Raw genomic sequence first — 72,089 nt, 5'->3', positions numbered from 1 at the left:
AGAACACACAGTCTAGGCACCAAAAAAAAATCTTAAGTGAATACTTCGTTTACTTTAAAGAGAAAAATGGTTATGAAAAGGCCAAATTAAAATATACTGAATTGTTATTCAGTGTGATTCTTTTTTTGCAATGGTACTGTTACAAGCCTGCATAGAAATCTCCACTTTTGTTACCTTCTAGAGAATTTTCCTTTCTCCAAAAACAAACAAAAAAGTTAGCAATAAACAAGAAACTTTTGTCATATAAAGGCCAGATTTTATAAACATTGCATAAGCATACCAAAATAAAAGCCAGATTTTGCCTTTTAATATGGAGGGATATTCTGTGGATGAGATGTGTATTCTTTGTACTCACTCGTTTTCACTGTACTGTTGATACTATGAGATGCCACACAGGAGAGAAGGCTCTAACACAAGTTTAAGTACTTCTGTGGTTATGAAAAGCTGTGTGAAAGTATACTTAAGATCAGCTGGCCACAAAGGTAATTGTTTCTCAAGAGAAGAACTGAAGAAATTATCCAGATAATGTAAACAAAACCCAGGTATCTCAGTTACATGGACATTTATCCTAGACTCAGTTGGTGTCAGAATTATTTGTAAGATTGGAATCTTCTTACTCTATACAGACAGGATACCCCTAATCTTCTGTTCGTTAGAATTTATGAGTGGTCTTTTTCGCTGAAGCATATTTTATCTTTTTCGTAGTAAATTTTGTGGAAAATTATGTTTATGAAAATAAGAAATTAATGGTACTGTTGGCAGCCAAGTGACTAGGCCAAATATTAGCCTGCTGTTTAGCATCCCTGTACAGATCCCAGGGTTCTCCTAAGCAAAGGCTTCCAAGTCTGTGTTATTACCAGAAATTTGTAGTCCAGTGATGTGGACAAATGGGCTAAATTGAAGCCATTAAATTCATTCAGTTTGAGGTCAAAGCCAGATTAAACCCAAACCTCTAAAGGTGAAAGTTAAATATATTAAATCAATATGTCATGAAGCCTCATGCGAGATGGTTCCAAGCCATTAAAATTTAGTTAAAAATTGAAATATAAATTATTCACCAAACAAGAAAGTCCATAACATGTTCAATTTCAATATATCTATCATCTGCACCCTCTGGTAGATTCTATTGCATTTCATTCATAAGGGCACTAGCAAAAATTTGTAGATTGAGAATGTTTTAGAATATAACAGTATGCTAAAGTTTTGTCCAGACTAATGCATTTTGAAAATTTGAATAATTACTGAAAATTAGTAAATCCTCCACTTGAGGGACCAATACTATGAAAGCAAAATTTCCAGTTACTAAGAGCTTCTCTCTTACCAAAGGGTCTAAAAAGGATCTCTGCCCCATTGGGCTACTTTCTTTCCGCATACACATCTTGGTGCCTCTGTTAGGGTTGAGAAGAATAAAATAAAAGCATAAATTAAGACATGAGTATTTTTCATAACATCATAAATAGAGTCATAGCCATGAATGAAGGCTATATATATAGTCTAACTCAATGAGGTTAGGGGTTTTTATCATTCTGTTCACTGGTATATCCTATACCCCAGATACCCCAGAACTGTCTCTGGAACATTGTAGAAATGTAACTAATACTTGTTACCTGAAAAGGAATACTCCAATAACATAGCAAATATAAAAATAAATATGCTGGGATTCTAAGTATTTTAATCAAATACCACTTGTAATCTATTCCCATATATCTTTTCCTTCTCTGACCTCTATTTACCAGTAACTACCACCCAAACTACTATCAAAAACTACATCATGGGGTGCCTGGGTGGCTCAGTTGGTTAAGTGTCCAACTCTTGATTTCTATTCAGGTCATGATCTCACAGTTTATCGGATCGAGCCCCCGCATCGGGCTCTGTGCTATCAGCATGGGATTCTCTCTATCTCCTTCTCTCTCTACCTCCCCCACCCCTACTCAGGCTCGGTCTCTCTCTCTCTCTCTCTCTCTCAAAATAAATAAATAAAACTTAAAAAAATACAACTACTTATAATCATATCACAATAACTTGGCTTAAAGTAATCAAGGCCTTTCATATCTTACAAAGGTAAAATTATATACCTATTCATAGGATTCTCTGTGGCACATATTTTAACAAGTCAATAAAAATAGTATTTGAAGTGTCTCTATTTTTATTGGTAAAGGGATATTCCAGTATCACTAGGACATTAACTTCTTTCAGATACCTGAGTTAATTATTTAAACATGTTACATGAAGTAAAGGGTAAACTTTTATAACAAAACAACATGCATGAAGTATTCTTGTCCCAAATCTTAAATCTGAAACTGAACAAATATCTAGATCTAACTAGCATTTTTAAGGAAATATAAAACCAAATAATAAGAATACCATGAGGATATTTTGAACAAAAGTCTGACTTTAAAATATTGTGTGAGAAAGTGACCCAAGTTCATCAACAAATTAACTGTAATGAAGAGAAAAAGGAGAGATGGAAGGAGAACCTATACATTAAAGGATTAACAAATGTCATTGGTGTTTAAGGTCATTTTAATGTGTTAAAAGTGTCCATGTATGTGGCCTGTTGTTTAAAACTTTTTACAGACTGAATAGTAGTCCAAAACTTCTAAGGTAGTTGGAAGTTACCATCCTAGAAACATATTACTGATTTTAAATATTTAGGTTTTTATTCTTTAGAAGTCCTCAAATATACCAGCATCCAGATATTCTAGGCAATATGGAATATGGATCTCTAGGGTATTTAGAGGACATTTTCCTGAGTATAGTTGACACACAATGATACATTAGTTTCAGGTATACAGCACAGTGATTCAACATCTCTGTATGTTATGCTTATGGTCACTGCAAGTGTACCTCCCGCCTGTCACTATGCAATACTATTACAGTATCATTGCCTATATTCCCTATGCTGTACCTTTTAGTCCCCTGATTTATTCATTCAATAACTAGAAGCCTGTATCTTCACCCATTTTGCCCACCCATCTCTTCCCTTTGGCAACCATCAAGGGTATTTCTAGTTTTTAATTAAGGTTTAAAAAAGATAAAAGTAATACTATTTCTGAGAATAAATCTAAAATTCCATTATATTTAACTTTATATTTCTAGGCAAACTAATAAGGTACATATTTCAAATTTTGGCTGAATCTAGCTGACATTCAATAAAACCTTTAGCGTAATTTTGCTAACAAATAAATATTCCCTTTTCTTTTTTTTCATATTGCAATCATGGAAAATTATTATATCTCATGAATGAAAGATAACTGACAGGTAGGGTGCCCTTGTTATATATAAACTACAATGAATCAGATGTCACCTGTCATATTCATCAAAACATTATGTCACTTTGACGATGTTTGATTTATTTTCTTTTGTAAGGTGAATAGCTAGACGTGAATAGATTTTGATTTAATGTGCGAAATGAGTAAAAAGAGAACACACTACATAGTTTATTGATAGTATTCATTTTCATTATGTTTAAGCTTGGGTTCTTATTTTCCTTTAACATTGTAATAAAAAATAATTGTTTTAGTTTTCATGATTAAAATATCCCTGTATGAGAAAATATTTAATAGAAAATTATGACTTTAAAAATTAAACAGAACTCAATTACCATATTGTTCAAGGCTCATAAATACCAATTTAAGTTGGGATTTACTTATAAACATGAACATAATATTGAATATGCATTCTAGGGTGTTACTTTTTTTAATGTTTATTTTTGAGAGAGACACAGAGTGTGAGTGGGAGGGACAGAGAGAGAGGAGACACAGAATCCAAAGCAGGCTCTAGGCTCTGAGTTGTCAGCACAGAGCCCGACCTGGAGCTTGAACCAACAGACCGCGAGATCATGACAGGAGCCTAAGTCTGATGCTTAACCGGCTGAGCCATGCGGGCGCCCCTAGGGCGTTTTGAAGGTACATTAGGATACAAGGGTAACTAAAATAGTATGCTGATTAGCAACAAAAAACAACACATTTGAAATTCAGCACCTTAAGTCTTTCAAATTCACTGACAATTACAAATTCAAACCTATCCTCAATTTTCTAGAATTAATGAAGTTTAGATATGGTTTTTAAGATGACAGATTTGAATTCCTATTATCCTTTGGCATTTCACAAACTGACCATCAAAGTAAAATTGTTGTATTAAAATATTGTATTTTTTGGGGCGCCTGGGTGGCGCAGTCGGTTAAGCGTCCGACTTCAGCCAGGTCACGATCTTGCGGTCCGTGAGTTCGAGCCCCGCGTCAGGCTCTGGGCTGATGGCTCGGAGCCTGGAGCCTGTTTCCGATTCTGTGTCTCCCTCTCTCTCTGCCCCTCCCCCGTTCATGCTCTGTCTCTCTCTGTCCCAAAAATAAAATAAAAAACGTTGAAAAAAATTTAAAAAAAAAAAAAATTGTATTTTTTTTTTTTACTTTTTTTTTTTTTTTTTTTTTGAGACAGAGACACAGCATGAACGGGGCGGGGGGGGGGGGGGGGGCAGACAGAGAGGGAGACACAGAATCGGAAGCAGGCTCCAGTCTCTGAGCCATCAGCCCAGAGCCTGACGTGGGGCTCGAACTCACGGACCGCGAGATCATGACCTGAGCTGAAGTCCGACGCCCAACCGACCGAGCCACCCAGGCGCCCCTAAAATATTGTATATTTAAAGTTTGAGGCATTTTCCAATTGTAAGTATTAATAAGTAGAAGAAATTCAGGACTACGTGAAGACCCTAACCAGGCTTTCACTAAGCAGTTTAACATCATTTCTAAACTGCTGTCTTGGATTATACTCAATTTACATGTTTTTTAATTGCTAGGTCAAAAATTAGCATAACAAATAAAAAACGCTTTTGTTACCTATTAGAATGTGAAATTTCAAAACATGCCAATCTTTAAAGAAAATCCACTTCATTGTTTAAAAAAGTTTTTTTAATGTTTATTTTTTGAGAGAGAGAGAGACAGAGCATGATTAGGGGAGGGGCAGAGAGATGGGGAGACACAGAATCTGAAGCAGGCTCCAATCTCTGAACTGTCAGCATAGAGCCCGATGCAGGGCTCAAACTCATGAACCATGAGATCATGACCTGAGCCACCGAGATGCCCCCAAAATGTACTTAATTTTGCTAGAGATGCACTGAGCACTAACAGAAGAAATGCAATGATAATTAGAATAGATATTCATTTATTAATAACTTATTTTTTTCTTCAGGTTTATCAATAGAATCAGTCATAATAATTAAAATCCTGTTTGGACAGGTTTTCCAAAACCTTATTTTACAGCATTTGCACAGAATTATAGAGACTTGGAATAGAAAAGACCATGGAATTCATCTAAAGAGTACTGTCTAATAGAAATGCAATGAGTCATACAGGTGAAGCACATATACATTTAAAATTTTCTATATAGCTCCATTTAAAAAGTGTAGATTTCATGGAACCCGATATCTCAAAAAAATTTTTATTTGACATAAAACAGTATCAATATGAATGAGATATTTTGCATTTTTTCTCAAAATCATTGAAGATTATTATATATTTCACAATTACAGCACATCATTGGAAATAAACATTTCAAGCACTCTGGAATCACCTGTTACTATTTTGTCGGCTATCTTATATGGCGTAGATCTGCAGCATCCCACTACCTTGATATTCAGATGTGAGGATATTACTCTGAAGTGAGTTGATGTGGTTGATATATTTAGATAGGAAGAGACCATCAGAGACTCGAGGAGCTACAGGATTCAGGCACAGAAACTGGAACCTACAGTGGCTAAGTCATTAACAAGCTGTGTGACCTTGGTATGTTATCTGCCCTCCTATTTGCTTGGTTCCATCAACAGTAAAGTAGGAATCATCATCATCATCATCATCATCATCATCATTGACATCATCATCATCTCACAGAGTGATGTAAAGTTCTTAGTATAGTGCATGGTACATTAAAAGAATTATTGTAAGTGTACTTGTTTTAGTCAATTTACTCTCTTTCTGTAGACCATTTAATTTCTATCATTTACTTTTTACTGTTAAAAATCAGTTTGGGAGGTTCAGTCAGTTAAGCATCCAACCTCAACTCAGGTCATGATCTCACGGCTCCTGAGTTGGAGCCCCACATCGGGCTCTGTGCTGACAGCTCAGAGCCTGGAGCCTGCTTCGGACTCTGTGTCTCCCCCTCTCTCTCTGTCCCTCCCCAGCTCGTGCACATGTGCTTGCTCTCTTTCTCTCTCAAAGATAAATAAACATTAAAAAATTTTTAAATGATAAAAAAAAATCAGTTTGGAATAATTATTGATTGAAGAATGCATTTCAACGTAGTAAGTGTTTCTTGGATCAATATGTTCTTGTTTAGTCAGATAGGTGCGTGTTCTTTTGTACATATTTGTGAGGCTGATTAACTCGCCTTCTCAGAACTGGCTATTAAAATCTAAAATCACCTTGTTTACATTTGAGATATTTCTCTATATACTATCGATCTTAGTACCAAATTGGCTAATTCTTTGGTTAAATAGCATTTAAATCAAGTTTCTGAATATCTTCATGTAACTCTTTAGTTATTATCACTAGAACAAGCTCTTCATCCCTTTTTTTCCCCCTTTTAATCTAATCTGTTTGTAATGCGACTTGATTCCCTTAGTCATTTTGAGCTTTTTCTCTGAACTCCTTCCAATCTGTCTACATTTCTGTGCTACTGAGGCAACCCAAACTGAATGGAACTTTGATGCAGTTCATCAGAATTACATAAGGAAGGCTATCACCCATGTGTCCCAGGATATCATGATTCTTTGCCTGCAGATCAAAGTAACAGTGAACTTTTATGCATTTTATTGAAGCATCAGCCAGATCTTTTCAGTGGATGACTAACGTGCTTCTTGGAAAAGAAGAGTCAAAATTAATAAGACTCAGAGGGTCTAAAAGAAATGAAATCTATTCAACAACTTCTTCAGAATGTTTTCTTTTCTTTTCTTTTCTTTTCTTTTCTTTTCTTTTCTTTTCTTTCTTTTCTTTTTGGGCTTGGGCTTGGGAATGGACTTCCTCAAACATGATTTGAGGCAGATAGATATTTGGGCTTGGGAATGGACTTCCTCAAACATGATTTGAGGCAGATAGATATTTGTCTAACGTTAATGGGAGTGGGGAGGTGGAGATAGGAAGAGTAAAAGATGGGAAAGGTAAATGTAAACATGACAATGAAATTTTGCAAGTCTAACAAGTTTATAAAGAACGTACTTGTTAGTATATTAGTACATAGAAAAGTTTGTCAGGATTTGTTCTTTTTTTTTCTTTTGTTATGACTGTGACTAGATTTTTTTCTTATTATTTTAAAAATCATTTAGTAAACACTTTATTTTTGCATTACTTGATGGTCTGATTATTTGATTGTAATTACTTGATTACATTCAACATCATTATATTTTTAGAGTTAATAAATGTAATTCTATATTTTTTAATTTGTGTTGACTTACAGAATATAAAATATACCCAAAGTACGTGCCAGTGAACTCAATTGTTTAAGCTATACAATTTCAACTAGCTGAGATGATGGCTAAGTTCATTAGAAAAGTGCATACTAAGCTAAATTTATGAAGAAAGGTGATTTTTGACCTCCTTTTAGTTTAGGGAATTTGCAGATGGAAAGACAGGATGAATATGCCCAGCGTAATCAGGACTCATTGACCCTATAAGGAAACCATAGGAGTTAGACCAGTATCCTTCCTAGGTATTAAATTTTAGTTAATTGAAGAAAGGAATATTGTTTCTGTAATTCTTCGTGATTCTGTTTTGTGAATTACATCTTATCGAACTCACTTGTGGTCCTAGCTCCATACTGGAGCTCATAAAAGCAGAGAATCTCATTTTTTCTTTGATTAAATCCCTCCATTCCAGTTCACAGTTATGCTTTGATAATCGGTAAATACTGCTGAAGAGTTAGATCAGCTTTGTAACTGATTGTTGTGAAATGGCTCATACAGGAAACGCTGAATTAGTCACCAGATTAAAATTCTGTTTATGACAGTATTGTGGTGTTGGTGTTTACATGCCAACATGTCTATGCTAAGATCTTGTATCTAATAAGCCAGTTTTGGAATATTTGTTTTTTTAATGGAAGTATACTTGACACACAGGTTTCAGGTGTACATCATAGTGATGTGACAACTCTATACTTGATGCTGTTCTCACAAGTATAGCTACCATCTGTCACTATACAACACTATTCCAGTACTGTATTCCCTATGCTGTACCTTTTGTCCCCATGACTTATTCATTCCATAACAGAAGCCTGGACCTCCCACCCTCCTTCACCCATTTTGTTTTCCCCCTCGTCCTCCACAATCTAGCAAACATCACTTTGTTTTCTATTTATGGGTCTGTTTCTGCTTCATTTGTTTTGTTTTTTAGATTCTTCGTCTAAGTGAAGTCATATGGTATTTGTTTTTCTCTGACTTTAGAAATTTTATTTATTCTGAATAAACACATAGTCTTGAACTTTTAAGAAGTTTAGTGTAATTTTGATATGTAATCTGCACTTGAAAAAATTGAAAATAGCAAAATGCATAACATAAAGATTTTTTAATGATTACACCAACAATTGTACTCATAAAGTTCGAGCAAATAATATTTCAAGCTTATAACTTTAGACTTTAGGTTAATATATTATCTACCTAATTATTTTCTATTATCAAGGTTATACCTAAACAGGGAGATTTATTTTTTCATGCTAGTTATCTAATTACAGTTTGTAAGGACTACATCAGGTACATGATGTTTCTTTACTACTTCCAGTTGAAAATTTCAATTTATAATTTCAATTATATTTCAATTTATACTTACAATTTCACATTACATTGCAAACTGAAATGTATTTCTAATCTACTAAGGAATAATAGATGTGTACTATTATTACTTGTGGGAGAGGAGATTAGCAATGCATGGCCATTAAAATACTATTTATATAGTAGGACAATCAGATTTTTGTTATTTTTATGTGTTCCCTGTGAGTAATGATGACTTCTAATTTGTAGCATTATTAGTAACCAGTCTGTCTTTCCCCATAGCAGGTGTCTTCGAGTTTCCTTTTAAAAGTTCCATTTAAAACCACTAAACAGAACACAAATGACTATCTATATGTCTATACTTGTAGAAAACATAATTTCCTAAGTGAGCGTGCCAAACAGAAAATTTTGTCATTTGTATAGTGCTTCTTTTAAACACTTGTGGTTTTTTTTTAATTTTTTTTTAATGTTTATTTATTTTTGAGACAGAGAAAGACAGAGCATGAATGGGGGAGGGGCAGACAGAGAGGGAGACACAGAATCTGAAGCAGGCTCCAGGCTCTGAGCCATCAGCCCAGAGCCTGACGCGGGGCTCGAACTCACGAACCGTGAGATTGTGACCTGGGCTGAAGTTGGACGCTCAACCGACTGAGCCACCCAGGCGCCCCTGTGTTGTTTTTTTTTTTTAAATGACTTCTCTCTTAATACATTGTACTTCTCTATTTAATATGATCAAATAAATGCATACATATTTGTTTTCTTGCTTATTCCTGCTAACTTGTCAAAAATATATGGGTGCATATAGTTAACCTTAATATGAAGAAACAATATGAGCAAATACTTTCTCAAAGTGGGGTGTTTTGTTGTATCAATGATAGGTTTTTCAACAAACGTTTGTTTTGAGAACTATGTGGTAGGCACAGTTTTATACCATTATTATATGGGTTTTAGAGAGAGTAGAAGTAACTATGGATTCCAATGAAAATAAATTGAGTAAAATATGACTTTGAAAAAGAAAATTTGTGGTGGGGGGCACCTGAGTGGCTCAGTTGGTTGAGCGACTGACTTCAGCTCAGGTCATGATCTCACAGTTCTTGGGTTCAAGCCCCGCCTCAGGCTCTGTGTCCCCACATGGGACTGGAACCCACAAACTGCAAGATCATGACCTGAGCCAAAGTCAGACGCTCAACCGAGTTACCCAGGTGCCCCAAACATGACTTTAATTGAAAATTACACTGATGAATTTTTAGTGCACTTACGGTATGTTTTCCACCTTCGAACTGACTATTAAATGATTTACTAGCTTGCTATAGCCGAGTTCAGTTACTTACAGAGAGGCACAGCCTGAGCCATCAAAATTGGCTCTTCATTTGACATTTACTTGATGTCTTCTTCCACCTACATGGGCTTACCTGAAAAGGCAAAGCATCCATAACCACCTTGTGACTTCTTGGTGCCATTTGAATGAAACCCGTGTGCTCTGTTGAGGTTAATCGTATTTATTTGACCTTTATTTCAAGTCTGCATTTTTCCTTTCAAATGTAAGCCCACTGAAAGAAGCGATGATGTTTTATTGTTTTTTACTTACATTTTTTTACACAGTATAGAGTTTTTCAACTAATGTTTGCTGTTTCAAGAATACAAAAATTAATGACACGGGAAATTGAGAAATATGGTCACATTATCTGTCAAAACAGGTCCTTTTTAAACTGGGCTAATTAGGAAATTAGTCATTCTTTTAGAACAAATATCATAGTTGTTTTCTAATGAAGACCTTTCTACAAGTGAGTTTACAGTTGATTTCTGTAGCTCACTGAATTACATCATTGCCATTTTATACTACTGTGGTCATTTGGAGAGTTTGAAGACACGACGTTACGGAAAATTATTATTCCTCTCTCCTTTTGTCGATGGAAAGGTACCACTAGTGCTTTTTGTTGATTAGATATTTGCTTCAGGAGTAAATGAAATACACATTTTACCCCCTAAGAATAACTGTAAAACTATTTCTTTATTACTCACACAATCAGTCAAAATATAACAGAATATTTTGGTTCCGGCATATTTAGCATTGTTCAAATTATATAGTAATAAAAGAATTTTGTGATTATATTTGAAATAGTGGCTCAAGGCAAAACTGACTTTAAAAGTACAGTTTTTACAAATAATCAACCAGGCTATTAAGAAGTTTATATATTCATAGACTTCCCTGAAAACACACTACATGGCTTGGACTAGATAGAGATATCCATGCTGTTCCTACATGAAGTCATACTTGCATCCGTTTTTCTTTGCAAGGAAATGAATTTCATTGTTATTGAAAAACTTCCATTTCATACAAAATGAAAGTCTGTGAATAGTCCAGAATTGCTGTTTTTCTTTGGAAAGTCGACATCTCATGTTCTTTGCAGGAAGTTAAAATAGGGTTGCTGACTTCCGAATATGAGGAGGAAATAGGGAAACTTGTATTATCAAAACAGTCAGTATTGAAAAAAACTATTTAAAATATGTTTTGAATTAAATGGTCTTTTACACACATATATAAATACATGCATACTAAACACTAATACAGCTATAATACACCGCGGACAACAGATGAGGCCAGTTCTGATCACTATAGGTAACTCAAACTCTCAGTAAATTTTCTGCCACTACTTTAGTCCTTCCACCCTAAAAAAACAAAATACAACTAGCTACCACTATTCTTTGGGCATACAAACTAGTACATGAACCTTTCTTAAGGAGTTTATGGTTTTCAATTCTCTTCTGCATCTCAAATGAGTAAAAAAAATCCTTTATTAACTTTAACAATTAAATGTTGGAATTACTAAGAGTGTAACATTCTAGGTTCGATTTTCCTCTATATTTGCTTGACCATTTGACTATAATATTTGTAATAATGTTAGCCTCATCACATTATAACCCCAGACAGATAAAATGAGTTTTCTTCTAAACCCACACCTTTCATCCTTTTCCAAATACAGTATGATCATACATGTGCTGTACTTCATTTAGATTTAAGTCCAGTTTCACCAGACGGGTAACTTGACTACAACTTCCATTCATTCTGACATTTCTCAAGATGGCCATGAAGTCTGCACTATCTTAAAGCATCTCTATATAAACATATTCATTGTTATCTCATAAAGGTATTGTGAAAATTCACTGACAGTGAATATAACACCGAGTGCATAGCATGGTGTTAGTAAATGGTAGCTGCTGTTATTGTTATCATTATTTCTATTATTAATTATTATTATTTACCTCAGTCAGACTGTGCCACGTAGGGCCAGCATATCAGCAGTAAATCTCTAACCCTTTTATCTGTAAATATGTTAAATAGATTCAGAAGAGTGGTTGTATTCTCTGCATGTGCAGTTGACCCTTGAACGACACACGTTTGAACTGCACAAGTCCACTTATACCCTATTTTTTAAAATTATTTATTTTGAGAGAGAGAAAGAGCACATGCACAAGTGGGAGATGGGTATAAAGAGAGGGAGAGAGGGAATCCCAGGCAGACTCTGCATTGAAGCAGGGCTCAATCTCATGAACTGTGAGATCATGAGCTGAGCTGAAATCAAGAGTTGGATAGTTAACCCACTAAGTCACCCAGGCACCCAATACCCTATATTTTTTAATGTTTATTTATTTTTGAAAGATACAGACAGACAGACAGAGTGTGAATGGGGAGGGGGCAGAGAGAGAGGGAGACACAAAATCTGAAAAAGGCTCCAGGATCTGAGCTGTCAGTACAGAGCCCGACATGGGGCTTGAACTCACGAACCGCGAGGTCAAGTCCTGAGCTGAAGTTGGATGCTTAACTGACTCAGCCACCCAGGTATCCCCCTATTTTTTGAAAAATAAATACGCCACCACATTTTAAATATATTTTCTTTTCCTTATGATTTTCTTAATTATGTTTTCTCTAGCTTGGGTTATTTTATGAATGCAGTATGTATTACATATAACATACAAAATGTGTGTTAACCAAATTTATATTGGTAAGGCTTCTAGTCAACCGTAGTATATTAGTAGGTAAGTATTGGGAGACTCAAAAGTGATGCACTGATTTTTACTGCTTGGGAAAGAGTGCCCCTAACCCCCATATTGTTCAAAGGTCAACTGTACTATCTTTGTTTTCTTAGCTTAAGAACTTTTAGTGCCTTTCCACAAAGGTAGAACTTAACAATGATGATTCTTATTATTCTTATTATACCAACATTATCACTACACCAACGCTATGGCATAATTGTGCAGGAAACAAGAGTTTTAAGTAGACTAGTTCATGAGCAGCAACATATAGTTAATATTTGCATAACTAAAATCAGTTAAGTGGCAAAGTCCACATGGTTGAGCTACAATCTTCTTTGCAATTCAGAGAATTGAAATACCTGATAAACATATCAGCATTATATAACCTTATCAAGCATATGGATTCTATAAAACTTGAAAGTAAAGCAATCTGATTTCTTGGCAGTAATCCCCCAGTATCTCTAATTAGGCTGATTTTCAAAAGAACTGTGTGTTTAATTGGACCCTTTTTTCGGATGGAGGTATTTGGAGTTAAGTATTGAGGCTGTGGATGGAAAATGCCTTTATAGCCAAAAGACTTACTCTTTGCTTGCTATGACAAGAACCATCTCCTTAAAAACTGAACACAGTTGTGATTTGGTATTTGCATGTTGTGATAAAAGTTTTATAATTAAATTCTATATATCATCGGACATCATACCATAACGCTGTTCGTAGAAGTGATACATTTCTAATATGATGATTAAGGGATTTCAATTTTGTAAGAGAATACAATTGCATCAGTGACCTATTCCATTATAATCTTTGAGTTTTAAGTGTGTCGAATTTAAGAATTTTGCCTGCTTCCTAATGGATGTAGTATGTATGATGCTTTCATATTAATAGGACCATGCTTTTAGAAATATTTGCCAAGGGGAGTGAGTAGGTGGGAAGAACACAGTTAAAAGTTAAATAGGAAGGTACCTAATATATAATTGTTAAAAAGAGTGAATAACAGAAATAGCTTTCATTTGATATGGCTTAATAGCTTATAAGGTACTTTCAAAATACTTAGTCATTTATTTTTCCAACAAATACTTGTGGATCCAGTATATTTGATAGGTATGGGGGCTATTGAAATGAACATGATAAACTCTCTTTTTTAAAAAATGTTATGGTCTAATTGAGAATATAGATGAACTGGTGATTCTTTTTTTGGGGATACACTGGTGATTTTAATACATTCCCCAGAACGGTATCTAACACATAAGGAATAATGAATGATTCTATGTTGAAGAATGGGTGAATAATGAGCATGGTGTGATTAAGTATGACTGAATAAAGTTCTATCCTTCATACTACTACTATTGCTAATAGTAATAATAACAACAATTATTCTAATAAGTCTGGCAGCTGGCATTGTTGAAGGATTAATATCTACAGGGCACTGTGCTGTTTCATTTAGTTCTTACGGCAGCTCTATGAGGTGGGAACAGGACCAGTTACATAATTTTCAAAGCCAAATGCAAAGTGAAAACATGGGGACCTTTGTCCAAAAAAAAAAAAACTGTTAATAATTTCAAGATACCAAAAACTGAACACCAAATCAAGATTCTTCTAAGTGTAGGCTCTATGTAACTGTTTAAGTCACATGCACAATGAAGCCATAAGAACTATAATTATCCCCCATTTTACAGTTCAGGAAATAAAGTATACATTCGCTGAGGCTGCTTGTTCACATATTTTTTCTGAATTTTGGGGGGGCCATTGCTTAAATGGAGATGCTCTAGCTTATAGAGTATAGAATAATTTAAAATGAAAATGTTGAATTCACAGACCAGAGACTGTTACATCCATCCACTATTGGTGATTATCTAGAGTTAGCTCTTATGAAAACTTGTAGTTTTAAGATCAATATCCAAGCAATGCCTAGTGTGTTACTTTTCAACAATGAGGCCATACAACCCCAATACCTACTTTTCCAACGCCACCTCAGGACTTATGATTTACACTACACTAAGCTTGAGCATGCTAGTCACCTTGATCTGTCTGGAGAGAGTTATCAAAAAAACATCAAAAAATGTCTTCAGTATTGTAGTATTTGAATACTGCTCAGAGATTGAAATCTACTTTCATTATTGAGCTTTTGATATTGGGACTTCATCTTGGGTGACCTGTACTTGTGAGGTCAGTTAGTTCACTCATGTTCTTTGTATAGGACCCCATACCCTTATCCATACCCTTATTGCTATACGGCTTTGTGTTACATCTTCCCACTCAGGGTCATTTCTTTCATTGCTGACCTCTTTCACAACCCTTTGTATTTTCTTTTCTACAAACTTTCTTCCATTTCAAAGATATCACCTGGGTTTTTAGCTAAACATAAGAGATTCTCTCAGCTTCCTACAAAATAAACAGAAACACTAAAATGGCTGAACTAGATTTTTACAATTGTATAAATCCACAGAGATGAAGAAGAGAAGGAACAATTGAACTTAAGAAATAGTAAAACATGAAAGTCAACAAATTATGAAAACGAGTCATTGGTAATTGACCGAATGGAGCCAATTAAACTTGAAACCTGAGCGCTGGCCAGGAGGAAGCCCATGAGGACCAAAGTCAGTCTCTCACTCAGAACTTGCACACATGCCTGGAGTGGAGACATGAAGAGCTTCAGAGTATGGGCATGAATAGAGGCACTAGAAGAGCAAGAATCTGTTGAAAACCAACCCTACCTCAGTCTCCCTTGAACAAAGGAGACATTTCTGCTCTTGAGATAGTAAATCTAGAAGACTGTGGATTGGGCCTTCAGAGCTCACTGAGGGCACTGCAGGGTGAGTGCACTAGAGATGGAGAGATTAAGTCAAATTCTACACATAAAAGATTTGGGCAGCCTGTTGCCACATGTCCGCCTCCCAGTGTGTATAGGCTTATATCCCCGAGGAAGGAGAATGCTGGGCTCTTTTCTAGAGACAATGAGAGGCCAAGAGAAAATATAAGCATTGAAATTTAGAAGTTTCTACTTAGTCTTTTTACATTGAATGTCATTCACTCACAATGCTCATGCAAGGTTCACAAAGCTTCCAGATAGTGTTTTTATGCCTCATAGTATATCGTATAGTATACAGCCAAGAATTATGACACATTTGAGGAAATCTACATCAAACAAAAATGCACATGAAGGGAACAGAGACAATAGAACAGAAGAAATGTCTGTCTCATTCTTTAAACAAGAATAGTGATAAACAATCAGAACACAGGGAAGGTATTGTTTTGAAATTTGAAATTTGTAAGGTAAAATATAAATATAAATACTGGAAAAGACATTTTGGGAAACCATTGCAAATAGAAAGAAATAGATGCTGATATAAAAATAATAAGAGGAGGGGGGCACCTGGGTGGCTTGGTCGGTTAAGCATCCAACTTCGGCTCGGATCATGGTCTCACAGTTGGTGAGTTCAAGCCCCACTTCGGGCTCTGTGCTGACAGCTCGGGGCCTGGGGCCTGCTTCGGATTCTGTGTCTCCCTCGCTTTCTCTACCCCTCCCCCACTCATTCTCTGTCTCTGTCTCTCAAAAATAAATAAACATTCAAAAAAAATTAAAAAAAAAAAAATGAGGAGGCCCTGGATGGTTTAATCAGTTAAGAGTCTGACTCTTAATTTCCATTTCAGGTCATGATGTCACAGTTGTGAGATTGTGTAGGGCTCTGTGCTGGGCTTGGAGGCTGCTTAGGATTCTCTCTTTCCCTCTACCTCTCCCCCCTCCCCTTCCTGTGTGCCTGTGGGCTTTCACTCAACAACAACAACAACAACAACAACAACAACAACAAAAAAAGAAAAAAAAAAAGGAAGAAGAAAAATTACTCAAGAAACTTGAAAAGTCATAGGAAACTAAAAATCCTACTAAAAGAGTTGTAGGGAAATTGCAAGCCCAGTCAGGAGGAAATTATAAAATAAGTAACTGAAGAAAATTGGAAGGACATGAAACAGCCATTTCAAAGAGCACACAGAGTAGCTGAACAAAGAATTTTTCAGTTACCCGTATGAAGGTATAATTGCTACGTGATTTTTAAAAAAAAACTGAGAAAAATTAATGACCTTAAAATCTTCCAGAGAGAGAGACAGACAGACAGTGAGAGTTAGTTTATGCCAAGATTATCATGTTAAGTAATGGTGTTAATTTATCAAAGCACCCTTGAAAGTGGGAAGGGGAAGACAACCCTTCAAAATATAAAGAACATTTGTTTCCAACTCAGTAGTTTACAAACTTTGTACCTTATCCGTTACATATGAGGGTAGAATAAAGCAGTTCCATAAATGCAAGCTCTGAAAAAGAAAAAAAAAAAAAAGAGAAAGAAACAATGTTTCCTAGAAATAGTAGGAAATCATTTCCAGTAAAATGGATAATTGGTACAGATTGGAGCTAGAGAATAGGGCTCAGGAGGAGGTGGTTTTTCTATTTCCACCATATTAAAAAAAAAAAAAAAAAAGACAAAACTATTACATCATGTGTATTCACCATGAAACAAGGGTTTTTACAGTTGTTTTTTTTTAACTTATTTTTGAAGGAGAGAGAGATACATGAGCGGGGGAGGAGCAGAGAGAGAAGGAGACACAGAATTTGAAGCAGACTCCAGGCTGTCAGCACAGAGCCGCATGCGGGGCTCGAACTCACGAACCCCAAGATCATGACCTGAGCTGAAGTCAGCTGCTCAACCGACTGAGCCACCCAGGCGCCCCTACAGTTTTTTTTTTTTTTTTTTTTAAAGAACCTTGAAGAAGGATGGTGATTAGTACCCAGAAAGTCAAGCAAATATAAAAAAAAAAAAATTGTATGCATTCACCAGAAAAATATTGCACAGTGCAGCAATGCCGATCATGTTACTGTTGAGGCTGACCTGCCTTACTGCCTTAGATGTTACCCTCACTTACTGCCACTGCCTTAGTTCATCTCTCTTCTCTGCTAGTGTAGTTGTCTTGTAAATAATTTTCCTACTTTCAGCATTACTTCTCTTTCTTCTCCAGATTGCAGTTATAAATGATCTGGAAGAATAAAATTTAAAAACTGGTTGAGTTACTCACAGAGGAAACAGTTCCACATAACACATGTTAATTACCAAATGTGAACGTTTAGCTTAAATAAAGGGGACAACTTGGAAAATAAGTTTGGAGATAGGTCAGTGAAACATTAAATGATTCTTTAATGAGTTTTTCCCTCATTCTGTGAGAAATGGGCTGATTAAATCTGGTGTTGGAACAGTGAAGAGGTGGGAAAGCAGAGCTTAGCAACTGTTTGCAACGTACAGGTAAATCTTTTTTAATGATGCCAGTTTGGTGACCCTTCAGTAGCAAAATGACAAGGACTTTGGTTAATGAGACTGATAGAAATACTGACACACAGGAAAATGAGGCATTTAAGAATAAGGGAGAAACTTTTGGGTATTGTGATAGATTGGATGAGTAGCAGGATGGATAAGAAGGGATCGGTTATTCTCTTCTGTGGTATTGTTTAAACAAAAGTTTTTCTCCATACAGAAAGTGTTTGCTTCCAAACGGAAGAAAGGTCCAACAACATAATGTAATACATGCCAGTGGGCAGTTAAATTTTTGTTAGTGTCCACATACATGCTGCAACACCAGGTCCTGAGTTAGTAGAAATAGAAAACTTTAAGATTATACTCATGTGTTCATTCATGGCACAACGAAATGGGAACTTTGATAAAACAATGGGAGGAGTGTGTGAAAAATCATTATAATAGTAAGAGTTACACAGTTATGAAAGGATATATCAAAGAAACAATAAAAACTCACAGATAGGGTTCTGCTAGTAACTAGTAATAGCTCATCTCTAGGGATTGAGCGTAATTTTGGCAAAATTTATCTAAGGAGATTGTTGCAGTTTGGGTCCAGATTGCACTCAGAGTTTGCTTTCTTTTCGGCTAATATTCCAGTCTGGGTTCCATACTATTTGTCTATTACAGTCTTTATATGCATTGTCCCTTCCTTTGTTGGGGAGCAACAAGACTTCTAAGACTGCTGGAAAAGATTGTCTCCATGATGTACGTACCTTTACTCAAATTTATAGATAATAGAGTACATAATTAACCAATTCCTATGGTAGTTTGTTTTCCACTGATGTGATTTTTCAAATGCGTGTTTATAGTTACTAAAAAAACCCCTTAACTTCTCTAAGTGGTTTTGTATTTTCATTCTCTCTGAGAACTCTAATTTCTGCTCTGTTTCATGATGCCCTAGTATGAGTTTAAACAATGATTTGCCTTGGATCCAAGTTAAAAGTAATTCCATCATCACTGAGAAGCTGGTAATGACATAGAAGTTCCTAAAAACACTATTAAACATACTATTTATTTTGATTGTTTATCACTTTTCATTTAATATCTTCTAGGCTACCCAGTAGGAGTTGTGTCAGCTCTACCCAAGTAATTGAGAGTTCCCACCTTCTGATTAGATTCTTCTTTTCACTGACTATGCTGCTATATCTTTTAGACTGCTCTTAGGTGCTTCTCTTATGCAATTCACCATTCCTCAAAAACATAATCAGTATTTTTCTTCCCTGTTCCTTCCCGGTCTCCTAGGAAACTTGATGAAAACTTCAGTCTGGCTGGAAAGAGTTCAAGTGTTTATATTAGCACGTGCTAATCCTTATAGCAGAAGGCTTTGCTTGTTTGTTTTTGTTAATTGAGTTATATTTTAAAAGATTTTTCTTATGATTTATACTATGTAAATGTTTTCTAAGAATTGTACAATATACCGACGGACTTAGGACAATTTTTCATATTCTTTTTCTTAACTTGTAGTTTCAACTGTAATATTCATAACGTAAAGAAATTGTTACCTTTCAATGACAATTTGAGACACCCATTTTCTGGCCGGCCCAGAGCAGTTACTGCTAACATTATTGATTTTATTATTTTACTGACATATTGTTTAAAATGTAGCTTTTGTCTAAACTACAGAAAATTAATACTCTCTTTCCTGGTTTCTCTTTGGTTGATTTTTTTCCTTCCCTCAATTTTTCTTTGGTATGTTGCTCAGGTTTTCTTAATCTTAGCCATTCAGTCTGCTGGGCGGTGGCCAAAAAACTGAGAAACTAAATTTGTCTTGTTATTTGTTTTCTCCAATCCTTATGCCCCAGGGCAGAAACCCACCCAGAGGAAGCTTCAGAGTAGGCTTTGAGTGAAAGTAGTGGCTAAATCTCCCCTCTAGATTGGGATATGCCTCCGGACATTATGTTTTCTTGGCTTCTATTGATCTTGCTGGTGAGATCAGGAAGAGATTTTCCCAAGAGGCATGAAAAACCACCCCGAGAGTATCAGCTTCCATCATTCTGATTGACAGAGCTGGGCAGCTTATCCTGACAGTTTGCAACACTATAATTTAGATCTCAGCAAACAATCAACAGACTTTTCTGTTCTTTTTTTAATTTTAATTTCTACCTTCCATTCTTGTGCAGGATGGAGAATGCAACAGAATGTGCCCAGCTCCACACTGAATTTCTGAGGTTGTGAATTTTAATTCTTCTGTCACCAACTTCCAGTAGAACTCTGGCAGGTGACATATCTCAGTTCCCACTCCTTGTTTCCTTGGCAGTTAGCTTCAATGACAAATGATGGCGAGTGAATATCCTAAGCTGAAAATGTGCATTATTGAACACAGTCATTTCGATAAAAAAAGTAAAAAAAATAAATGTGATAGAATTATACTGTAGATTGTAAATAAAGGATTACCTTGAGCAGAACTCAACAATTTTCTAATTTGACTGAAACAATCTAAACTGAATAGCAAATGTATGAAGAAAATGTACAATTATGGTATCAGTAAGAAAACCCCCCTGGATAATAAAGAAGTATGGATGACTTCGACATGAAAAAGTGGGAAACAATGAAGAGATTCAAATTTCATGAAAATAGTGCATTCTTGGTCATGCGTTAAATACTTTTACAGGTGCCATTTTATTCAGTCTTGAAAAATATACTATGCGATTGATAGAAATTTTACAGTGAAGCACAGACCTCAGCCCAGGCTAGTGCTGCTTAAGAAAGGAGAAAGGCATAGCATGTTTCAGAAAATGATTCTGCTAGTGTATGTGAGTTATGTTTTTATTTTTGCTTTTTTGGTCCTGAATATGGCAAAAAGGAAAAATCAGGTGAGACGCTGCTTGCTACTGCTCAGTCATTGAGTCAGTCAATTTCGTGTAGGAGATGTTAAGGTAGATGAATTCACCATCGGTTTAAAGCAAAAGTTGTAAATTGTAACCATAGGAAAGGGACAACAAACAGTGTTGAAAACAGTTTGTTAAGTTGATTATAGGTAGATACCCAGCACTCATAGGTAGCTTAACAACGAAACCACCACCAGACTGGAATCATGTCATGTATTTAATATATTAAAATTTATGTGGTGGGAAAACACTACATATATGTCTAATTTGACCTAGATATTAGATAATATTATTTTTCTTCTCTAGATGGGAGAATAGCTAATTTGGAACTCCTGAAAGCTGCAAAGTTTTAGTGTTTACAAAATAGTCTTCTCTTCGACACGGGTTTCAAGTTACATGCATTAAATTTTGAGTTCCTTCTTCCGTGTGTCTCTTCAAGTCAAAATTGAATGCATTCCTAATTGACCTGCATTGAAGAGTTATTTTCATGACCACATATGTTAAAATTACCTTGAACTCACTGGCTAGTAGGTTTACATTACGGTTCAGGTAGGTATGGAGGCAAAACACACAGTTTAAATCTGTAGCCAATATCACCAAATAGATATGTCTTTTCACCTAAAGAAATAGTCATTTGGGATCTGCACAGTGACATCAATGAGAGGGCCAACTAGAAGACTCCAGTCTCTGTTCCAGCAAAAAGATCGGCAATTAGACAGTAATCCACAAACAAAACCACATAAGAAACTTCAGGAACACAGTGGAACATAAATCTTCAGAATAACTGCACTGGGGAAGGAAGAACAAGGTTCATTTTGCATGCATCACCCCATTCCCCAAACTGCCTTTGCACAGCACCAACAGGGAACTCCCTAGCTTAAAAGAGTCCCCCTCACAGGGAAAAGGAGGGGGTGAATGACAAATTTCCCTAGCCTTTTGGGGTACCGTACAAAAGTCCCACTTAGGTTTCACCCCACCCAAAGACTGGCAAAGCTAAGATAGATGTATAGAGCCAGCTGGGAACAAGGAAGAAAAGCAGGGGATATCACTATCAGACATGTTGTGAAAACTTCTGCAGTGGGTACCTGCCAGTGACCTTCTCTGCAAATGACCCCATCTGCCCTGGTCCCTTGCAGATTTCACCAGGTATCATTGCAGAGGAGGCCTTCTGGGACTCAAGTTTCCCCAGATCTGCAGGTTATAGACACATGTGGAAATCCGTAACTATTACCAATGTGAAGGGACTCTATTGTGTGTTATTCTCTGCAGTTTCTATGACTTGACTAAAAATACCTAATAATCAACATAAAGAAAGAATCAGTGGAGATCTGGAAAAAAAGTTTTTTAAAATAAGACTAAAACACTTAGGAACTAGGTAGCTTATTTTCTTATTACTGTAATAATATAGAATATGATATTTTTGTAAAAATCTATTTCACAATGCTACAAATATTTTTTTTTAGCAACTTCTCATATGATCTATATAGTAGGCATTAAATAGCAAGCAGCAAAGTCCAAAGGAAACAGGATTTGGTTGCACATGGACAGCTTTTAGAACTAGCTGCTGAGAGTGGTGATGTTTTAGGAGAAAAAGAAAAAGAAATTTTAAAAAAGTGTATTGAAATAGATTGTCATCTCAAAGCATCACTCTCCTCAGAAAAATACAAAAAGTACTGAATATATTGATAGAGCCTTTCTCTATTTACAAAGACCCTCTTAAACGTTTCACATTTATTCTGTACCAGTCCATAAGTTAGATATCTCTAACCCCATAATTAAAGAGGAAGGTATTCAACTAGAGAGGTTATGGAAGTGTCAAAGTTTGTATAACTAGTGAGTACTAAAGGCAAGACTTCAACCAGGTTATTTATACAGGGAACCTGGAAATTTTGTCCAGTCTCATCTGCTATGGTTGGACTGTTATCTCCTCCAACATTCATATGTTGAAATCCTTATCCCCAAAGTAATGGTCTTAGCAGGTGGGATCTTTAAGAGCTGGTGAGGTCATAAGGGTGGAGCCCTGATGAATGGGATTAATGCTATAATAAAAGAGTCATGCAGAGCTCTGCAGACACAAAGGGCAGTCTGCGACCTGCAAGAGTCCTCACCTGGCCATGCTGGTACCCTGATCTCAGACTTCCAGACTTCAGAGCTATGAGAAATAAATTTCTGTTGCTTTTAAGTCACCCAGTAATATTTTGTTATAGCAGCCCAAATGGACTAAGAACAGACTGAAAAAAAAAAAAAAAAAAAAAAAACACATTAGGAGCTTGGAAACAAAAGCAGCCTGTGAATTTTGAAAATTATGCACAGAAAGACTGAGAAGCTGGGAAGCTGGGAAGCTGACAAGTCACATAAGCCTTGTAGCAGTTAGTCTAGCCTGTGTGACTAAAGCACTAGTATACTCTATTTGGTTGATTCTTTCATTTCTTATTGTGTATTTTCTTCCTTCAACTACCCATTTTGCCCTCCCATTTTAAAGAGACCTTTCTCTTTAAAGATGAATGATTATTACTGTTCGTATTACTGATCATGTAAAGATTATTACCATTTGCAAATGTGCTTATGAAGATGAAACATGCATTTAATGCAGCAGAGTCTGAGTTTTTCGTGGCATGTTACCTAAGCACTTTAACTGGAAAAGTGATGTATTGTGGTCTAAAACATAGAACCTCAGCAGGTTCTGTGGTCTAAAACATAGAACCTCAGCAGATGAAAAAAATAGCCCTTACCCCTGAAATTAAACATCCCCTTTCCTATTCAGAGAGAAGTGTTGGAAATATAATTACCTATTAATTTCACTTTTTAACTTTTCTAAGACACATCTAGAGTAGAATTGGGCTAAATAAATGTTATTATCCGTTTTCACTATGAAATAGGTAAATGTCAATTCTGTATTGGAAACAATGCAAATAAATTTTTGCTCTTTTCTCCCAATTAGGTTTTAAGCAGAGCCAAATTAGATGACAGCTTTAGGGAGGGAAGTTATTAATATTATTTCCCAGTGATATTACTGCCAACAAATACTTTCAAATACTGAGAAATCCCTAATTTTATGACAGTGATGGAGTTTAGACAAATAACATTTTCTGAAAATACGTCTAATATTTTTAAATCACACATTTCCCTGTGTTTATTCTGGATAATTGATACTGAAGTTAAGTATCAATAAAAAATAAATAAAACCCTTGACATATTCAAATAATGTTAATTTTAAAACCAATTGCAGTTTTTCAAGTCTAAATATACCATGTATATTAGTTGGGGAAACAGATCTCCAGAGAAACAAATACTTTCTCTCTGTCTCCCTCTCCCCTGATCCTTCCCTCACTTACTCCTCCCCTGCCACCTCTCTCTGTATATATATGATTGTATATATGATATAGATATCATAATGATAATTATATATTTATATGTGTGTGTGTGTGTATATGTGTGTGTGTGTATATATATATATATATATATATATATATATGTATATATATATATAATCCTGATGCCACAATAATTTCAGCAACACTATATGTTATGTTTGTACATAAGATTTTATGTAGAAAGAAAAAGATTGTAAGATTTTTGGCTCCCATGAGTGCAGAGGCTGGCAAGTCCAAGATCTGCAGGGTAGAGTGGAAAGCAGGAGACCCAGGGAGGAATTGAATTACAGCTCAAAGCCAAAGTCAGTCTGCTTGGCAGAATTCCTTTCTTTAGGGAAAGTCAGTCTTTTTACTTTTAAAGCTTTCACCTGATTGATTGAGACCTACCCATATTATGGGGTGTAATATGCTTTATTCAGCCAACTGATTTAAATGTCAATTTAATCTAAAAAATATAACTTCACAGAAACATCTAGAATAATGTTTAACCAAATATCTTGGTACTATGGACTAGCTTGGTTGACACTTAAATTCACCATCACGTTACATATAATAATTCTTAAATTATTCCATAGATAGACCCATAGATGGTCTATCTTGTCTTTGTTCAAAAGTGGTTAAATAAGGACATGTGGGTGGCTCAGTTGGTTGAGTGTTGTCTTTTGATTTAAGCTCAGGTGACAATCCCAGGGATGTGGGATCAACCCTGGCATCAGGCTCCATGCTGAGTGTGGAGCCCGGTTGAGATTCTCTCTCTCCCTCTGCCCCTCTCCACTAGTGCTCTCTCTCACTCTCTCTAAAATAAAAAAAATAAATAAATTAATTAATTAAAAACATTTTAAAAAGGCGCTAAATAATCTTTCTTAGTGATTAGTCCATAAAAAAGTATGATGGTCAGGGGTGCCTGGGTAGCTCAGCCAGTTCAGAGGCGAGTCTTGATCTTGGCTTAGGTCATGATCTCACAGTTCATGAGATAGAGCTCCAAGTCAAGGTCTGTGCTGACAGTGAGGAGCTCTGGGGATTTTCTCTCTCCCTTTCTCTCTGCCCCTCTTGCTTGTGCTCCCCGCCCCCCTCAAAATAAATAAACTTAAAAAAAAAGTGTGTTGGTCACCTAGGGCAACACTAATCAAAATACTGATGACTTCACATACTACTAAATGATATACACAAAGAAATATTGACGGCCTTGAAAGCAGTGTAGGTAATCAACAGGAGACTTAGCTTTCTAAGATTTTTGAAAGTGGTTCATTTTAAGGGCCTCATCAACATTGCAATTGTATTGTTTTCATGAGAAATAATTGCAATAAGTAGTATATCTTCTCACTTTTAATGTACTAGAAATTATAACTAAGAAATGAAATACTTATTTCACAGTTGAATATTAAGATAGTAAAAAATACCTTCAGTCCTTGAAAATTTATTTTACTTTCAGTAATTTTTATTTATCCTAAGAAATTCTAGATTTGTTTTAGAAACTAAATCAGATATAGGAAAATAGAATAATTATTAATTTTCATGAATTTCCTGTTAAAGGTATGAGAGAAAACTTATATTCAAGCTCACTAAGTGGAGTTTGTATCTTCTGTTAGTTATTCTGCATTTACAAGGGCATGTATTTTTTTTATTCCAGTTTCACAGTTAATATATGTTCTTACTTCTTGCTGAGCCTCAAGAAGCAGTTACTGAAAGGACAATTTTGATTTTATGCAGTAACATAATTTTATCTGTTAAAAAGTAGCCCATTACAATAATAGTCTATTACTTTCCCATAGAAAATATTTGACATTATTCCTTTCAGAGATATTTCCTATCTGTTACTTGTCTGGGAAGTTTTAGAGACGTTTTAAGAGTTTATTTCCAAGAAATTCCCATTGACAAACATGCCAGTAATGTCATGTAAAATATATTTCTAAGTTTGTGACTTATCTTTAATAGTCATTGAGTTTTAAACAGTTTTGTTTTTGTTTGTTTAATTCTTTGCTTTATTTTTAATTGAAGTATAGTGGACATAAAATATCATATTAGTTTCAGGTGTCCAACTTAATGACTTGATGTTTATATACAACATGAAATGCTCACCATGATAAGTGTAGTTACTATCAGTCATCATATAAATGTATTACAATATTATTGACTATATTCCCTATGGTCTACTTCCATTCCCGTGGCTTATCTATTTTATAGCTGGAAGTGTGTACCCCTTCATCTCCTTTACCTATTTTGCCCATTCCTTTAACACCTCCCCTCTGGCAACCACCAGTTTGTTCTTTGTACTTATGAGTCTGTTTTGGTTTTATTTTGTTTGTTCATGTTTTGTTTTAGAGATTCCACATATATGGGAACTCATATGGTATTTATCGCTCTCTAATTAGTATAATTAATATAATACCCTATAAGTTCACTTAACATAATACCCATGTAGTTTAAAATGGCAATATTGGGGCACCTGGGTGGCACAGTCGGTTAAGCGACTGACTTCAGCTCAGGTCATGATCTCACAGTCCATGGGTTCGAGCCCCGCGTCGGGCTCTGTGCTGATGGCTCGGAGCCTGGAGCCTGCATCGGATTCTGTGTCTCTCTCTCTCTCTGACCCTCCCTCGTTCATGCTCTGTCTCTCTCTGTCTCAAAAATAAATAAACATTAAAAAAAAATAAAATAAAATGGCAATATTTGGGACCCCTGGGTGGCTCGTTAGTTGAGCATCTGACTCCGGCTCAGGTCATGATCTCACAGTTCATGGGTTTGAGCTAAATAATTGACTTGGGGGACTGCATAAATGGAAGTGCCATCAAAAAAAAAGGCGGGGCAGCTGAGTGGCTCAGTAAGTTAAGAGTTTGACTCTTGATTTCAGCTCATGTCATGGTCTTGCTTTCATGGGATCAAGCCCTGTGTCAGAGCTTCAAGCAGGCTCTGCATGGTCAGTGCAGGGCCCATTGTCAGGCTCGAACTCATGAACTATGAGATTGTGACCTGAGCCTAAATCAAGAGTTGGACACTTAACTAATTTAGCCACCCAAATACCCTTTAGCAGTATATTTTAACTCATAAAGCAAAACAGACATTTTAACATAAAAAACAACTTAATAAACTTTTAGCCAGCACACTTAGACTATAAGAAATGCTTAGACTATAAGAATGCACACTTATACTATAAGACTATCAGACTATAAGAGGGAAGATCTTTCGTATGAAGGGGAATAACATAAAATGAAAGAAACATGTGATCTAGAAAAAGAAATAAATTTTACCCAAACAGTAAGTAGTGGATTAAATGTAAAAAAATAATGTTTTTCTTTATTCTTAAATTAATTACAAGATAAGTGATTATTCAATAGGAAGATCAGACAACTGGAAATGGATGCCCACTTTCTCAACTGATAAACGGTAGCAGTGATACTCCTAGAACTACCCTTTTACTAGTTCTGAACTATTTAATTATTTTACTGTTATATTGGGTAAAAGGCAAATTTGCTTATTCTCATACCTTCCATTCAACATTACATGGGAGTCCTACACTGTGCAATACAGCAAAAAAAGGAACATTATAGGCACAAGGACCAGAAAAGAGTAAATACTGTTGTTGCTATTGGCAAATGACATACATGTTTATGTAGAAAAGTCCTAAGAAATTTAGCAAAAAAAAAAAAAAAAAACTGTTAAAACAAAAATTGAACTTAACCTTTCTCACTGGATACAGGGCCAATATACAAAAATCAAAGAATTGAAAAGAAAGACTCAAGAATTGAAGCATTTGCAATATTATCAAAAATCTAAATACTTAGGAAGAAATGTAAAAAAAAATTTTTTTAACATTTTTACATGAAAACATAAAAAATTACCAAGGGAAAATGAACGAGACCTGTACAAATGAAGAAAAGTATAATACATGTATATCAGAAAACTCAGCTTTGTTTTGTTTTTAATTCTCCTTAGGTTGATTTATAGGTTGAATGCCATCCAATAAAAATCCCAAAGACCTTTGTGTGTAAATTGAAAAGTTTATTCTATCCTTTATATAGAAAAACATAGGATGTAGAATAGATTTTTTTAAATCTTGAAAAACTATGTTAAATATTCAGTTACCTCATAGCACACTTACTTTCATGGTAGACTTCGGTAAGTGGGACTATGGTATCGGTATAAAGATAGGCAAACAGATCAATGGAACAGAATTAGTCAAGAAATAGACTCACATATACATGATATGGTGTGTAGAATAATGGCCTCCCAAAGATATGCACATCCCAGTCCTCCACACCTGTGGTAATGCTATGCTACATGGCAGCAGGAAATTTAGGTTGCAGGTAGAATTAAGATTGCTTATCAGCTGATCTTAAAACAGGGAGTTTACCTTGGATTATCTACATTGGTCTAGTGTAATCCCAAGAGTACTTAAAAGTGGAAGAAGGAAACAGAAAAGCTTCAGAGGGAAATGTGACAATGGAAGTAAATCAGGATGATGTCCCAGCATTGCTGCCTTAGAAGATGGAAGAATGTGGTCACGAGCCAAAGAATGTGGGTGTCTTCTAGAAGCTGGAAAAGGCAAAGAAACAGATTCTCCTCTAGAGCCTCCAGAGAGGAACATAGCCCTGCCAGCAGTTTGATTTTGCCTAAGAAGAGCCATGTTGAAATCCTAGTTACAGAATTATAAGACAATTGATTCATGGTATTTTTGGTCATTACATTTGTGGTAATTTGCTAGAGCATGAATAGACAAAAGGGAGAGTGAAAAGAAAAAAGAATAGTAGGGTAAGGAGGAATTGGAATGCAGGGCAGAAAAACATGATATAGTTGGTTAGGTAAATCTAACTGAGAAGATGAGAACTGAGCAAAAGCCTGAAGACCTGAAGAGGTGAGTGACTTAGTTAACTAAATATCTGGGGAAGAGGTAAAAAAGCAGCTATAAAAGTCTAAAGCAGGGATGTTCCTGACATGTTTGAAAATAGCATAGCAGTCAGTGTGACTGGGAAAGTGTGAACAAAGGGGAGAGTCGTAGGAGAGAACTGAGTCGTTGGCTTACATTTTAGAGTGATCTCTATTGCAAAGTAAGGAATGCAAAGAGAAAATCATATGAATGAGTAACAAAAGGTTATAGGATCATTGGATTGGAGTTCTTAATGGACTTGAGAGAATGTTGGATTTGGGAATGCCAGAAATAATGAACTTGAAAATTAGGAAGAAGTGGTCAGAGAATAAGAATTGGATGAATGGCATTGGATTTATGAAAATATTGCTGTTAGTAACACCAAGGTCTACTTTCATGGATGACCAGGCTAGTAGGTGGTTGAGATAGGGATGACACCATCATTGGTGAGCTGAGTAGAATGGAAATTCCAAAGGGATAGAAAGATTGTTTTTAATGTATAAATTGGTATAACCATGCCAGAAATGGAATGAGTCACTAGGAGTTGGGGAATAAAGAGAATTTGTTAAATGACAAGAGTAGTCAGGGTTATAAAACCTATACACGAATGAATATCACAGCTGGGGCCTTTAGAGGACAATAAAGGAGAAAATCTTGCAGCAACAATGAGAAGCCCAGTCATATTAAACTCGGTGATCTAATTTGAACAAAACCCAAAAACCAACCAACCAACCAACCAAACAAACAGACAAAAACAGGTCCCTACGGAGCAATGATGGCCAGTTTTATTTTAAGACAAAATTGATGGATTTGAGGGTAACATTTCCCAAACCTCACACAAATTCATCTAATTTTGAAATAATTTTCAATACAGAATCTTACCTGTAATGATATCTGAGAAATGTAGTTTTCAGCTAAGTTTGGCAGTACAGAAAAACTTCTGAGGAGGTGGGAATTAGTCAACAACTAATCATCGTCAACATTATTATGGTATCCCTTGTGAATCTTAAAAGCTTGCTGAATTTCAAGGGACCGAAGTTCCTTCTGTCCTCTGCTTCACATTTGTAAAATGTTATTTCTATCCTCGAACTCAATTTATAATGCAAGATGGTTGGTAACCATCCCCGTGTGCTCATTTTATGAAAAAGAAAAAGGGGAAAGCAGGAAATAACCAATATGTATGCTTCCTAACTGACCACATTGCCTTCTACCAAATACCAAATAGTCGTTTTAATGTCACTGACAATGACAATTTAGTCACATGCCCATATTTAGCTATAGCGGCGGCTGGGAAATGTATTATTTTGGCTGGGAACACTGCTTTATTGAATAAAATTAGGATTCTGTTTCTAAGGAGGATATTTGGAAGGCATCTACATTTCTGCAACTTTAGGGATAGCAGGCAGGATGATTCACGTGAATGAGGTTGAATATACCATAAGGCTTTTCTTTAAGAGCTTAACATTAGATTATTACATTAATAACTAATAACTACATCGTATAAACTAAAAAAACATTGGTAACAACAGATAAACGTGTTACAATATATTCATAGTAATTCTTCCCAAATGATTCTGTAATTATAAGACATCTTGAGAAAGGACTTAAAATCGTGGAGAAGTAGGGGGACCCTGAGCTTTCCTCATCCATCAAACACAGCTGTAATGAGATCAGATCACTTGAAATACCCAGGAAATTTATCTGCGGAATGGAAGAAGGATCTCCATAGTTGGAGGGAGACAACTTGGCAGGTAGAAGGTGTGTGGAAGTGAATTGGTGGAGAGAAAGACAGCAGAGCCATGGAAGGGAGGGAACTCTACATGGAGAGACAAAAGGGAAAGAAAGAAAGGGGGTAGAGAAAATGTGGCATCGAGTTCCCACTAGAGGAAAACCTCTCTAGACCATGGACTGAGAAGTGAGAAGTACTGAGAATCCCAGTTTTCTGTTTTGTTTTTGTCTGTTTGTTTTTTTGCAAATAGTTTTTGGAGCTCAAACTCTGAGGTTTTGGAAGTGTGTAACTGGGAGCTGGCCTTGGATAACATAGCGTAGTGTAGGGATCTCCAGAGGACACTGAAAAAGAACTTTCCCTTTCCAGGAGTACTTTTGGAAGAGGGTTTATTGCCTCCCAAGGATAACAGACACTGCAGGTGCCAGCCAAAGGCTTTTAATCAGCAGGAGACAGAGGCACACCCAGAGGGAATATAACCTTTTCTTCTTTAGCAGTGCCACACCATAGATTCTATACACTGTGCAGGCATGGGGCTGTTGCTCAGGGACAGAGGACTTCAGACAGCATGGACAGGTTCCACTCTGGAGGAGGGGAGTGGATCTGCATGATCCTGGGTCCTTTAAGATTTTGGGTTTTGAATCCCAGCTGTGTGCAGAATCAAAGAGACAGGAGAGCTGTGGTTCAGGGTGAGCTGACTGTCCTCACTATTCTGTGAAGGCTGCCTAAACAGTGGAGGATGTGAGATCCTCAGTCCAGAGACAAGCTATTGGGGTGGCACCATTTTCCCCTCAACACCAACACAGTGGGACTTCAGAGAGCAACATAGCAGGCCCCAGTGGAGGCAGGACCTGCTTACACCAAACCCCACAACACCCCCCCCCCCGCCCCACCCATGTCTGGCAACCATTTATTTATTGGGGCAGGACTGACTTGGAGCCAAAGCAACAGATCTCTTCTCCAGAAGACCAGCACACCCAGCACCCGCCATACACCAAGTGCACTGAAAATCCAGGGCTTCAAAATGACACCCATAGTTCTTTTTTCTTTGTTTCTTCTTTTTCTCTTTTGGAACCAGGCTCAGAGTTTCTTGTTTGTTTGCTTTTTATTTCCTTTTCTCTCTCTCTCTCTCTCTCTCTCTCTCTCTCTGGATCAGGCTTTTTTATTCTTTCTTCTTCTTCTTCTTCTTCTTCTTCTCTTTTCTTTCTTGTTCTTTAGAACCACCTTTCTAGTCTTTTGATTCTGTTTGTTTCTTTTTGTTCCCATTCATTTTCTCTTTTTGGTGGCTCAGGCCTCCCCCCTTTTTTCCAGGGTTACTTCAACAACAACAACAACAAAATTCAAAGCACACTTGGTTAAAAGTCCAAACACTCCACCACTGCAAGCAAAGAGGAACTCTGCAGAGGACTGATCAGAGGGAAAACTCAACATCAGAGTGTACATAACATATACCATAAACACTTCTTGAAGTGCCAGGCCCTGGACAGTGTATGACCCCTTTTTAATATAATAGTACTCGCAAGTGCAAGAAACATAACAAGCTTTTATTTTATTTTATTTTTTTTTTAATTTTTTTTTTTCAACGTTTTTTATTTATTTTTTTGGGGGACAGAGAGAGACAGAGCATGAACAGGGGAGGGGCAGAGAGAGAGGGAGACACAGAATCGGAAACAGGCTCCAGGCTCCGAGCCATCAGCCCAGAGCCTGACGCGGGGCTCGAACTCACAGACCGCGAGATCATGACCTGGCTGAAGTCGGACGCTTAACCGACTGCGCCACCCAGGCGCCCCCATAACAAGCTTTTAAAAAATGCAAAAGACAGAAACTTAGCCAAAATGATAAGATAGAGGAATTCTCCCCCAAAGAAAGGTCAAAAAGAAATTATAGGCAGGGACTTGCTCACAACAGATATACACAATTTATCTGAAGAAGAATTTAGAAGAACAGTTATAAGATTAGTAGCTGCATTTGAAAGAAATTAAAAAAAAAAGAAAAAACATAGAAGACTCCAGAGAAACCCTTGTTGCAGAGAACAAAGACCTAAGAACTAGTAAGGTTGAAATAAAAGATGCTTTAACTGAGATTCAAAGTAAACTGGATACAGTGACAATGAGCACTGAAGAAACAGAAGAGAGAATAGGTGATGTACAAGGTGAAATTATGGAAAATAATAAAACTGAAAAAAGGGAGAGGAAATTATTAGATCATGAGGGCAAACTTAAAGAACTAAGTGATTCCATGAAATGAAACAACATCCATATCATAGGAGTCCCAGAAGAAGAGAAGGAAAAAGGAGCAGAAGGTTTGTTTGACCAAATTATAGCTGAGAACTTCCCTAATCTGGGGAATCCCTTGGGAGGAAACAGGGATCCAAATCTAAGAGGCACAGAGAACTCCCCTCAAAATCAACAAAAACATGTCAACACCATGACATACCATAGTGAAACTTGCAAAATATGAAGAAAGAATTCTGAAAGCAGCTAGGGACAAAAGGTCCTTAACCTACAAGGGTAGACACATAAGGTTAGCAGCAGACCTTTCCACTGAAAAAGGGAGTGGCAAGAAATTTTCAATGTGCTAAATAGGAAAAATATGCAGCCAAGAATTCTTTATCCAGAAAGGCTGTCATTCACAATGGAAGGAGAGATAAATGCTTTCCCAGACAAACAAAAACTAAAGGAATTCATGACCAGTATGCCAGCCTGCAAGAAATTTGAAGGGGGGTGGGGAAGACCAAGGCAACAAAGACTACAAAGAACCAGAGAACATCACCAGAAACACCAACTCTACAGGTCGCACATGGCACTGAATTCATATCTTTCAGTAATCACTCTGAATGTAAATGGACTAAATGCTTCAATCAAAAGACATAGGGGATCAGAATGGATTAAAAAACAAAAACAACAAGATCTATCTTTATGCTGCCTACAAGAAACTTATTTTAGACCTAAAGACACCTGCAGATTGAAAATGAGGGAATGGAGAACCATCTATCATGCTAAGGGAGGTCAAAAGAAAGCTAGATTAGCCAAACTTATATCGACAAGCTAGACTCTAAAACAAAGACTGTAACAAGAAATGATGAGGAAATCATATCATAATTAAGGGGTATGTCCATCAAGAAGATCTAACCTTTGTAAATATTTATGCCCCAACATGAAAAAACAAATATATAAATCAATTAATCACAAAGGTAAATAAACTCATTGAAAATAATACAAAAATAGTAAGGGACTTCAGCACCCCACTTACAACAATGAACAGGTCATCTAAGCAGAAAATCAACAAGGGAACAATGACTTTGAATGACTCACTGGACCAGATGGACTTAACAGATGTATTCAGAACATTTTATCCTAAAGCAGCAGAATACACATTCTTTTCAAGTGCACATGGGACACTCTAGAAGAGATCACATACCGGGTCACAAATCAGCCCTTAACAGGTACAAAAAGATCAAGATCATACCATGCATATTTTCAGATCACAACACTATGAAACTTGAAATCAACCACAAGAAAATATTTGGAAAGGCCTCAAATATATGTAGGTTAAAGAACATCCTAGTAAAGAATGAATAGGTTAACCAGGAAATTAAAAAATAAAGGGAAACAAATGAAAATGAAACAATGGCAGTCCAAAATCTTTGGGATGAAGCAAAGCCAGTCCTAAGAGGAAGTTACATTGCAAATAAGGCCTATTTCAAGAAGCAATAAAGGTCCCAAATATACAACCTACCCTTAGACCTAAAAGAGCTAGAAAAGGAGCAGCAAATAAATCCTAAAGCCAGCAGAAGAAGGGAAATAATGGAGATTAGAGAAATAAATCATACAGATCAACAACAAAAAACACAGTAGAACAGATAATGAAATAAAGATCTGGTTCTTTGAAAGAATAACCCCCAGCCAGACACCGCCAGCCAGATAACCCCCAGCCAGACTTAAAAAGAAAAGAGAGAGGACCCAAATACATAAAATCACAAATGAAAGAGGAGAGACCACAACCAACACCATAGAAACACAAACAATTATAAGAGAATACTATGAAAAATTATATGCCAACAAACTGGGCAATCTGGAAGAAATGGAGAAATTTCTAGAAACATATAAACTACCAAAACTGAAACAGGAAGAAATAGAAAATTGTAATAGGCCCTAACCAGCAAAGAAATTGATTCAGTAATAAAAAAAACCTCCCAACAAATAATAGCCAGATGTCTTCCCAGGGGAATTCTGCCAGACATTTAAAGAAAAGTTAATACCTATTTTTCTCAAACTGTTCCAAAAAATAGAAATGGAAGGAAAGCTACCAAACTCATTCTATGAACCCAAGATTACCTCGATTCCAAAACCTGACAAAGACCCCACAAAATATCCCTAATGAACCTGGATGCAAAAATTCAACAATATACTAGCAAATCAAATTAAACAGTACATTAAAAGAATTATTCACTATGATCAAGTGGGATTTATTCCTCTGCTGCAGGGCTGGTTCAACATCCACAAATTAATCAATGTGATACACCACATTTATTTAAAAAAAAAAAAAAGGATAAGAACCATTTGATCATCTGAAGATGCAGAAAGGCATTTGACAAAACACAACATCCTTTCTTGATAAAAATCCTCAAGAAAGTAGAGATAGAGGGAACATACATCAACATCATAAAGGGAATATATGAAACACCCACAGCTAATATCATCCTCAATGGAGAAAAACTGAGAGCTTTTCCCCTAATCTCAGGAACATGATAGGCATGTCCACTCTCACTGTTATTCAACATAGTACTGGAAGTTGTATCCTTAGCTATCAGACAACAAAAAGAAATAAAAAGGATACAAATTGGCAAAGAAGAAGTCAAACTTTCACCCTTCATAGATGACATGATAAAAAAACGTGGAAAACCCAACAAACTCTGCCAAAAAGTTGCTAGAACTGATACATGAATTCAGCAAAGTTGCAGGATATAAAATCAACATACAGAAATTGGTTGCATTTCTATACACCAATAATAAAGCAGCAGAAAGAGAAATCAAGGAATCGGTCCCATTTACAATTTTACCAAAAACCATAAGATACCTGGGGATAAACCTAACCAAAGAGGTAAAAGATCTGTACACTGAAAACTGTAGAACACTTATAAAAGAAACTGAAAACGACACAAAGAAATGGAAAAACACTCCATGCTCATGGATTGGAAGAAAAAATATTGTTAAAATGTTGATACTACCCAAAGCAATCTACATATTCAATGCAATACCTATCCAAATAACTCTGGCATTCTTCATAGAGCTAGAACAAATAAATCTAAAATTTGTACGGAGCCACGAAAGACCCTGACTAGACAAAATAATGATGAAAAAGAAAACCAAAGGTGGAGGCATCACAATCCTGGACTTCAAGATGTATTACAAAACTGTAATCATCAAGACAGTATGGTACTGGCACAAAAACAGACACTCAGATCAATGGAGTGGAATAGAGAAGCCAGAAATGCACCCACAAATGTATGGCCAACTAATCTTTGACAAAGCAGGAAAGAATATCCAATGGAAAAAAAGACAGTTTCTTCAGCAAATCGTGCTGGGAAAACAATTGGACAGTGACATGCAGAAGAATGATACTGGACTACTTTCTTACATCATGCACAAAATTAAATTCAAAACGGATGAATGATCTAAATGTGAGACAGGAAATCATTAAAATCCTAGAGGACAAAACAGGCAACAACCTCTTTGACCTTGGCTGGAGCAACTTCTTACTAGACATGTCTCTGGGGAGACAAGGGAAACAAAAGCAAAAATGAACTCTTGGTGCCTCATCAAGATAAAAAGCTTCTGCACAGTGAAGGAAACATTCAACAAAACTAAAGGGCACCTGACAGAATGAGAGAAGATATTTGCAAATGACATTTCGGATAAAGGGTTACTACCCAAATCTATAAAGAACTTATCAAACTCGGCACCCAAAAATCAAATAATCCAGTGAGATAGATTTTGAAGTGATAGCAGGGTAGGTGGAGAAGGGTACCGAGCAGGGTGCAAAGAAAGCAAAACAAAACAAAAAAAAAACAAAAAACAAGCGAACAAAAAAAACCACACTGGAGATGTATGAGTTAAAAAGCAGGGAGGCCATGGTATTGAGCAGATCATAAATCTTTACTTGATGCACAAAGGAGGAGTCTGAGCCAAATGGCAAGTGGTCAGTGAATCAAGTAGGGTAGCTGGTTAGACGAAAATTAACAGAAACCAGCAGAGATAAAAGCTGGATCTCACAAAATATCATAAAAGACAAATTTTTGTATGTATATTTTTATAAAAATATGGAGTAGTAGCATCACTAAGGATTAATCAGTGAGGATTAATGAGGTCAAATTCTAACTTTTCACACTTAATTATGATGAGTGATGGAGAAAGAAGAGATTATGTAAACAAAATAGTAACAGCTTTCAGTTAGGTTCAAAGGGTGAAATTAAGCTTTCATAAAATGTTTAAGAGGGCAGGGGAGAGTTGTTTCCAACCTGTGCCTAGTGGGATGGACTCTGCAAAGAAGGGTGGCAAGGAGGGCCTTTTTGCCATCAGTGAGGTGGTGACCAGAGAATATACCATCAACATGCACAAGTGCATCCTTCAGAGTCCCCCTTGGACACTCAGAGATTCAGAAATGTGCTGAGAAAGAGATTGGAACTTCAAATGTGCACATTGAGACAAGGCTTAACAAGGCTGCCTGGACCAAGGGAATAAGGAATGTTTCCTAATGTATCTGTGTGTGGTTGTCCAGAAGTGAAGATGACGATTCACCAACCAACCTCTGTACATTCTTTACGAGTGTACCTGTCACCATTTTCAAAACTCTACAGACAATCAATATGGATGGGAAGTAACCACTGTTTGTCAAAAAAAGTTATAAAACTGCACACACATACACACACACACACACACACACACACACACACACACAAGGAGTGTAGGGGAGAGTGTTAATCATATATATGAGGTCTTAGAAAGTATAATGGAAAGTCTGGGAAGGAAGGAAAGCCCTTGAAAACCATTTGGAATGAATCTGCGTCAACAAAATATGGAAGGAACTTGAGGTGAAGAATAATTATCAAAGGAATTTGTATATTGAGTGCTCAAAAGGAAAATAAGCAAATATGGTATATATTTTGTTCTCACAAATTTGTGAATTATTTCTAGTTGGAAGTATGTTAAACTATTTAGTTAAGTCACTGTAACATTTAGTTCTGGAATGGAGACTTTCAATCAATATTGTTTATGATCCTGAAATTTTCTTATTAGGATTTTTTTTGGTTATATATTCAGCATAACACAAGAACTTTCTATTTACATTTGCCAAATCCATTATATTTATTAAAAATCCTCATGTTATTTTAATGCGTGAAGGCAAAATGCCTTCTTATAACTTCTTTTTAAAGTAGGTTCCATGCTCAGCATGGAGCCCAACATGGGGCTTGAACTCATGACCCAGGTAGATCAAGGGTCAGATGCTTAACCGACTGGCCACCCAGGTGCCCCAAAACACCTTCTTATAACTTTTGTTCAGAGTTAGATCTGAACTAAACTGGTGATAGATTTTATTGTTTTAGGAAAGAATGGCAAGATCAATGCTTCTCTTTTATAAATCTATGTAAAGGAGTTTTGCCAAGTGCTTTCACTTGTTAATCTTGCTCTAATGATGAAACAGTTTGCCATTTTTATAAATTACAGTGAACATGTTATTTTTCAGTTTATGCTTTAAATTTGATTTATTTTGTTAGTAAAAAAGTGTTAATTGAGGTATCACTACATATGTAATAACAAGTGATGGGTTTTTGGGGAATCATGAAAAACTTCATTGGGTATGCATGATCCATATACATAAATCAGTTTAAAAACAATATATTGAATTATGGAGAGTTAGTCATGTGCTATAGATTATATTTCACTTAAAATAACAGTTCAAACAGAATCAAATAATCAAAGTAGACATTTTGGGAAGCAACATTTGGAAATGATTTTTTTTTACTGGTACTTGCGGCTGTTTTGAAAATCAGAACCTCTTTGTCATGAATACTGTCTTTTTGTTCACAATAAGTTCCAATAGAAATCTTTAGCTATTAACACAAGGCTAGTAAGAAAATTAGATGAGTAGAATTTTTTTAGGAATGTTAGTGAAAAAGCTTGAGGGTTTTTTTTGTTTGTTTTGTTTTCTGTTTTTTTTTTTTTTAATCAGCTTTTTAACTTTTGGCAATTTCCTTTTGTATGGAAATACGGATAATAACTAGTATAAATATGAAGATGAAATAATCTGTGTTGCCATTCAATGTAGGTTAACAAATACATTGCTGAGAAAATGAAGATGTGATTCTCATCTCCAGAGCCAAATGGCCAGCAATATTTATTATTGTTATTTGGATTCCATGTGTTGGAGCTGTTTTATGACGGTGGAAAACAGACCGTGTAGCTGCTTGAAAAACTCAACAGTGGGAACTGAATTCTGCAAAATCTAGAAGGTTTTACCTTTTTATTTGGTTTTATTCATGAGCACCTGTTGTAAATATATGTTACCTGCACTGTTGCTACTAAGTATATGGAGCACCATATGTGAAATATATGGGAAAGAATAAAAGACTAGAGAACAAATGGGAACAATAAAATGGTGGTCTTCTGCGGCTTCTTCTAAGTTTCTCAGCATAGGAAGAAAAGAAGGTTATTCAATTTTCATAATACACACCAAAACATGGTGTGTCCCCAAATTGTAGTGTTAGCAAATATGGGGCAACAGAAATGATCACACTTAACTTAGACCAGTAAAAATTGATATTTAAAGTCAAACACCCATAAAATCCATTTCTTAAATGTTTGGTAGTTTCTTACAAAATTTTAAGAAGTTATTGTGTTGCCTTTGGTAACTTCTTGTAAATTCAAGATGAGTTTTTTTTTTTTTTTTTTTTTTTTTTTTTTTTACCAAAAAATGAAGGATTCCCTCATATTCTGAATCCAAGTTGAAATTTTGATGTCCTTATTGAATGTTCTCTTACTTCATTCTAAAGTTCAGTTAACAACATGCACTTGGTCTGCTACTCAAGGGTCAGGAAACCTAGTTGAGCAGATGGGTGATTGTTAATCAGCCAGTGGCAACATGCAGATTCTGCAGAAATCTGCTTTGTAATGGTGTACCCCCCTACCCCTGCATTATATATATACCTTCCCTTGGTGATGGAGAGACCTCTAGAACTGTATATTCCTTTCTAAAGGTGTACACCTTTCTCTGGAGTTTTATTTTCTTTACAAGGGCCATATATCACATGGGGAAAATGTCACTCTTCTGATTCTTAATTAGCTCAGAGAACACATAGCCTGACCACGTTTGGGTGGATGTTAGCGTCTTACCCGCCCAGCAATATCCTGATTGGGTTTATCTTGAGGAAGCAATCAAGAACCTTATACAAACTGACTCCGTTATCTCTGGAAATACAGGAACAAGCTCAACATGTTCTCCTAAATCCCATTCCCGGGCATAACCTGTGCAATACTTTAAGACACATTTGACTTCAACAGTTCCTTCAATGGCTGCCATTATTTTCATTCAAGAAGTTCTGAATTCAATAACTAATCATCGCCATAGACTAACCCTTCCTGATTTTATATATTTTAACATATTCTGCGTTCTTACATTTTTACATGAAAATCATTTTACATTTCTTATTCAAATTAAATTTTATATTCCAATAGAACAATCTAAGTTGGGTGTGAATTCCTAACCTAAAACTACTTCTCACTCTGTATTATTTCTTTGTTCTTTCACTCTGGCATATCACACTCTGGCATATCTTTTTCTTAAGAAAAAGACTATGGGGGTGCCTTGGTGGTATTGAGCATTCAACTTCAGCTCAGGTCAGGATCCTATGGTTGGTGAGTTCAAGCCCTGCGTTGGGCTCTCTGCTATTGGCACAGAGCCTACTTCGGATACTCTGTCCCCCTCTCTCTCTGCCCCATCCCTGCTCATGCTCTCTCTCTCTCTTTCTTTCAAAAAAAAATAAATGAACATTAAAAAAAAGGAAACGACTATAATTTGTGTATAATTTAAGATTCAGTTATTTCACAGCATTATGTGTAACTCCTTTTTTGCAGCCACAATGTGTTTATATAATTTTGTTTATATTTATAAACTTATATGACTATTATATATTTTCATGTACAATTAAAATATTATTCTAAGTTTAAGATTTTGTGTTTCCAGAATCAGGAGTCCTGTCTACAATAATCACTTTCAATAGAAGAAAGGCCAGGTGTGTGCAGAAAAAAGCAATATTTAAATATAGAATGCAGATTGTGTCCATATCTTATCCTTTAAATATCCTGAGAAAGTATATAATTAAAATTATGTTTTATTTTCACATAAAGAATTGGTAAGTAAAGTAAGTATAAAGGAAACTGATAAAAATGTTGAAGTGTGCAATTCTGGATCTCAGTGCCTGGGTTGTTTTGTCTCAGACTGTTTACGCTCTGAAGTGAAGAGTGGATTACTTTCAACTAAGAAGTAAACAGTTACTCCTGGTTGGATTCTACCTTTATGGCACTCCTTTGGTTGTGTTCAGAAAGGGAACACAATTGACTAGAAGGGAAATAAATACATGCTGTAAGATGTGGCAATCTTTTGCGTCAGTGTTGTTTTCTTGGACCTTATATTGTACTGCAGGAAGGATGAGTAAACGTGCATCCCAATAATTGCAGTGTGGTAAATCAACTTCAATATAAGAAATGAACCTAAATATAAAAAGTCAAGAAAATGTCTTAGCTCAATAATTAATAATTTCACAGAGCCAGCTCAGGGAAATTGTATAAAAGTTAGTGAAATTTGGTTAGGGGTTTCCCATAACCTCCACCCTTCTAATACATTTTACTCACTGTCCGTTGACATATTGATGCCCTTCTGTCCCAGGCTCTATTCTGGTATTTATCTCCATATGCTGTCTATTTCTTTCTGGAGTTTTTTCAGGAATGGTGATAACTACTACACCAGAGTTTTGACTTTACATAGACTTTGGAAGGGTTTAGGGGATGCTAGGAGTCACCAGATAATACTAATAGGGTGTATATCAAGTCAAAACTATTTTACAAGACTAAGATTGTTTGGTGGAGTTTCCCAAAGGGTATGTGACATATTATTACAGTAGGTTGAATGCAGAGCTGATATGACAATCCAATTGTCTTCCATTAATCCAGCCACTACAGAGATTTATAAAACTGTAAAGCAATGAACTCCTCTTACCATTCTTTTTTGTTTTGGAAAATATATGTGGGCAGTGTATGTAAATGCCTGACGTTAATCTTGGATAGCTGAGCAATCCATTTTATTTTATTTATTATTTAAAAATTTTTTTCAACATCTGTTCATTTATGAGAAACAGAGAACAAGTGGGGGAGGGGCAGAGAGAAAGAGAAAGAGAGAGAGAGAGAGAGAGAGAGAGAGAGAATCTGAAACAGGCTCCAGGCTCTAAGCTGTCAGCACAGAGCCTCATGCGGGGCTCGAACCCGAGATCATAACACGAGCTGAAATCAGAGGCTTAACCACCTGAGCCACCCAGGCACCCCAAGGAATCCATTTTGAAGATATTTATCTAGAATAAGCATGTTGCCAGCTATACAACTAGAGAAAGAGCCAGGATACCTCACCCATGAAGTCCCCCTGTTAAAAAACTAGATAAGCTAGATAATTGATGGCTACAGTGACCCTGCTTTTCCCTTCCCTGCACTTTAATTCCTACTTTTATGTTTTAAATTCTCCAATAAGGGCAACCACTCCTTTACCCCAATAAAGGCAGAATGCCAAGTCTATTCTGTCTCTACCTCTCCATGTGGCCCCAAGTATACCTGGTACACTTCAAAACTTGTGAATAATAAACTCTGTTTTTGTTTTTGTTTTTCCAAAGTTCCCTGATGGTTGTTGCTGAGATGTGTCTTGCAATCACAATAAGAACCACAAAGGCTGGTCTACTCACAACGTTGGTTTTGGTTGGGAATTGTCTATGGTGGCTCCCATGAGTAGCAGGAACCCAGGTGAGTGTTCACAGACATCATGATAGATAGCATCACTATCACTATGCTGAGACTGATACAAAACAATTTTTTCCATTAAAAGTATGGGATGTAGGTTAATGTATAATTGGTTTACTCTTGCTGTTTTAAAAGTGATCAATAAATATTTATAAAAGGTATCAGTTGAATTTCTAATACTAAATAAAGAGAGCTATAACCTGCATAAGCAAGAGTTCCTTAGGGTGCTTAATAAATTTTAAGAATGTAAAGGGATCCTGAGACCAAAAATTGGAGAATCACTGTACTGTGGTAGACAGTTTGAAACACTGAGTAGTGTTGAATGGGGTATTAAGTGAATAATATTTCAGTTAATAAATTTGTATATTCCGGGAGCCTCCTGGAATATTGATACTTTGTCCCAAAGTAATAAACTGAAGTATGATTTAAAAAATTGTGGCAAACTATGAAGCAGATTTTATGGTGGGTCTGAGGGAGGAAGGTGGTCAGGACAGACGACTCCCATTCTATAATAGAAGAGGAATCTATTTACTTGTTTCAGAGCTGGCACTGATGGATTTTCAGATTCAGAATGCAGCTCACTGATTCTACCCTGGTTTGGGGTTTGTTCTTTAAAAGTAGAGCAGGTAGCAGATGGAACCCCATGTGTCTTAAACCATTTTCTGAACTTGTGAATGTTTTTTCTGTTCTTAAAGGATCACTATAATTACATGTGCTATTTTGGTTAGTTCTATGGAGGAAAAAAATTTCCGATATACGTCAAAAAACCTTGTTCTAATTTTATTTATTTAGTTATTAAAGCATGATGACATTACTGAAGCTACCTGCATACTTAAATTTTATTAAGCAATTTTTTCTAGGACCGAATATATTTCTTGTAAATGTAAATAATGTATCAGGTGAACTGTAAATACAAAATGTAAACAGTAAAAATGTACGTATTCAATTTAATTATGTGGAGTCTTTATTGAAAATCATATTAATCATTCCTTGAAAGCTTGATGAAAATGGGCTTTGAACTGCCCAGGTGGAAAATTTTAAATACAGCAAAACATAAAAACAAACAAACAAACAAACAAAAACAATATTGGATAGAAACACTAAGAAGATATCTACTGAATGGTCTATTTGTAAAAACATTGTAAATGATGAAAATTTTAGTTTAAATATGGCCAGCACATTTTCTGCTCAATATTTTTATTTTAGTTTGCAGATACTGTCCATGAATTGCAAATGTACTTTGTACTGCCCATTTGGTCCAAACCTTTAAAATAAATAAAATAAAGGTAGGTTTAAACTTACATAAATTAAAACACTTTATTGTATATATGTATTATATATATATTTCATGTTTTATATGTATATGTATATTTTATATATGTATATTTTATTTATCTATTATTCTTATATTTTATTAATATATTTATTAGCCCATACTTTTTTATTTTAGGTATGCATTATATTTTATAATTTTCTTTATTTTATATATATATTATATTTATATTTTATTTATATAATATATATCCATACTGCATTATGGGGAAAATTAAATATATTCTCAATCTTTACATTTTATTTTTTTTATTTTTATTTTTTAATGTTTATGTATTTATTTAATTTATTTTTTTAAAATTGTATTTAATTTTATTTTTTTAATGTTTATTTATTTTTGAGAGAGACAGAGACAGAGCATGAACAGGGGTGGGGCAGAGAGAGAGGGAGACACAGAATCCGAAATAAGCTTCAGGCTCTGAGCTGCCAGCACAGAGCCCTATGTGGGTCTCAAACTCATGAACCGTAAGATCATGACCTGAGCTGAAGTCTGACGCTCAATGCATTGAGCCACCCAAGCGCCCCTATTCTCAGTTCATTAAACGAGTAAAGAAAATATTCTACTTTTGTTTTCCTAAATATTTGTTCAGCGAAAAACTGTTCCTATGGAGGGGCACCTGGGCGGCTCAGTTGATAAAGCATCCGACTACTGCCTAGGTCATGATCTCCCCCTTCCCAAGTTTAAGTCCTGCATTGGGATCTGTGCTGACAGCTCGGAGCCTTAGAGCCTATTTCAGAATCTGTTCACACTCTCTCTCTCTCTCTCAAAAATAAATAAACATTAAAAAAAAAAGCAGCTGTTCCTGTGGAATTTTTTTTCCCATGGAATTTTATAAAAGTTCACTTAAGGGGTGCCTGGGTGGCTCAGTCGGTTGAGCGTCCCACTTTGGCTCAGGTCATGATCTCGCGGTTTGTGACTCCCTGCCCTGCATTGGGCTTTGTGCTGACAACTCAGAGCCTGGAGCCTGCTTCGGATTCTGTCTCCTTCTCTCTCTGCCCCTCCCCCACTTGCGCTCTGTCTGTCTCTGTCTATGAAAAATAAATAAATGTAATAAAAATTTTTTTTAAAAAGTTCAGCTAAAAAATATTTTTTAGGAAATAAGCCTGGGGAATATTATATATTTGTTTTTTCTTGGAGAATTAAATGCACATAAGTTCTCAGAACTGTTTCAATAAAGAGATATGTGTTTTGTGTGTGTGTGTGTGTGTGTGTGTGTGTGTGTATAATTTGATCTTGGAAACGCTTGTTTTGGAACATCAATTAATGATTCCAAATTATATATTTAGACATCTAATAAAACTGAATTGGAATGCTCTTTAAGATTATTATAGTTGCTTTTGATTTGAGTAAAACTTGAATTTGGCATTTCTAAATTTCTTCTTGCCTGACATTAAGAAAGAAAAAAAATGCCTGGCTGGCTCAGTTGGTTAGGTGTCTGACTCTTGATTTTGGCTCAGGTCATTATTTCATGATTCGTGGAATTGAGCCCTGCATTGGGTTCTGTGTGGATAGTGCAGAGGCTGCCTGGGATTCTCTCTCTGTCTCTCTTTGACCATCCCCTGCTCATTCGCTCTTTTTCTTTCTCTCTCTCTCTCAGAGTAGTAAACATTAAAAAAAGAAAAAAATTATCTTGCTTACACAAGAAAAAAAGCAGATTCTCTAAGAGTGCTTTGTGAATTACTTTCATCTAGGCAAATATAAAATATGTCAGATAACAGAAATATAGTGACTATGCATTATTCAAATATAAAGCTGTAAAAATACTCTAAGAATTGAAGTATCTAGCATTGTAAGGATTTTTAAGAATTGAAGTATCTATAATTTTTTTAATAATTAAAGTATCTAAGAATTGAAATATCATAAAGTATTTTGTAAGAATTGAAGTATGCTGGAGATAGCTAAATTTTTCAGTTGTGGAACTATTATTTTATTAACCGAAAAAAGAAGAGGAACAACTTTCACTAAACTGGTTATAGTATATAAGTAGCATATTAAAATAGTAAATATCACTCATAAGTAAAACATTATTCTTCGTCTTGCCAAATTTCATACAGAGGTCCAATATATTTTGTGTGACATACATCTTACTCAAGCTTAGCAGACTTAGTGATTATTATAATAATAGAAGGTTTTATACAAATTAAATGAATATAAAATAGTAAAAAAAAAACTATAGTTGGGTTTATTTACTGCATAGTTTAGTATAAATTACAATAAATTTTAGAAAATATTACTGTGGGTGTTGTGCTTTAGAGTTCAGCAAACTAGAGATAACAGAGATATACGTTATATGGTTATTATATCATTTTTACAAGATTCTTTTTTAATTCATTATTCAGAAGATTTAGAAACCAATAATACACTGTACTAAAATTGCTTTTCTTCTTTCATCATGAAAGGACACACTAAGAATAATTAGGAATTGCATTGTAATTTAGTTGTAATGTATATTTCAACTTAACTGACATGTATTTTTGTTCCTGAATTGTACATGAAGTTATTAGGGAAAATAGGCTAAGAAATTTAGCATGTTCTGTGTTTCAGGAACTGAATACTATTGCCTCAGTTATGATGTTTACATTATAGTTGGTGATATTCTTAATAGGGTCATTATGCATACTGTGAACTCATTGGTCTGTTTTATAGTATAATTCTGGCAAGACTGACCTGAAAGTAAAGTTAATTTTACTGTATTAGTTATGACTTTCAATGTTAAAGAGCAGAAACCCAACTCAACCTGCCTTTAAGAAGCGAAATAATTTAATATCTTATACAACCAGGAAGTCCAGGGGTTGTTTTGGCTTCAGGAACAATTGGATCCAGGGACTAAGATATTTCATTAGGAATTAATCTTTCTTTATTTTATGACTCGCTTACCTGTCTTTGGCATGATTCCCAGGCAGACTCTTTGCAAATGTTGTCATTAAATATAGCCATCAGCAGCTTCAGAATTCCACCTTTGTGTTTTGGCAACTTCAGTGGAAAAAGCAAACTTCTTTACAAATATTTCAAGTAATAGACTCTATACGGTTCATGTTGACTTGGCTGCAACATACCTATCCCTGAATCAACCACTGTAGCCAACCACTTGGCTGTGTTTTGTGATCCAGGAGTTTGGATGTGAGCCAGTTCTGAAAGTGGCCAAATACTGAGAATGAGGAAGGAACATTCACCCGAGGAACATCACAGAGACTCCACCAGAATAAAGCTGGGTAAATGTTAGGCTAAAACCATTCACGTCCGCATAACTGTAATAATAAGTTACTATATTTATGCAGCTGAAAAACTGCATCTGTCATGTACATTAGGCACTAGACACTGCTGACATTATAAATTAACTTGTACACATACACACTGAAAAGTAAGTTTTGTAAGCAATGTGCTTTTCTATAGAAACATATCTCAGGTTCAATGTGAGCTATATTTACATCTTAGAAAAGAAGCCTTCTATGAAACTGACATCAGCAACTTCAATTCTTTCAATGTTGCAGATAGAAAAGAGGCTGCACACTTTGACGATTTGTGTAACACTCTGATTTCTATAATAAATGGAAATAAAGATCAAATAGTAGCCACTCTAGGATTAATAGTGCATCAAATGAGACAGTCAGCATATTGCACATGAATACACGGAAGCATATATTTTTAAGGAGCCAACATATTATCCATTACCAAACAAGTTATGGCTACCATAACCTTAAAAAAGCAAGAAGAAAGGTGCTGACATTCTGGAATATAAAGCTATGTTATAACCTAAAATACACTCCTATTACTCAATTTTCAAGGGTATCTGTGTATCCTAATTTAAAAGTAATATACTTTTTATTTTTCAAATAAATGTTGATGCCTAATCTCAGCTCTGGGAAGGATTCACCAATAAAATTCAGTAGTTTATTTTTAATCATTATGTGCTAGCTACCCTAGCATAAGGTAAAACAGCAAACCTGGTGTTTTGGTGTAAAATACACCAAAGTTGGTTTTTCCAAATGGCTCGCAGTCCACTACCATTTATCAGCACGAAAAAGGCACTGAAAACTGGTGCAATTTAAAAGATATGATAATAGGTGTATTACAAAGTATTGAGGGAATCAACATGAGATGTAAGTTATTCCATATCTGGATGGGTAGAGGGAACGGGATGAGTAGATGACATTTAAATATTTTTTTTGTAATATAAATGGAAACATGTCAGGTGAAGAGAGACTACATTATATTATGAAAGATTATATTGAAAGATTGCATGGAGGTATGCAGGGATAAAGCATTTCAGTAGATCTGCTTATTTAGTGTCTATGATATTTGAAGGAAAACATGAAATTTCTGAGAAGCTTGTGCTAGTACTCATATAACAGTCTGAGAGCTTGGGCTTTATCATGTAGATAAACATTTGGAACTCAGAAACTCTTTACACTCTTAAAACAATTGATGACGCCAAAGGTTCTTAGTCTAGTTGGATAATTTAGGTGGATAGTGTCCGTGGTAGAAATTAAAACTGAAAACATGTTAAAATACATATTTAATATTTTTAACTGGTCATGGAGATCTTCCATGTAGTGGCACATTTCAATTTAGAGCCAAGAATTACATTCATTAATATAATTACCAGACTTTTCTTTTTAAGTTTTTAAGTCTTTAGAAACCGTGACAGACACAAGTTTTACAGAACTCTAATTTTCACTTAAGAGCACGCATTTTAACGTTGATATCAGATACTGTCATTTGTGTTCCTTCGAGTGACTATCTTGGTTTATTTTCAAGATGATATCTGCCAAATACTCACATCTGCATAGTTTAGCTCTGTCGTACTTTTGGTGTTCAATTAAAATGTGAGTAGTTCAGCTCAGACTGCACTCACTCATGTGTTTTCCTCAAGACAACTGTTATATGGCATGCAACAGATGTTCTTTTATGTTTACTTCTCATCTTTTTTCAGTATAATGAAAAGAGGTATATTTAAGATCAAGATTTAATACAGTTGATATTTTGTCTTATTTTATCAGGGGCATTCTTTTTTTTTTAAATGTTTATTTGGCGGGGGAGAGAGAGAGAGAGAGATAAAGAGTACCAGTGGGGGAGGGGTGGAGAAAGAGGGAAGGAGACACAGAATCTGAAGCAGTCTCCAGGCTCCGAGCCGTCAGCACAGAGCCTGACACAGGGCTTGAACCCACAAATCATGAGATCATGACCTGAGCCGAAGTTGGATGCTTAAATGACTGAGTCACCCAGGCGCCCCATCAAGGGCGTTCTTAAATGATTCTATGAAACAGTCCCTTTAGAAAATGAATCGGAGGGTGTGGTAGTGAAGAATATGATTTCCACGATACTTTTGTACCATTGGCTTGATTCATTCCAACGTACATGCAATTTTGCCCAACATTACTTAAAAAAATTTTTTTTTAGTTTATTTTTCGAGAGAGAGAAAGAGAGAGAGCAGAGAAGGGGCCGAGAGAGAGGGAGAGAGAGAATCCCAAGCAGGCTCCATGCCGTCAGCACAGAGCCCAATGCGGGGCTTGAACCAACAAACTGTGAGATCGTGACCTGAGCCAAATCAAGATTTGGTCGCTTAACCAACTAAGCCACCTTCCAGCATTACTTTTGCTTCAGTAGTACAAATGTCAACACAGTTAAAAGGTGTGATCATTTTAAATATTATTATGAAGATACTTGTGACCTCACAGACCACCTGGAAGCAATAGTTAATAAGAAATATATAATGAGATATTAATAAGTAGTAGGAAATATGCTTGGGAAGGCAAAGGATGCTATAGAAACTCAGACTTCAGCTATACCGTAGATGAACTCATAGGAGGCTAGCTGGGTATTTCCTCCGCTAGTTGTGCACTTTGTAGTCCTACTGCCTGGAGTCTTTGTTAGTATTCCTTAGCACCCAATACATGCTGTGATATGGAACAGGTGCTTAAAAATGGAGGGATGAGGGGCGCCTGGGTGGCTCAGTCGGTTGGGCGGCCGACTTCGGCTCAGGTCATGATCTCGCGGTCTGTGGGTTCAAGCCCCGCGTCGGGCTCTGTGCTGACAGCTCAGAGCCTGGAGCCTGTTTCGGATCCTGTGCCTCCCTCTCTCTGACCCTCCCCCATTCATGCTCTGTCTCTATCTCAAAAATAAATAAACGTTAAAAAAAAAAAAAAAATTAAAAATGGAGGGATGAATCAACGAACCAATGAAAATCCTCAAGAAACAAAGCCAAGAATAAAAATCCAGAGAAGATAGCATTAATGGAGATGGCAGAACAAGAATGGAAAAGCAGATGATATTAGTAACTGATCCAGAGATAGGCTGAATAGTACAAAGTCGTCTCTGCAAAACTTGATTCTAAGAAATAATGTGTAATGTCATCATATAGGCAGCATTATAAAGGAATGATGAAGGGATACTTTGTGTATTAATATTAGGAAAATTAACTAGAATGTGAAAATAATTTAGTCTCACACAATATAAAAAATAAATGGGAAATTGTTAATATTAACAGCAAGAAGAAACTAGCAGTAAAACATATACCTATAGTTAAGCAAGGAGTTTCTAAGCATGAAATCAAGGGAAAAAAGCCAACAGGAAAATGATGACAAATCTTACAAAATAAAAATAAGAATCTCAAATGCTGGAAAATAAGATATAATAAAAATACATATATATTTGTTTATCTCTTCCTACTTCCATGGTCAGCATCCTGAAAAGTGTGAAAGAACATATAAGGATGTGCTACAAGAAAAAAACAAAACAAAACACTTCCTAGTTGCCACAATATAAAGAAAACTGGTATTTCTATTGTATGTTTCATTGACATCATATTCTGTCCCAACCTCTTTACGTTCATTTTCTCATTAAATACTAATTCATGGAAATATAAACAGAAAGTTTTTTTTTTTATTAAAGTATAGCTGACATACAATGTTATATTAGTTTCAGGCGTACAACAGAGTGATTCGACAGTTCTATGCACTGCATTATGCATGGCTCACCATGAGAAGTATAGTTATTGTCCTCATCATACACAGTTATTACAGTATTATTGGCTATATTCTCTGTGCTGCCCTTTTCATCACCATAGCTTATTTATTTTATTATTTGAACTTTTACCTCTTAATCCCCTTTACCTATTTTGCCCATCCTCTCATCCCTCTTGAATGACTGCTAAGAAAGATATTTTGCTAGTAAGATTTGAAGTCAAATCTTGTTAATAAACACATCTGAATGAAAGCTCAGGGAGAAAACTATTTTGCTATCGAATTTAAAAATGTTGAAAATAGCCACTACTCAATGGGAATGAATGAGGTGAAAAACTGTTTCAACTCACTGCTTTTGTGAGGGTAGTTTAATTTTTCTTTGCTTTTAATTGTTTCTGTGTATTCCAAATCTACAGTGAATATTAGTACTTTATATTTATCATAAAATATAAATGACTGATAAGAGACATAGAAGGGAAATAGATAAAATTAGTATCTATGAAGAAAATAGAAAACAATTGTGTAAACCTCATGTAGTCCATTAACATTGGCAAATGCTATGTGTGTGAAGACAGGTGAGATTCAAGCACCAAGTATGTGGTTATTAATGACATTTTTTAGAGAAATTTTCTGATTACCAATTGTCTCAGTTCTCTATGTTGTTGAAGTATGTGTGTGTGATGTGTGTGTGTGTGTGTGCGCGCGTGTGAGAGAAAGAGAGACAGAGAAAGAGAATCAACTCAAATAATAAATAATGAACACCTTCCTCATTTAGATAAATTTCCTGATGTTCTCTTGCTATGGAAAATTGGAGGACGTTTCTCTATAATATTCAGACTGATGCTTAACCATCTCCCTGTCTAAAACGTATCCTCTTCTGTAGTTAGCCATATTAATTTTCCTCCTGAGTGATTTTGATATTATATTTGTGCTTATTTTCACATCAGTGTTTATAATTGAATGCTTAATATTATTTCTGAGTATGCATTTGTTAAAATAATGGGCACCATATATCTAATGAATTTTAATTGAAGAAATGATAAATATGTGTCCAATAGACATAAAAATGTCAAATGTGAGTACCTCAAATGCTTTCCTTGTCATATATTAAACGACAGTGTGAACCAGAAACCTATGTCCAGTAATGTTAAACATTCAAACTATTTTTATTTTTTCCAATATTTCCTCTTATATTTTTCTTTTTTCCCTTACTATCTTTAGAATATGAAAATCATAAACTTCACGTATTTGTTGGCAGTAAGGACATAAGCAGGAAACAATTTTATAAAGGGATAATAAAGTAACTACAGTCTTAGTGATTCATCAAGTAAAGTAAAAAGTTCTCTACAGGTAATTAAAAATGATCAGCTGGGTTCTTCCATCTGTTCTGGGAGCATGAATTCCCTGCTCTCCAAGAAATACTTGTTTTGCTTTTCCCCCTCCAGGAGCCTGCATTTTACTCAATGAAAGGCAACATGAACAGTGTAATTTGGGAAGCTCTGATAAATTTCATATATTCATCTTTCATCACTCTTATTCTATGTTAATAAGTAATTAAAGGCCTGCTTATATTGGCACTTAATTATCTTGGGTAATGAACAGATACACAATAACAGTTTGTCAGCAAATGAATATATGTCAAATATGTCCACTTTTCTCTTTTTCAAGTATCACAAAACTTCCATACCATCATCGTGTTTCTCCTAACTGAAATATCCAATTTCACCCCTGCAAGCCCATATTTAGGAGATAAAACAGGAGGACATTTATATAACCAGAGTTTTAAATGACTATCGAGATAAACAAATCTAAAAACTTGAAAGCAAAATTCATGAAAAAAAAAAAAGATAAATTAGACTTCATTAATTGTGACAAATATACCATACTAATGTAATGAATTAATAATAGGGGAAAATGGGTGTGAGATATGTGGGAACTCTGTAGTATATTGACAAATTTTCTATAAATCTATAGGTTCTAAAATGAAACATTTTGGAGAAAGATCAGTATTTGCAAATGCAAAAAGTTTGATGTCATTCTTTACTGAAATCCTTTCTTTTACTATGTTTAAAATAAAAAGTCCATTAATATGATTTGTGAGATTCTCTAACACAGTAACACCCTGAATGATATAGTCCTGATCTCTCCCTCCAGCCCCCCCCCCTTTTTTTTTAACGTTTATTTATTTTTGAGACAGAGAGAGACAGAGCATGAACAGGGGAGGGGCAGAGAGAGAGGGAGACACAGAATCTGAAACGTCCAGCCCTTTCTTGAAGGGCTCACCATATTAATACACACCGTGGTCCTGCTTCCCTGGTCTACAGCCCACTCACTTTCTCGCTAAAATATTCACTCATTGGCTTGTAAGTGGGAGTGATATACGTCACTTCTAAGCTAGCCAGGAGCTTTTCCCAGTGCTTCATTCCATTTCTGCCTTCTGGCTGAATGGAATGAAAATGACAATGACAGTCTTGCAGACCACCTGTTGAAGATGAGCAAGTCTTCCTCAGCCTGAGTCCCTGAGTCACTGTGATGTCAATTGACTTGAAATGTTACATCAAAAAGGAATTATTTTTGTGCGGGCACTAAATACTGGGCGTCTATTTTTGTTATGGTAGCTTAGCCTTCCAGAACTGACACAAAGTTGTAATGAAAATTTAGTGATATAATATGTATCAAGTTCATGGAACAAAGACTGGCACATAGTAAACATTATATAACCCATTGTCCTTATCATGACTTTTAAAAGGGTACGGAATTTACCTGGTATGGTTTTTTGTGTTGCATGTGTGTTTATCTTCTAGGTGTAAGGTGAAAACCTGATATATTTTAAGGGCTTGGCTGCAGAATCTGTACCTGACGGATCGTCTCATTTTCTACAGCTGTTCTTATGCCATTTACTTAGTAAGGCACTGAACTCATGAGTGGAGCTAAGGTAGTTTCTACTGATATTCTTAAAGTTGCAATGTGTGTTAAGTTTATATAATTTATAAGAATTATTTTCTTGAACATGACTCATGTATAATTTCAAAATCACACTATTAATAATTTGTGGACATTTTATATCATTTAAGGGTAGTTTTTCATTATATTTGTGGAGTCTTCCAAGTTTGTAAAGCAGAATAGGACATTGTAACATTCAGAGATCAGGTTTTCCAAATTTATGAAACTAATAGATTTATTCTTAATTTCTTTTTTCTCCCTTCCTCCATTTCTTCCTCCCTCCCTCACTCTCTTTCTCATCTCTCTCCTTCTTTCTTCTTTCTTCTTTCTTTCTCTTTCTTTCTTTCTTTCTTTCTTTCTTTCTTTCTTTCTTTCTTTCTTTCTCCTTCCTTCCTTCCTTCCTTCCTTCCTTCCTTCCTTCCTTCCTTCGACAATCACTTATCCCTTCTGTTGTTGAAAGGAGTTAAAGATGAAGCAATCTATGAGTTGACAGCAAATATGAAAGTTTTAAAATGTCTCCACAATATCAGGATATATTTTATAGCTACATTATTTCCAGAACAGAAACAATTTTTTTGTTGAAAGTTCATGCTAGGCCAATATAAACTATTAAGTCTTTCCCTAAATATGTGTCCATTATCCTGTATACAAATCCATAGAGATGAGAGAGAGGAAAAGCTCCTGCTGCAATGTGGTTGGTGTTAGAATAAGTAACAAATCATTGCATTACGAAGAATAAACTATTTTAATAATCAAGAATAATCATGAACAGGGGCGCCTGGGTGGCTCAGTCGGTTAAGCGGCCGACTTCGCTCAGGTCATGATCTTGCGGTCCATGAGTTCGAGCCCCGCGTCGGGCTCTGTGCTGACAGCTCAGAGCCTGGAGCCTCTTTTGGATTCTGTGTCTCCCTCTCTCTGACCCTCCCCCATTCATGCTCTGTCTCTCTCTGTCTCAAAAATAAATAAACGTTAAAAAAAAATTAAAAAAAAAAGAATAATCATGAACAGACTTTTCTCTAGAGTGTACCCAGCTATAAGAGGGTAAGTAAAACATCATTCATTTGTTTGAATAATATGGACATTTGCCTCAGGTTTTCTATTTATTTATTTATTTATTTATTTATATATTTATTTATTTTTACGTTTATTTATTTTTGAGACAGAGAGAGAGCATGAACAGGGGAGGGTCAGAGAGAGAGGGAGACACAGAATCTGAAACAGGCTCCAGGGTCTGAGCTGTCAGCACAGAGCCCGATGTTGGGCTCGAACTCACGGACTGTGAGATCATGACCTGAGCCGAAGTCGGTCGCCCAACTCACTGAGCCACCCAGGCGCCCCTCAGGTTTTCTATTTATATAACCTATGGGAAAGTGTTTTGCAAAGCAATGTGATAGTATGGAAACGGAGCTGTTTCTTTAATAGTGAGATTTAAGTTCCATATCTGGGACATATCTTGATTAAGTTAACCAAATCTAATGGAAGTTTTTACTACTACTGTATGTGTGTGTGTGTGTGTGTGTGTGTATGTATATATGTAAATACACTCACACACACACACACATATATATATAATTCTATCAAGAACCTAAAATATTACAGTTGTTTACATGTCAGCCATGCTTCCACTTTTGTTCAGTTTTATTGCAAGTATTTGAATTTAAAAAAAATGTATTTCTAAAAGATGCTGTTGAAATCAGCCATTTAACTTTATTTTTCTGAGTTGATAAAAACAAAGAAAATTAGGAATATATTAACATTGTTTAATATAGCTTTTAATAGAATCTCTTTATTATATTTGTTCAATTTTTTAATTTTTATTTTTTATAATTCCATGTTTTTTTCTTTCTGATTTCAATCCATATATTACAATAGAACTCTCAAAAACCCCCATAGTCAATACATGAAACATAGAGCTTATTAATGGGATCACAGAAAAAAAAAATCTCAGTTGTCACTAAAAATTCAAATGGAGTTCTCTAGATCACAAATTGTTTCCATATCTTAGATTAAAAAAATTGTTAAAGCATACAATTAAAATCAGTAAAGGTATTTGAAAATTAGAAACACAAAATTTAAGATGAGAAGTTTTTAAAATAGAAATCAGGAGCCAGAGTGGGGGCATGACGGGAAGTAAGAAAAGTAGGAATAAGGACCCAAACCTTGCAGCATTGTCAATCTCTGTAAATCACCTAAAGCATCACCATTATTGTTACCGCTATCAGCTACAGCACCAGGATCCCCCGCCATCATCATCGCCAATCATCCTGTAGCAGAGAGAGACTATTTCACATAGAAATGCTATATGAAATTAAGGGAAGGTAAATTTGAAAGAATTCTCAACTTATTAATGAGAGGCCCTTACTCTGAGTAAATATTTTCCCAAAGTTGAATGCGGTAATTAACTTTCCCCTTAACTGAAGGATGAGAACAAACTCAAGAATATGAACTTGGTTTAGAGATGAAAGAATATGTTAAACATTAGCATCGTTATTATTCATGAACTTGAGGGTACATAAAGAAAATGATTGTGCCAAGAGGAGAGTGAATGAAGAGAGGTTGCTGCATGAAAAAAAGGCAGTCTGTTTGAAGCAGAAATAAAAGGAAGATAGTACAGAATTCCAGCCATTTTAGAGCAGAACAGAGTAACAGTTAAAATTTATTTGCCTTTCTTTGACTTTACTCTTGGCTATTCAGCTCTGCCATGTAAATAATACATATTCTTATAGTAATGTCTAGCATGATATGATATAATCACTTAAGGATAGGCACAAACTCCTCGTGATAGATTATTAAAGCAGTTTGAACCTATTCATAAAATATGTTTTATGGACATAAAACACTAAGGGCTTTCTCTTTTGGCAATCTCTGTGGAGCTGGTGAAGCCTGACATACTGCCTGTGGAAATCGTGAAATGAATAAGCCATCAATGAGTGGTGTGGGGGATGGGCTCCTTGGCTCATATAACCCAGGGAGTATTATATTTTATGATTCATTAAAGGTAGAGAGGAGAAAGAAATATGCATTCAAATGTGTGCAGTCTCTTCTATCCCAGAATCATTAAATATTACTCGATTTTAAGGAAAGTATGAACTGCCACAACACACTTCTAAGGCGAGTTACATTTTTGGGAATGTTATTTACTTGACTCTTAGACCCATTGGGTAAGTTGTAGAAGTATACCTTTAATGAGTAAACTGGGGGTTTGAAGGGGCAGAATCAAACCGCCCTGTGACAGCTGTGTCAGATGCACAGTTTCTTCTCTGGGTAAAGTCAGACAGCATATTTGAGAAGAATTCTTGAAGAAATTGATGGATTTTCCTTATTTTAACAACAAAGACACAGAGAGGAATCTTAGTTTTCTCTACATGCTATTCATGATTTTGACTACTTGTCTTATATAAGACCATAAAACCAAAAGTTTTGAACCAAAAGTTTTTACCTTTAAAGAATGGGTGATACAAGCAAAATCATTTTTTGGCCAGCTTTCAAACACTCGAAATTTTAACTCAGTCTCAATTGAAAATTAACTTTTTGATGAATGCCTGGGTCTGTGAACCTAACTGGATCTTCTCAAGATTGTCACTGTTTTTTTCTTTTTCTTTTTTTTTTTTTAGATTTACCCAAACCTTAAGAACTATCCCATTTCCTAACATTGATTTCTAGAAAAAAAAAGCAAACGTGGAGAATTAGTAATATTATTTCAGCTCTAGGAAACTGTTACTTCACCTGTAGGAAAATACGTAAATGTTTCAAACTATTGAATTTCAGAATGGAAGTTACAAGGCTTACCTTGTGAAAATTTAACAGCGGGTTTTTTGGCTAGAATTTTGATGAGAATATATTCATAAATGATAATGAACCATCTCCATATGAATAGATTGGACTGCTTGCTACTGAGAGCTATCACAGAGATATGGACAGGTATCCTACAAACATCTATGTGCAGGTTTTTGTGTGAAGTTTTCCAATCAGTTGTGTAAATACCTATGAGTCCATTGCTGAATCATGTGAGTTCGCTTTGTAACAAACTCCCAAACTGTCTCCTCTTTAATGGAGTGGTTTTCCCCTGTCATTTTACACATATTACCCAGACACTCTTTACTCCTCATACGCTTTTCCTGGGAAACTGCATATACAGAAATGACTTCACCTAACGTTAAGAGCTCATCAACAGTCTCTAGTGAGTAGCCTTACTTGACACTTCATCTCTAACTTTGCGTGTAATTATCAAATTCATCGTATTAGATTTCCGACCTCTGAAATGGCATGCTATTCCTGTCGGAAACAAGCCAGAAGCATGCCTGTAAGCTGGCAATAATTCTTTTCCTTCCTTCTTCCTCATCTGTTTTGTACACTAAACAAGACATATAGATACAGCCTCTTAATTATCTATTTTATATAGACATTTCTCTCCATTATTGCTATTATTCTAGTAATATTTTAGGTAATATTTATGTTTTGCCTAAAATTAGCTTGTATTCCTCATTGTCTTTAAAGTAAAATCACACCTCAGCGTGTTATATGCAGTACAATTTTATATATTTCTCATAATCTTCAGTTTTTAATATTGCACCTAATTTTCCAGAGACATAGATGGATGTTTAAGTCTTCAAATGGACTGTCAAAATGCACTTTTTCACATATTCTTCCCACAGCCTGGAATGACCTTTCCCCATCTATGCTTAATGCAAGAGTACCAAATGTCTTATTTCTATAACACTTTATACACACATTATTTCCTCTGTAAAACATCCACTCTGACTCTCTTAAAATAGTTATCTAGTATTTACACTATAGTTTTTCTAACATTGTACCATTGGGGTAGAGTTAATGACATGTTGTCACTTCTTCTGACTTTTTGCCATGCTGTAAACACCGTGAAAGCAAAGATCTCCTCTTGTCAACTCTATAGATCCCAAACAATCTGAACTACACCTATAGTAAGTTGTAAGTGCTTACTAATTATTTGTTGAATGAGTAAGAGTAAATTATATAATTGCTGAGGGCCTGAATGACTTGATTTAGTCAGTGTCACAAAGGAACTCAGCTTTAGGAGAGGTTAACTTACTGTATTCTTATCTTGTAAAGAAAAATAAAGAAAAATGCATGCAATTAGAAAAAAATGCATTGAAGGATTTTGCCCTTTTCTTGTTTGAAAGGGCAAAGATAATATGTACTCCTACTTCATACAACCTGTGAAAGGGAAAATATTTCTTTCATGGACAGAGAAAAATGTGACTGTTGCTAAAAAAAAAAAAAAAGTAAAAGAAAAAAGCCAATAGGTTGTTGCTTTGTGAAGTGAAACTAGTAAAAAGAAGTCTAAGGGAAGAAAATTTAATTCAAAATAATTTAAAAATATAGTGTTTCAAAATAATTTTATAATTTCAATGATAGTGCACGTGAGAGATTTTTCAGGGAGTGATACTTTGTCTCTGAACATATAAAAATAATAAACAGTAAAAGGCAATAAACAGCAGGAATTTTCTTGTTTACTTTATGTTTTTGCTCAAACTTTGTAACATATTTAAGTTCAGCTAGTAGCGCATCATGGCTAATAAAAAGCATTTTAAATTGACAGGATCATATAGAAACTTTGCTTATATATGGACTGGGATTCTTTTTAAAGTTTACTGCAATATAGTTTGATAAATTAATTTTCAATGTGCTAATAAACAAAAAGAAAAGAGAGAGATTGCCCTTGCAAATTAAAAGGCACGTAATGCGGGGTAAAAGTACGGTTGTATATATTAGGCCTTCAGTGGAAAATGATCTGCTAAATAGTACTAGGTTGTACTACCCCTGGGGAAAATGTATGTTTCTTATCTAGTGAGCTTAAGAAGACACACCGGTTCCAAATAGTATAGGGAATTGAGAAATAAATGAACAAACAAAATGATATCAGTTCTATCTCCACCGAGTATCCTCGGAAAAATGCTTGAAAATATTTTAAATGAAAATATTTAAATGAAAACTGAAAATTGAACTTGTCATGCCCTAGGGAAGTTGTTTACGCAAAATGTGTTTAAATTTCAAAAGTAAATTCATACATTTCCCCTGGTTAATTTTGGTAGCATGTGTTTACATGCATACATAACAAAAAATTTCACCTATATGATATCCTTTTAAGTGCTGCTACTACATTTTAATGTAGTGTATATATTGTACATATATAGTATAGGTATATGTATATATAGTGTGTGTGTGTGTGTGTATATATGTGTATATATATATATGTATGTATACGTATATATGTATATATATATATATGTATGTGTACATATATATATATATACATATATAGATAGATATATATATAGTAATATAGTATGGCAAATTTGTTCTCCCAAGGGACAAATAATAAATATTTCAGATGCTGTGGGCCATTTGGTCTCTATCCCTGTCACACCTCTGCTAGTGGAGCATGAAAACAGCCATGAACAGTGTGACAATATTCCAATAAAATTGTATTTACGGTAACAGGTGGCAGGAAGCATTTGCCATCAGGTTATAGTCTGCTGCCCCTTGGTATACATTGCCAAATGTCCGCTGGTGCGGGGGCCCAGATCATCCCCAGTTGAGAACTACTGTTCTCCAGAGACGAGGGTCACTGCATACATGGGTGCCTATTGTATTATATTCTGTTTATCTAAAATATTCTATATTTTAAAATAATATAGATTTTAAACTTGTGTTCTCTGATTAAAAATGCATGGAGTTTGGTGGAATAGAAAACTCAAAAAATAAGCACAATAAAAAAAAAAATACACCATGAAGGCAAGTACTCTAATTACGATTCATCACTCTAGCTGCCTAGGTTATCACTGTACCTGACATAGAGTGAGTTATCAATAAACGATTGTTGAATAAGTGAATGAATGAAAGGTAAATTAAAAATGACTACGATAAAGCATATTGAACTGTGTGCCAGTTATTAAATTGTTATCTGTTTCCTTTAAACACATCTATACTTGCGGACTCTGTAAACCACATTTTCCTTGGCAAGACAGCTTGCTGTTAAGTCTCTGTCAGTAAGAGATGATAGATCCTAAAAGGGTGAAGGAGAGAGAAGGGCTGTGCACCATTTGGTTGCTGTTGTTTGTTTCCTATACCTGTCAGCGCCACCTTAACAGAGAGCTTCTTTATCCTAACCTTGGCACTTTGCTCCCTTAGTAGCAGTTTCCACAACACTTACAAAACCAGAACCATGGAACCCAATGCAAGGGCACCTTCTCAGACATCTGAGTTTCAGCATGAAAGGCCCCTCCTCTGAGTAGGCTAAGTTTTTAAACTTCCAACTCCTCTTGTTCCTCTGGCATTTAGGGATATAGCTGCTCTCTGCTGTTGCCTACCTAAGGAGATACCTTCATGTACCTGTTTTGTCTTTGCATTTCTTCACTACCTAGTTAACACATCTCTGCATGAAATTATCTTTGCTGCAGTAGCAGCTGTGTTTCTGTGCCCAGAATGAACTCTGAATGATACAAACTTAGCACAAAAATGTGGATACCATCCATTCCATTGGCAGTACAATGAAGAGAGGAGGGTAAAAAATGATTTAATTAAAGAGATCATTTTGATCTCTTTAATCATTTCTTAATTGGTTCCTGAAAAAAAAAATGTATAGACGGTGGCAAACTACCCATATAAGCAGTAAAGGCATTTGACAGAAAGGGGAATGAGGTTCCTGAGCAAAAACCCAGAGCTGTGAAATAGCATGGACAGAGACGACGATAATGGTTTGGTAGGATGGGAGACATTAGTGGGAGCACAACGGGGCTAGGGTGATACGGCGTCGGGTATCTTGGATCATTCATTCAATCATCGTGCTGGTTTTATGGCATAAACAAAATAGAATACATGCCTAAAGTTGTAGCATTTTCAGTCTGGTGTAACAGTTGATATTACATAATTAATTTTTAAAATACCTAAATAACAAGAAAAAATGTCCCCAAAGAAAAAAGGAGTGGAAATTCAGAAAGCTAAGATGAAGAATAAGAAAACTGACTTCAAATAAGGTTTGGCAAGGATGTCTTTCTGATGTCGTGACATTTAAGCCGAGACTTAGATAAGGAAGAGGATTTGGCCAGAATTAGTAAGGTAGGGGGTCTGCCACAAGTTTGGGCTTTATCCTGTGGTTGGTTGAAGGATTTAAGTATGGAAGTTGCATGATCATATCTGTGTTTGAAGAGGTATTCTCTGTAACCGGAAGGATGCATTGAAAGAGAACAGCTTGTGCTCTCCAGGAACTATGTTGTAGGCAAGTGGTGGGGGGAGACTCTTGGACTTGGACGGCCCAGGTGGAAAGGGCGGAAAGTCTATTAGGGCAGTTCTGGAGATAGACATGAGACAATGATTGCATGAATATGGGAAATGTTGGGGGTGGATAAAGGCGTCAGCTCTACTAACTGGGTTTCTGAATTCGGTGATGATGTGAATAGTTCGATAATGCTGCTCACCAAATAGTGCAGGGTGACAAGAGTTTATTTTCAAACTTAGTGTTATGTCTGTTAGAGGAAGTGAGTCATTTATTTATGTTGTTCAGTTTTTCTATATCCTTGATGTTCTGTCAGATTGATATTTTAGTTGCTGAGAAAGGTCTCCACATGTGGTTATGTATTTTCATTAGTTTGGAATTCTGATAGTTTTATGTATTTTATGTTTTAATGTGTTTTCATTCTTTGTTTTTAGCTACCTCCATATGTGTTTAGAATAATTCTATCCAATTAATCCAAAATTCCTTGACAAACTAGCTGCACTACTTTTGTCTTCCTTTGCAGTTGCTTTTTATTACCCTGCTCGAGCCACACTGTCCTTTCTATGGTTCTTGGATTCTGTGCAAGCACTTGCTTTCCCTTCTTCCAGAACAACCTTTACTTGGTGTGCGTTTTGAGATGTCAACTTACTACGTAAATCTTCCCTGGGAACTTTATATAAAATAGCACTTAACTACATCAAAATCCATCCACTTGCCATGTTTTACTTTTATTGCTCACTGTTGCCGATGAATTATTTATTTGTTTACTGTTTGTTGATCTTCACTAGATTGTGAGTTCCGTGACAACCCGAATTCTGTTTGCTTATTCTCTGTTGTATCCCTGATGTCTAGCATGTTGTGGAAGCTTAATACATATTTATTGAGGAACAAATATGAATTAAATATTTTAACACTACCGAGTACCCCTAAGTCTGTTAATAGCTTTTATTTAAAGTCTATTTTGTACACTGTTAAGGGAGCCCACTGGTTGTCAACCAGGGGTGACTTTGTAATCCAGGGGTCATTTGATAATGTCTGGAGACATTTTGTGGTTATTATAATGGAAGTGGTGGTGATCCTGGTATCTACTGCATAGAGGCCTGGGATGTTGCTAAACACCCACAAAGGCAATCTCTCCTAACAAAGACTTATCTAGTCCCAAATGTCAATAGTGCCAATGTTTAGAAACCCTGAGATAGTCATACCACCTTCATTTTGGTTAGGATTTTCTTGTACAATCTTATATTATTCTACTTTCAACCCTATTTTGGGCTTATGATACACATATATATTTTATTAAGAATTGCCTAGGTTTCTATTGTTATATACTGAATAGTTAATAAATTTACATTCACCATGACGCTTGTTATGTTTGGAATACTTTTTATGTGTGTTGTTTCTCTTTTTTATTTTCTTTCCTGAATTCTTTTTTGTTGTTAAGGGAATGTGTTTAAATTAAAAACAAAACAAAAAACAAAACTTTTCGTCAAAGTATAACACGCAAACAAAAATGCACCTAAGTATATAACTCAATAATTTTTTTTTTACAAATTGAATGTATCTACATGTCTAGCACTCAGATTAAGAAACACAGTATTACCATCACCCCAGAAACCCCCTCATGCTCCTGTCCAGTCTGTAGCCACTAAAGAGGAACCACTGATATGATTTCTAGCAGCACAGATGAGATTTGGTATTTTGTACTTCAGGTAAATAGATTTAAAGAATACATATCTTTTTTTGTCTGATTTTCTCTATAGGAATCATCTTTATTTTCCTATGAAGTGGTCGATTATCTATTCTCGTTGCTCTAATGTCTTTATTTGTGAATATACCATAGTTGAGTTATTCATTCTATGTTTGATAGGCATTTGGGTAGTTAACAGTTTGGGACTGTTGTGAACGGTACTTCTACGTGTGCTACTATATGCCTTTTGGTAAACCTATGTCCACGTTTCATTAAAGGATATACCTTCACGCAAAATCATCCCTTTTCCAAACTGGCTAAGAGCATACAGAGTGCTTGCTGCTCTACCTCCTTACCGACACTTTTTCATCTCTTTCATTTTAGACATTCTAGCGTTGAGATGATGGCCTTGCAGTTTTAATTGACATTTTATTGGTAGTCAGTGAACAATACTTTTACCTATAGGGGTTTTGATAATATCTTTTTTTTTTTTTTTTTTTTGCGAAGTGCCTTTGAAATCCTTTTTCCCACTTTGTTTCCATCATCTGACTTTTCTTCTAATTGATTTGCTGGCGTACCTCATATGTTCTAAATTTGTCCAATATGTGTATTGTGAATATCCTCTCTCTCTCTTTGGGTTGCCAGTAACTTGATATTTAATCACTTTATTTCTTACCCATTAGTTTGGAATATATGCATTCTATTTCAATTACTTTAATGATTACCCTTAAAATTTTAACGTACACGGAATTTTAAAGTTAATAATTTTCTTTACACTACTCCCAAAGGATATATGCTTCAAACCCATTCACTCATCTCATGAGAAATATGTCCTCTTCTTCTAGTATTTTATTTATTTCTTTTTGTTTTAGCCCTACAAATTAGACATTATTTTATCATTATTTTAATAGGCCACGTTTCCTAAAATTTGCCCACATATTGAAAATATACCATACATGAGTAACTTGGAGGACGTGTTACAGCAAGATTGCCAGGCACATAACGTATGCACATGCTCCTTCTAGGAAGACACTGGTGCCCCGGAGGGGGCCAGAGGGAGAACGCAGAGATGGCATCCGCGGCCTCTCTGGGCTTCCAGGAGAATCACAATCGCCCCTAGATGTGTGCTAAATTAGAAGCATAACCCTCCAGCAGCAGCTTTTGACGTATGTGAACAGGCTTCTTTCAGGGAAAGACTGGGAGATGGGTGTTTCTGTGGGTCCCTTCTGTGCTAAGCCTGAACCTCTGTGGTGCATGGCCACAGAGTCCTCTGGAGCAGATTAAAACTCTTTCTTTCTTTGCTGTTATCTTGTGGGTCTCATGGAGGCAAGCCCCGTCAGCTTTCAGAGCTAGGTGTTTTAAGGGCCAGCTTCTTACTTTGGTGGACATCTTAAAAGTTGGAGTGCTAGATACTGGATCCAATACCTTTACTCCTCAGGGAGAAGTTGAGAGTTGGGGATGTGGTTTTTTGTTGTTTTTTTTTTTTTTTTTTAATTTTTTTTTAACGTTTATTTATTTTTGAGAGACAGAGACAGAGCATGAATGGGGGAGGGGCAGAGAGAGAGGGAGACACAGAATCGGAAGCAGGCTCCAGGCTCTGAGCCATCAGCCCAGAGCCTGACGCGGGGCTCGAACTCACAGACCGCGAGATCGTGACCTGAGCTGAAGTCGGACGCTTAACCGACTGAGCCACCCAGGCGCCCCCGGGGATGTGGTTTATGGCAAGAGTGTGTTTCTTCAGCCTTTCCTACTCGGGTCAATGTGGGTATTTTCTCATTCACCCCGTGCACATGACTCACCCAACTAGGTTCTGGATCTCTTTTAGTGGAATATTACTCCACTGTAACTATAGATTTGATGCATCCGTGGGCACAGGTGAATTCAGAAGCCTCCTGCTTCATCATCTTGAAACAGAACCCTGTCATTCTTTTCACTCATTTCCTAATCCTCTCATCAAGCCTTTACCTTTACCTTCACCTTCATTTACCTCAGTAAATGAAATCTCGTTGCTTCAAATACTTAATCAAAAACTTTTGTAAGTTTTTTTTTCTAATATTACTCGTTTTACTCATATAACTGTCCCCTCACTCTCCAATTTTGAGCTATACTCACATTTGCACTGTTCCTAAAAATGGATCAGCAGCCTCCTATCCCATTTTTCTTAGGACTCTTGCATTTACTACTTTCTGAATTTTTCCACTAGATATAATCATGACTTCTTCCCTTGCCTCCTTCAGGTCATTATCCCTAAGACACTAATTTGTAAGGCTGTCCCTACACACATTATAAAACTGTAGCCCAATCTAATACATTTTCTATCTTCTTTACCTGTCTTATTTATTTTCTTAGCATGTATCACTAATACACCATGCATTATACTTACAAGCTCCATGAAGGGAGGGATTTTTCTTTTATACTAAACACCATACTTCTAGTGTCTGTCACAGTGCCTGGCACTATTAATACATCTTTATTGAATAAAAAAATTGACCTTACGGGTCATATGCTTTCATCTTCCTCACTCTATATTATTACTTGATCCTCTTGTGTTTTTTTTTAATTTTTAATTTAAATTTTTATTTATTTTTGAGAGAGAGAGATACAGAACATGAACAGGGGAAGGGCAGAGAGCGAGGGAGACACAGACTCCAAAGCAGGCTCCAGGCTCTGAGCTGTCAGCACAGAGCCCAACGCGGGCCTCGCATTCATGAACTGTGAGATCATGTCGTGAGCTGAAGTTGAAGGCTTAACTGACTGAGCTATCCAGGCTGCCCATCCTCTATTTTTTAATATTAATTTTTATGTAATTTTTTCACCTTTGCCCCGAATTAAAGAAATTATAAACTCCTTAGTGGTAGTACTATATCCTATTCAAATTATCTCCTTTTAAAAACTAGGTTTAGGGGCGCCTGGGTGGCTCAGTCGGTTAAGTATCCGACTTTGGCCCAGGTCATGATCTCGCGGTCCATGAGTTCAAGCCCCGCCTCAGGCTCTGTGCTGACTGCTCAGAGCCTGGAGCCTGTTTCAGATTCTGTGTCTCCCTCTCTCTCTGACCCTCCCCCGTCCATGCTCTGTCTCTCTCTGCCTCAAAAATAAATAAACGTTAAAAAATGTTTTTAAATAAAAAAATATAAATAAAATAAAAACTAGGTTTAAATAGGTGATTTTTTTACTCATTAATCCATTTCTGAAATAAAATCTTTACAATGTGAATCAGTTCTATAAAATTAATGATTTATTCAAAGCAGCATCTGGTACAGGCTCAATAAATATTATTTTATGAATGAACAATGAAAAATTTTGATTAATATATTACTTTGTCCCAAATTCATAATAGACTGTACAATCATTACTCTTTTTCATCCTACACATTCTCAAATATTTAGAATTACTATATCTTGTTCCTCACTTGTATTTAATTTCATATACTTTTAAATTATATTGGGATAAATAAATTATACTTTTAAAGCCGAAATCATGCTTGTTATTCTTTTTAGTCTTGCTTTTCTGAGTAGTTCTGTTGATGACTTTTTTTTAAATGATCATAATATATAGGTTCTCCATAATTTGTTTTAATGATGATAGGAAATTTTCTTAAAATCCAAATGCTCTACACTATAAAATATGTATTCACAAGACAAAACAATAATAGCAACAAAATTTGTAATGTATTTAGTGCTCGTTTAGAGTCACATAAATATTCCAAATTATGTCATGAATAGAAGGCTGAGAGAAGAAAGAAGAAGCTTAACAAGGAGGAACTTCAATTTGGTATTGAAGGAAGAGTGTCATTTCATCAAATGACATAAATGGGATGCTTCATTGGGGCAAAACTGGGATGAATTTACTGGATACTCACAGCCATCATGGAGCACTAACATTGCTCAAAATTATTATGTTTCAATGGACAAGAGAGTAGAATGTATAGTTAGAACTTTTGCTTTGTGGATGACAATTATGACCTATATAGGCTAGAACACACATTAGCATTTCCTCTGAATTATATTGATTTTGGAATTTATGTATAATGAATCATGGAGAATCTTTTTAACAATTAAAGAAAAACATCTAAATAACAAGTAGTACAAATTGCTAAGGAAAAATTTCCATCATTAAAGACTCTTGTAGGGCAGTTCTTTGTGGATTATTCTTAAGACAATTGTAATTTGTTGAAATTAATCCTCTCATTCAGGAGAGATGAAAGCTGTTATAAGGGTCCTTTTGTCTGTTTAATTAGTCCTTGTTCTAAATCCTCTACATAGCCCTGAAAAACCGATTTGTACGTTAGTAAAATCCAATAAAATTAACGTGTGGAAATGAGGGGTTGGAGGAACTAAAACCTGTGCAGAAAAGACATTAGGAGAGTGAATAATAGAGTCATAGATTTTTCTAAAACTCACTGTGCTTTGGTGTACGGGATGCTGTGGAAGGAGCTGATATAAGCCAGTGCTGGATAAATTCTAGGCGAAGGGGTGATAAATATGTGCTCTTAAAGCTATTCATTAAACATTTAAAATTATAATATTACCAATTTCTTGTTAACATCTAGCATTTTATCTTAAAATAACACTCAACTAGATTCTAAACTCCTTTGGTAGCAAGGGTTATGTAGAATTACTTTGTATGCCATTCACAATGAAGCACATATCATCCATAATAGAAACTAAATATCTAATAAATCATGAATGCTACATTAGATGTTCCTGAATCTTAATTTAAGGCAGATGATAAGCACGTTTCTTTTTATTCTACATAATTAATTTGGAAAGGAGGACAGCATTTGGAAGTCATTCTTGTAACTTACATCTAGTATCTTACAGGTAACTTTCTCAGGAACCTGAAGCTATCCTCTGGGTAACTGGCAGACATCCGCTTTTCTGAATTTTCACTTCTCCTGGGGAACTACATCATAATGCAGTTTGTTACTCTATGAGATCTGTTGTAAAGAACGTTTAGAATTTTGAAGATATGTTTTTATCCCAGACACATCTGCTTAAGCCCTTCCACTTTTCCAAGGGCAAAGAAAGCCTTGTATTTTTGCATGCGTTACAACCCAGCTGTAAGAACCCATTTCTTTTTAAGGCAGAAGAAAAAGAAGAGAGTGATAAGGAAATAATACTGAATAGATGCCACAGAAAAACATCACACCAAATACTGCGTGTCTGCATATTTAGGAGAGAGAGACACACAGAGAGAATGGGAGATGGAGATAGAAACAGAGAGATGTTTTATAGACAATAATGTTAAAGATTAAATTTCAAATATCACCTCCAAAAAACTAGAGTGAGAACTCAACATTATTCATTCCTTTTTGATAGAAGAGCAGATGTTGTGAGATGAGATATGTATATTGGTTTCTCAAAAGGAAAATATCTCTGTTTCAATTTACACAGTGCCTACATTTCTAATATCGAAAGCCCTTGTTTTTGTGCTATCTGAATTGAAAATTGATTTTTTTTGTTAGTCAACAAAAAATCAACCGTAAGAGGAAAAGCTAATTATACTTGGTCCATAATTATGACCCCATAATGTTATTATCTCTTTTAATTCTGTGTATGTAAAAATGAAGACAGAGAAGTACAATTCATTTAGAAATTCTTGTTACCTGTAAGTAGGACTGGCTAATTTTTTAAGTAAAGTAACAAGTAAGTAAAAACTCTCTTACATTCTCTCCAATCTAGTTTGATTTTGCTTTCATTGCAATCACACACACACACACACACACACACACACACAGAGTATTCTTTTTTTTTTCAATATATGAAATTTATTGTCAAATTGGTTTCCATACAACACCCAGTGCTCATCCCAAAAGGTGCCCTCCTCAATACCCATCACCCACCCTCCCCTCCCTCCCACCCCCCATCAACCCTCAGTTTGTTCTCAGTTTTTAAGAGTCTCTTGTGCTTTGGCTCTCGCCCACTCTAACCTCTTTTTTTTTTTCCTTCCCCTCCCCCATGGGTTTCTGTTAAGTTTCTCAGGATCCACATAAGAGTGAAAAAATATGGTATCTGTCTTTCTCTGCATGGCTTATTTCACTTAGCATCACACTCTCCAGTTCCATCCACGTTGCTACAAAGGGCCATATTTCGTTCTTTCTCATTGCCATGTAGTACTCCATTGTGTATATAAACCACAATTTCTTTATCCATTCATCAGTTGATGGACATTTAGGCTCTTTCCATAATCTGGCTATTGTTGAGAGTGCTGCTATAAACATTGGGGTACAAGTGCCCCTATGCATCAGTACTCCTGTATCCCTTGGGTAAATTCCTAGCAGTGCTATTGCTGGGTCATAGGGTAGGTCTATTTTTAATTTTCTGAGGAACCTGCACACTGTTTTCCAGAGTGGCTGCACCAGTTTGCATTCCCATCAACACTGCAAGAGGGTTCCCGTTTCTCCACATCCTCTCCAGCATCTATAGTCTCCTGATTTGTTCATTTTGGCCACTCTGACTGGCGTGAGGTGATATCTGAGTGTGGTTTTGATTTGTATTTCCCTGATGAGGAGCAACGTTGAGCATCTTTTCATGTGCCTGTTAGCCATCTGGATGTCTTCTTTAGAGAAGTGTCCATTCATGTTTTCTGCCCATTTCTTCACCGGCTTATTTGTTTTTCGGGTGACACACACAGTATTCTAAATAAATATTTACTGAACCTTGAGTAGTGCTTTAAATTAAAGTGTGAATGCAAATCATAGGAATGGTAGGATTTGCACAAGAGACCAAGATCAGATGTCTGTGAGCAGATCACCTGGCCAAGAGTATATTGGAAGACGTTTCATTCCAGAAGGAGGCTCTCACCAAAAGACTGCTTACTCATTTCATAAGGCTGTTCTAAGGTCACTGAAATTTGCCATGAGTATTTACAGGTGTCTTTCCTTTTCTAGTTGCTTTTGAGAGCAACATTCAGGAGCTGTTCATTAGGTTGTTGCAGAAGGGAACAAACACTGAAATGTTCTACAAACGAAATTAATGTATTAAGACACTAATATTGGAAAGAAGGTGATTGAGGCTAAAACAATATGGATTTGCAACTGCTTGTTGGAAATACTGAAATGTTAGAAATTCCTAGTGTGGTTTTGCTCCTGATCAAATATGTTTTGTCAAGAAATTGTGGCAATACCTTTATTAACATCCAAAGATAGAATCAGAAAAGTATAAACCAGATGTTACAAGCATTAATAATGACCATCTTTTGGAAGGTGATGGGTAACAGAAAGTTGAGCAGAATTAATACTTTTTTTTTTGAAATTAGAGACCATTAGTTTATACTAGTAAATGTATAAAATTCAGGCATATATATGTATATATGTATATATATACACACACACACATTTTTGGTACTTGAATATTTATATTGCATGTTCAAATACTTAAGTTTTAGTACAGGTTCCATTGTAACAGTTTTCAATCAAGTGTGCACATTTACACAGATTAAAAAAAAAAACTACCATTTAGGAGATACTAACCATGAGCCAATTATGGCATTAAGTGCTTTTGTTATTTTTAATTCTTACAAATATCTGAGTGCTGTATCTTAATCCCCATTTTATAGTGTTGAAATGGAGTCTCAGAGTGCCCAATGAAATTTCATTTAATAAAACCAGGGAGTGACTCAGTGATGCTTTAAACTTAGATCAGTACGAATCCCAAACCTTTTCTTTGTATAACACAGAGCATTGCTTTACAAATAAACAAATAAATGCACATATCTTACTTTCCTTTCTACTTTACGGCAAGTTACGTAGGCTACTATGTTCCTTCCTAGTTAGAGAAAAAAATATATTTATTTTTCCCTACATTCTGCCAAGCTCTCACTTTGTTTCCCTTTCCTACAGGCCTAAGACTCTTAATAAAATAGCTCCTTAGTTGCTGTCAGCTTAAGTGTTTGCTGGCAAAGCAATATTATGTCCACTTGAGGGCGGAGCACCACATTGG

At 35.7% G+C, this 72,089-nt stretch overlaps 1 long non-coding RNA gene across 1 annotated transcript; it reads right to left on the bottom strand.

The window, feature by feature from the left end:
• Positions 1 to 17,694: 17,694 nt before the first annotated feature.
• LOC122199083 lies at positions 17,695 to 69,034 on the bottom strand. The gene is made up of 3 exons (XR_006193342.1): positions 68,954 to 69,034; positions 19,224 to 19,387; positions 17,695 to 17,808 (listed from the first exon to the last, which is right to left on the bottom strand). It is a non-coding gene; the product is annotated as an uncharacterized LOC122199083 (long non-coding RNA).
• Positions 69,035 to 72,089: the final 3,055 nt, after the last annotated feature.

The sequence above is a fragment of the Panthera leo genome, chromosome A1 (genome assembly GCF_018350215.1).
Source record: "Panthera leo isolate Ple1 chromosome A1, P.leo_Ple1_pat1.1, whole genome shotgun sequence".
Lineage (NCBI taxonomy): Eukaryota > Metazoa > Chordata > Mammalia > Carnivora > Felidae > Panthera > Panthera leo.
The sequence above is the reverse complement of the archived record's forward strand: the minus strand, read 5'-3'. Positions and strand labels throughout refer to the sequence as shown.